This window comes from Canis lupus, chromosome 6 (genome assembly GCF_003254725.2).
Source record: "Canis lupus dingo isolate Sandy chromosome 6, ASM325472v2, whole genome shotgun sequence".
Lineage (NCBI taxonomy): Eukaryota > Metazoa > Chordata > Mammalia > Carnivora > Canidae > Canis > Canis lupus.
In genome coordinates this window covers 57,128,543-57,187,500 of record NC_064248.1, presented here as the reverse complement: position 1 = coordinate 57,187,500, position 58,958 = coordinate 57,128,543, and the positions used below count along the sequence as shown (strand labels likewise).

Sequence of the window (58,958 nt, the reverse complement as noted above, 5' to 3'; positions counted from 1 at the left end):
TTTATTACTCTAATATTCTTTAATGTCTTTTCCAAAGGCAAGTTGCCACTTGTCATTTTTGCTTCTGAAAAATCAAAGCATAATTTAACCAACCAACCAACCAACCAACCAACCAACCAACCAACCAAACTGCTCTAGGGAACCTCCGAAACCCCCGTGTAGAACATCCAGAAGATCCCCTTCAGTGCTCTGGGATGTGCAATCCAGAAGAGGAAAGGAAGGTAATCAATGGGGAAGAGAAACCAGTGGATATAAACTTCCTTCCTCTTTTAACCTCAGTGGAAAGTTCTATAATGTATATCTACAATACAAGCTCTCAAAGAGGATCGTTGCAGGATCATGTACCAATCATCCATAGGGGTAGCCAACCCCTTAACACATCCTTGCCTTGCCTTCTCCTCTCTCCTGCTTTGTATGCCTGCTCCCTGGAATTACACTGTTTAATAAATGTTATTGGCCTTAGGAGAACCCAGACAAAGAGAGTATCTTACATGTCTTGGCTTTAGCAATTGTTATTTTCCCATAAGTTAATATCCAGAATATGTGAAGAGTTATTATTTTGGGACTAAGCTACTTAGTGTAAAGAGTCTGGGATTCCGGGTCCTAACAGAATACCAATGCTTTTCAGGTGTGGTAAGAAGAATGTTTAGTCCCTCTATTGATTTCTAGCACTTCTATTCATTTCTAAGACTTCCTAATCTCATATTGAAAAAAGAGCAAATGGGGATGCCTTGATGGCTCAGCAGTTGAGCTTCTGCCTTTGGCTCAGGCCGTGATCCTGGAGTACTGGGATCGAGTCCCACATTAGGCTCCTGCATGGAGTGGGCTTCTCCTCCCTCTGCCTATGTCTCTGCCTCTTTCTGTGTCTCTCATGAATGAATAAAATCTTAAAAAAAAAAAAAGAGCAAATGTAAAATGATAACTACAAAATGGCATGGAAGAGAGAAATGGGTGTATCCCACGAACACATTAGTTTTTATAACTGCCTACTCAAGTTTTAAAAAAAAAAAGGCATGAAAATTAGAATGCTGGTTTTTAGACCAATTTTGCAATAAAGTGCTCACTTTGTTCAAGCAAAATGTAAAGTTTAAGGAAACTTATCCTTCATTTTTCATATTCATAGTGATTATCCATGGGTAAACTGCAGTGGAAATGCGGTGGAAAGAAGGCATTGGCCAGGGGTCTTGCTATAAGGAACTATCTTGTAAAGTTAACTCATTTTGACAAGTTCCAGATGTGCCGCATCTTACCAGAATTATTGAGATACTAGAGCCTAGCATAGATCATGGAGATGTGATTTTTGTTATATAGAAAATGAGTCTTTATATAACCAGTTATCTACTTCTAGGATCTAAAAATAGAATAGGATTTTTATTTTAATCTTTAAACTGCTGTTTATTTGGGATATTATGCTTTATACATCACAAGTAAGAGGTCATCAATCATTTTAATTCCTGAGCCTCTCTTTTTCCTTCTTTTTTATTATTTGGTTACCACCCTCAGCCACTTTCTCAACATATTGCTCACTATCTTCAGCTATGGCTAATAGGCAAGGGGTCCTCTTTTGCTCCCTACAGCATATTCTTAGATCACTCTTACCCTTTTTGAAGAACTTCCAGGTTTCCAAAGAGGTTCCATAAAAATTACTTTTAAAGTTTATGATGTAACTTATTTTAAAGACTTTATTTGGGGGGAGGAGGAGCAAGAGAGCACACAGGAGAGAACACAAAAGAGGGAGCAGAGAGAGATGGGAGAAGCAGACTCCCCACTGAGCAGGGAGCTCTATCCCAGGGCCCTGGATTTATGATCTAAGTTGAAGTCAAACACTTAACCGACTGAGCCACCCAGGCGCTTACTTTAATATTCTCCAAATTTTAAGACACATATGCTACTCCATTTTTTTTTTCATGTGGCTAGCAGGAGAGAAGGTATTAGGACATATGCGTAACAATGTAAATAGGACTTAAAACTGTTAAGAAACAATCATTACTATTGAAGAATGTTGAATGTTGCCTTTTGTGTTTTTCTCACATGAAGAGGATAAATTGAGGCTCTCCTGTCGAGAAAAAGAAACTACCATTAGAAAGTACTAGGCATAAATCTAAACTGTTGTCATTAATAACACTAAAGTATTTGTGTCCTTTTTTTCTCCCACATTAAGTAGCTGACTTAATGTATCGTAAAAATTTGTCCTGTACTCCTTAGGGACATTTGTTTAATTTGTGTATTCATGCTACAATACAAGCTGCTTTGATAATCCAGGAGTTGACAAACTTTTTCCATAAGAAGTCAGATAGTAAATACTTTAGACTTCATGAGCCACACAATTTTGTAGCAACTACTCAACCTTGCCAATGTAAGGTAAAAATAGCCACAGACAATACATAAACAAGTAAGTGTGGCTGTGTATCAATAAAACTTTATTTATGAACACTGAAATTTGTTTTTTATACAAGTTATACAAATTTCAGGTGTCACAAACTACTATTTAAAATTTTTTTCAAAAGAATTTTTTTTCAATAATTTAAAAATGTAAAAATAACATTCTTAGTTTGCTATGTGTATGAAGACAAGCAGCAAACTAGATTTGGCCCACAGAGTATAATTCACAGACCACTGATGCTCCGAAAGCAAACTTATTAAAGTTCATCATTATGTTTAAAGCTTAAGAGTAAATTGTGCCTGTGGTTTCAATTTAAATTACATTTTGGGGACATTTGGGGGAGGGGTAGGGATTTACAAATTAACTGTAAAATTTCTTGGAGGGATAAAATCTGGTATTTAAAACCTAAAGCAAAGAAAAAAGTTATTCTACACCTGAAAAATCACTAGCAGTGAACTCCAATTAACATTATTGTATTAAACTATATTTTGATAAACTATCTTAAAATTAATGGACATTTACCTCTGAGTTTTTAAAATAAAAGTTTACTAATTATAGTCTTTTTTGTTGTTAAAGATTTATTTATTTGTTTGTTTATTTATTATAGACAGAAAGAGAGAGAGGCAGAGACACAGGCAGAGGGAGAAAGCAGGCTCCATGCCAGGAGCCCGACGTGGGACTCAATCCCGGGACTCCAGGATTGTGCCCTGGGCCAAAGGCAGGAGCTAAACCGCTGAGTCACCCAAGGATCCCCACTAATTATAGTCTTAATCCAGAATTTTAAAACATACAGAAATATTAAAAATTCCATACAATATTGATATAGCATTTTAAGAATTTACTCTCCAGTGTATTTCTTTTTCCTCAAAAGGGCAGCAAGAAAAAGGCCCTGAACCTGGGAATTTCTAGGGATTTTTAAAAATCATCTTCTTTAAAGATAACAAGCAATTTGGAAGTCAAATCTTTATGACTTCACTGGAGTGAATATTCTTCCCATTAAAGGCTAAACTGAAATTGTCAACTTACTTCAGAGTGGTACCAGATGCTACAGAGTTTCAGTGCCTGGAGATGAAACTTGACACATCACAGAATTTGCTCCTTGACCTCCCAGTCCTACTAGTATTTTACTTTACCATGGAGCCCAATGAATAAAAAACGAAAAAACAGCAAAAATAACAACAACAACAACAAAAGACAAAGCAAAACAAAACTCAGCTTTCGTAAGTTTGCATTTAAATTTTAAAAATATGAATTTGGTCCTATGACTCTCTGAATGACAAGATTTATCCCAGAATGTTTGAAATCTATATGTTTTAAGGTGAAAAATTCTGCAGTCACCTTCAAGTACAGCACGTTTATTTTATCCTATAAATATTTTTTTCTTCCTTGTTAGATTTCCAGATATTTTGTACAAAGGTCCTTGTTCTTATTTTTATTTATTTTTTAAGATTTTATTTTTTTAAGTAATCTCTACATCCAACATGGAGCTCAAGACTCACATGCTGAGGCAGTCAGGCACCCCCTCATAATTTTAATTTTGAAACTGGGTTATAACTACCCACAGGTACCACAAAGATGGACAGATGAACAGACAGACAAGACAACAAGATGATATTATACTAAACAGCTTGGCTTCCTTTAAAAAAAAAAACCCAACAACACCTACTCCTAAGAGAATTATATCTCTTTAAACTATGACACAAAGGGCACCTAGGGGGCTCAGTCAGATAAGCATCTGCCTTCAGTTTAGGTCATGATTCCAGAGTTCTAGGATGGAGCCCCATATCAGGCTCCTGGCTCAGCGGGAAGCATGCTTCTCTCTTTCCCCCTGCTTATGCTTGCTCTCTCTCTCACTAAATCTCTCTCTCTCTCTCTCAAATAAATAAAATCTTTAAAAAAATAAACTATGCCACAAAATAATAAGACAAAACTCAGTATGTTCTTTCCAATAATAGAGTATGGAATTAATTGTACTTTCAAATTGAATTTAAAATTAACTTAATCTGAGCCATTTATGTGCTAGTTATGTTGAACAAAATTCTCTATCTCTTTTTTTGGGGGGTGGGGGGAGGGAGGGACAGAAAGAGAATCTTAAGTGGGCTCCACACTCAATGTGGAGCCCAACTTGGGACTTGATCTCATAATCCTGAGATCATGACCTGAGTTGAAATCAAGTCAGATTTTTAACCAACTGAGCCAGCCACCCAGGCACCCTGAGCAAGACATTTTAAAAAATATAGTTGAGGTTGGGGTGCCTGGGTGGTTCAGTCCACTGAGCTTCTGACTCTTGAATGCAACTTGGGTCATAATCTCAGGGTCATGAGATCGAGTCCCACATTTCCCTCTGCCCTTCCCCCTGCTCATGAACATGTGCTCTCTCTCTCTCTCTCTCTCAAATAAATAAATAAAACCTTTAAAAATATATATGTATATACATGTACAACTATATATGTATATATAGTTGACGTCTACTGGAAAGACTGGATATCCACATGCAAGAATGAAGTTGAACTTTTCCTAAAACCATATACAAAAACTAATTCAAACAGACCAAAATCCTAAACATGAGAACTAAAACTATATCTCTTAGAAGAAAACAAAGACATATATTCACAACATTAGATCCGGCAATGATTTCTTGGATATGACAACAAAGGAAGAAAAAACAGACTAATTGGATTTTATGAAAATGAAAAAATTGTGTGTATCAAAAGACATTATCAACAGAGTAAAAAGGCAACCCACAGAATAGAAGAAAACATTTGTAAATCATACAGTTGATAAAGGATTAACAATCAGAATACATAGATAGTCCCTAAAATCCAGCAAAACAAAATCCAATTAAAAAAATGGGCAAAGGATATGAACAGACATTTCTTCAAAGAAGATATAAATGATCAACAAGCACTTGAAAAGATGCTCAACTTCACTAATCATTAGGGAATGCAAGTCAAAACCACAATGAGATACAACCTCACACCCATTGGGACGGATCTTCTTTCAAAACAAAACAAAACAAAACAAAACAAAACAAAACAGAAAATGACAAGTGTTGATGAGAATGTGGAGAATTAGAACCCTTGTGCACTGTTGATAGGAATGTAAAATGGGATAGCTACTGTGGAAAACTATACGGCAGTTCCTCAAGAAATTAAAAAATAGAATTACCCTATAATCCAGTAATTCCACTTCTGGGTATATACCTCCAAATAATTGAAAGTGAGGTCTCTAAGAGACATTTGTATACCCACATTCATAGCAACATTATTCACAATAGCTAAAGTGTAGAAGCAAGCTATCTATGTCTACCAATGGATGCGTGAGTAACCAAAATGTGGTATATGCATACAATCAAATATTATTCAGCCTGAGAAAGAAAATTGTGACACATGCCACAACATGGATAAACCTTGAGGATATTACACTAAGTGGCAGAAAAGGCATACTTTGATTGCTATTGACTCTCATCTTCCCATAAGGTAGAATCAAGAGACTCAATCCATCACCTGGACAAAGCAGGACACACATAGGAAGCACCTTCTGTGTCTAGGGCTCAGGCTGTCTGTCCCCTTCCCAACCCCTACTCCCTAGAAGACTCACTGCTCACTAATCTACCTCCTCCAAAAATGGCTACATAAAAAGAAGGGAAGTGTTTTTCATTGGCTAATTTGTTCCTACATTCACTCAGAATAGCTGACCTAGTTAATATTGCTTCAACTGTTTTCTCTTGCAAAGGAGACTACATTAGCAACACTAAAAACAACATTCTTGTGGTCAGGTCAGCAATGATGAGAACAACGTTGCTACTCCTGCTTTCTTGTACACCGTTTAGTTCATAAGGAAACTAGAGGCTTGCTCTCCTTTCAACATCCCTCAAGGAGATATAAACACAAACAAACAAAATAGAAATGACTTGTATACAACATAAAACCTCATGAAGGAGGAAACACAAAAAGAATGAAGGTTTTCCAAAAAGAGACCATTTCAGGTCATCTATTTCAAGTTCTTGCTCCTCCTGACTCTAAACATTTATTTAATAGGTCACCCAATTATAGCCTCTTTCTTCTATAGTTTATTTTCTATACTCTCTCCAAAGTGATCTTAATAAAAGTGAAGTTTATATTTTTCTTCCCCCCATTTAACACATTTATTAGCTTGCTATTACCCATTTTGAGAATAGTGAGCAAGAAGGTTCATGTTGAGGTCTGTGTCTACTCTCTAGCTCATCTCTCTTCAATCTTTTTCTATTTGTGCTGAAATATTACTAAGCAACTTATAATTCTTTGAACACATTTGTCTGTTTCAGTTCTTTTTCAATGGCTAAGAGAATGCCCTTCCTTCCCCTATTCACCTGGTGGTTAACTTAATTAATTTTTCAAAACTCAGCTTGAACTTCAATTTCCCTAGAAAAACATCTCTGATTCAGAGTTAATAACCTGTTTTTCTGTGCACTTACTCCGTTTTACTTATTCAATTATTTGACAAGATTCAGTAACATTTGACAAATATTTACTGACCTATTTAATACATGTCAGGTACTGCACTAGGGAATCTCATCATCATCTTTGTCTTCCTGGCTAATACATACAGCTCACCAGGTACTGGTGAGGTATTGGTGAGTACTGCCAGGTACTGTTCTAAACAATATACATTTATTAATTAATTTACCTGAGCAACAACTTTGTGAAATAGATACCCTTACTATCATCATGGTATAAATGAAGAAACTGAATCTCAGAGAGGGTAAGTAAGTTGCCCTGACAATCTAGCTTCAGAGTGCATGGTCAAGACAGGCCTGGTCCCTATTATAAGAGATAACAAGTCTAATGAGGAAGATGAACACTATCAAGTAATTGTGACAAAAGTGATAAAAGAAAGAGTACAGGGTGCTATGGAAGCATACACCTAAAGACCTAATTTGTTCAGTTGGTGAGGCTTCCTTGAGAAAGAGGTGCTTATAAGCCAGCTCATGAAGGATGAATATGAAAACAGACTACTTTAACCCCTACATAGACCTCAAGCCGCTTAATAGAGGAGTCCTCTTCTTAGTCATCTCCATATCACAGGACCTATTCTATTGCTAGGCACAAGAAGTATGAGAAGATATTTACTGAATTAATAAATTAATTAAAATGTTAAGTGTCTTCTAGGAGCTCTACCAAAAGCTCTATATGTTTTATGTAATCTGTGTAACATTCCCACAAGGCAGTTATTTTTCCCTCTTGCATTACTAATTGAGAAACTGAACTTTGGTTCATTCAATTTATATATTCCAAAAATTCTTGCTATTCCACTGCAGCTTCAGGATTGTCTATTCAGGATAGACAGCTCTTTAATTTTTAAATATTTTTGAAATATTTTTCCCCATGAAATGTTAGTGTTTTGTCCTGTGTATATTTTACAATGAATGTTTAGAATTTTGTTTTATAACATGGTTTATTTCATGTACCTATTTTTGTCTTAATTCATTCAGGCTTCTATAACAAAACTACCACAAATTGGGTGACTTAAACAACATTTATTTCTCACATTTCTGGAGGCTAGCAAGTCCAAGATCAAGGCCCAGACAGATGAGAACATTTTCCTTGTTCATAGACAGGAGCCGTTTTTGTTGTGCCGTCACCTGGTGGAAGGGATGGTGGAGCTCCGTGGGGTCTCTTTATAAGGACACTAATCACTCTCAGGATCACTTCCCAAAGGTACCACCTTTTCACACTGTCACAATGGGGATTAGGCCTCAAAACCAACATGTGAATGGAGGGCCCCTTGAAGCATTAAATCTATAGCGATTGCCCTAAGAGAAAATTCCTGTTCATATTCAAAAGCTATATATTTACTTTATATCATAGGTTATCTTTGAGGATTTCCTGAGAGAAATCCTCAAAAAAAAAGAATTTTTTTTTTTTAAAGTAGGAAGGGGATAAGACTTCCAATAACTTTTCTTGTTGGTAGGTGCCTCCACAGAGAGAAAGAAAAATGAATAGAATTCTTTGAAAGTTGTGCTGGGAATTTATTCTGAGTTAACAATATAATTGACAGGGACTCCTTGCTTTTTTCCTAGAGTGAGAGACTATACCCAAATCAAATTTCCAACTGCCTCAAGTCTCCACCTGCTGGGTACCTGGTTTTCCCAGATAAATTGTCTGTAATCCCTTAGCATCTAAACACGGATTGCCTGATGTCCAAATAGTTTGAATCCCACTAATAAGATCATCCCCATGTGTTTCTTATAAGAAAGGGGAACAACAGGAGGGCAGGATAACCTTTGCTGCAGCACAAACCGGTAATCTCACTAGTAACAAGAGGTTCATGGCTTCTCCTGCTAACCGTTAGCTAAAAACTTTTCCCAATAAAGGTTATTCCTTTTTCCAGAATATGTGACTCTGACACTATAGAATTCACTCTTAGCCACCTTGGAGGACAGCCCTAAATGATTTATCTGTCAAATAAAAATTTCTGCTTTACAAAGCACTCAGGAGTAAAAGGTTTTGAGAGGGAGCTGTGTTAAAGGGTAGAAGGTGAGAAGAGGTCTGCTGACAGGGAAAGGTTTTTAACACAACTGGATAAACATGGGAGTACTTGGAGCCATATGGCACCCCATGCTCCAGCCCAAGTAGACAATGGTTTAATTGTCCTTCTAACTTGCTCACTCTTCCAATGAAAAATGCACAGGCTTTGGGACATGAAGAGTAGAATTATAAGTCCTGACTCACCTGCTATTGTGTGAATTTATCAAGCAAGTTTGGCTTCTAACACAGTTGTTCAAAACCCTGCTGCATTTATTTACCTAAATCCAATTTAATTTGCCTCTGAGACATCATTCTGCTGAGATGTAGGAAATTCATTCTCTGTATCCCCTCAAACCCTGGCAGGAATTATGCAAAGATTCCGGGGAGATGTTGTATGTAGCACCACAGCACTGGGGAGACCACCTGTTGGTGATGGGATGCCCACTGTCCCATTGTCCAGTCTACCTGCTCTCACCTTGCTCCTGTCCACAGCACATGGGCATCTCACCAGGCCTGGGAAGCAGTCTTCCCATAAGCACTGCTTAGTCATTTCTCCACTGAAGTCTTCCACCTTCTCCTCCAGGGGATAGGGCCTACCAATGTGGCTGTCCCTCTGAAGAACCCTTAACCCCCTCCTGATAGCAGTTGCCTAAAATCATTGAAGAGCTTTCTCATGACTTTGAAATTAAAAACTACCTCCAGATTCCCATTTCAGTGGGTTTTGCCTCTGTCTCTTCTAAGTCTCCCAACTCTCTGTTTCCCCTTCTTGATAATCCTTAACTGTCTCCTGTATAAGTGGAGGAAAGAGAACAACCTACCGTTACAGGATTTCTGTTCCTTTAGTGCCCGTGGTTCTGGGTCACACCATTTCCAAGACTGAAGAGGTAGACCAGACGAAGAGTGGTAGGCAGCAGAGTTTATTGATAGTATTAAGTGATGGTACAAAACTTGTCAAGAGGGAGAGGATCTGAGAGGGTTGCCACTGGAGTTTCTAAGTCTAAGGATTTTTATAGGCTTGTTGGTAGGCTGTTTTAATTTGATTTTTAATAAAGATTTTATTTATTTATTTGAGAGAGAGAGAGAGAGACAGAGCTAGGGACAGAGAGCACAAACAGGAGAAGGAGAAGCAAGAGCCCTACTGAGCAGGGAGCCTGATGCAGAGCATGATACCAGGACTCTGGGATTATGACCTGAACTGAAGGCAGATGCTTAACCGACTGAGCCACCCAGGCACCCCTGTTTTGATCTGATTAACCCTCCATGTGCCTGTCACCCAGTCAGGTTTTTGTCATCTACCTATCACAGGGGAAAAGGGGGAGGGTCCTTCCAGGGTGGTATAAAATCCCTTTAAGGGTGGTTTTCTCTTGGGGCAGGGGGGCCCCTAATCCCTGCCTCTCTTTCTTCTGACTATCCTTCATTACTACCGAATAAACAAACTCCCTCAGAATATGAGTTTATTTACATAGGATCAAAAGCTTAATACATATACACCGGAAACTAATAACACCATATGTTAACTAACTGGAATTAAAATAAAAACTTAGGGACGCTTGGGTGGTTCAGTGGTTGAGCATCTGCCTTCGGCTCAGGGCGTGTTCCCAGGGTCCTGAGAGCGAGTCCCACATCAGGCTCCCTACAGGGAGCCTGCTTCTCCCTCTGCTTCTCTCTCCGTGTCTCTCATGAATAAATACATAAATCTTTAAAAAATAAATAAATAAAATAAAAACTTAAACTCAGTGCATGTTGATGATGATGACTGCAAAAAGCATTAGTAAAACACTCTGCAGTTAGCATGGAATTAAGTGCTATGAAGAATAAAAGACATCCTTAGAAGACAAGGTCCTTTTCCAAAAGATTGCAGTCAGTTGGAACATGAAATGCACCTAAGAGCATGTACTTCAGAGAACATGAACAGAAATCTAACAAAGAATGGAATTATTCAGTAGTTAAGTAGAAAACAAAACAGCCCGTGTGAAGTTTACTTGTAGATGGTCCATAAGGAGTTAACCATGAATTAGGAAAGGGACAGATCCTGAGCTGGGATAACTAGAGAAATGGAATCTTCACTAACTTTGGAGGATACATAGATACAAACAGAAGACACACACACACTCCTGTAGAGGCGGAAAAAACATGCAGTGAAGGAAAAATAGTGAAGGCACTGGTCTGACTCTACATAGTTACATAGGGTTACACAGTTAACAATATCCTTGGGGAATCCCTGGGTGGCGCAGCAGGTTAGCGCCTGCCTTTGGCCCAGGGTGCGATCCTGGAGACCCGGGATCGAGTCCCACATCGGGCTTTCGGTGCATGGAGCCTGCTTCTCCCTCTGCCTGTGTCTCTGCCTCTCTCTCTCTCTCTCTGTGACTATCATAAATAAAAATTAAAAAAAAAAAAAACAATATCCTTAAGTAGCAACTATTAATTCAACCCACAAGTCAACAATTGTTAAGTGTTTATTTAATAATTAAATGTCAGTTATATGCCCATTTGTATTATTAATCTGAATTTTATAATTAAATTCAACAATCATTAAAACAATCCATCTTCTATTTGCTCCTGGAGATAAATATGCAACTAGCCATTTGAAACTTAAACTCTTAAACAAACAAACAAACAAACCTAAACTCGAGGGGCTCATGGATAACTCAGTCGTTTAAACATCTGATTCTTGATTTTGGCTCAGGTTATGATCTCAGGGCTGTGAAATCAAGCCCTGCATCAGACTGTGCTGGGTGTAGACCCTGCCTAAGATTCCTTCTTCCTCTGCCTCTGCCCCTCCTACCCCACTCTCTGCCTTGCTTCCTCTCTAAAAAAAATTTTTAAAATAATAAAACCTAAACTCTAATTGTTTATTAATTCCACAGCCATTTATTATTCCTCTACCTTGTGGGCAGCACTGGGAATAGGACATAGGGAAAGAGGAAAAAAATACCGACTATAAATTAACTGAGCTAACAAAGGCTTACTAGGCTAGCACTTTACATGTCTTATCTCACTTTATCTATGTCAATCCCTCGAGCAAAACCAAACAAGCATTTTGTGCATTTTACATTTTTGAAATAGAGACAGTACCAGAGACATTGAGTAACTCATGCAAACTACACGGCTAGTATACAGCTTATAAACAATTTGAGACAAAGGATATAGTCATTCAAATAAGTAGTTACTGTGCACTCAGTAAAGGATACAAAGGAGAGGTTAAAGTGTAAAGGATACAAAGGAGAGGTTAAAGACTACAGAAGTAATTATATGATTAATGAGAGGAAATAACTTTGGCAAGGATTATGATAACAAGCTTTACAGATTAATGTGACCAAATCTAAACTAGTGTTTTTCACCCTATTGCACATTAGAAATGTGGGGAGCTTTAAAAGAATCTGATGTTTGGATCCTATGCCCAGAAATTCTGATGCAATTGATCTGAGGTAGAGTCTGGGCTTTAGAATTTTAACAGCACAGATTCTAATGTGCAGGTAAGGTTGAGAATCTGTGTTCTAGAACAGTGCTTTGAGGCTTTAGAGATCATACAAATAACCTGGCGAGGCTCTTTTACTGAAGATTCTGATTCAGTACGTCTGTGGTAGAGCCCAGATTCTTCATTTCTTTCCTATGCCTATGTGCTGAAATGGCAGCATGCATAAAATACTAAAGGAACCCAGAGGAAGGGGTGTTACTAATTGCTTGGGGACAATGTAGATTAGGCAAAATAACTGATATCTCCCTGGCCTGAGCATGGGTTTTGGACTCAGGACAATACAATCTTTTCACACCAAAACAGATCTTTTTTTTCCTCCAGCAAAGTTAACTACCCTCTTGAATGCAACAGGATTCTCTGAAATCCCAGTTTTCACGACTCCATGCATCATCAGCTAGTTCTGTCCTTTTAACACAACCTCATAATTCAATTATACCAATTCTTAGATTACAGAGAGAGTTCCAATCCATAGTTCCCAGCACTTTTAATCTATATATCAATCTGTCAATCTATATATCAGTATCTATCACCTTCCTATAACCTTTTCTTCTTGCCTTCCAAAGATTCCATGACACTTCATTAGCAATCACTTCCTTGTAAACACCCTCACTTGCCCCTCTGTGGTATTCATCCTCAAAAAAATCCAACCATTCTTTTCCATATCTGCTTTCTCTCAATTGAATGTTCATTGAGAAAATCATACCACCATGCCAATCTGGACTCACTTTAAATTGAAAATAGGCACTTAGTCCTGCTGACAATATCACAATCTTTCCACAGTTCTCCTTTTCACTTCAAAATATATCTCTGGTCTTCTCACTCCTCCCTCTTCTTACCCCCTTTTTGCCTTACTCTTAGCTGAAGACCTCATCTCATTTTCTTAAGAAAATGTATGTCATCTAATAGGAACTACTTTATTCTCCCACCCATATACAAACATCTGCATCTGAATTCATCTTCTGCTTTTTCCTTCTTGTTAAAAAGGATGGAAATCTAGGTTCTTTTCAAAGGCCCACTTATGCTTTGGATCCATTCCTTCATTCTCCCCTATAATTCCATTCCTGTAGGTATTTTCTTTTTCTCTAACATCAACAATTTCTGTACTACATCACCCCTACCATAATAAGCACTTATCTGCCAACACAACAACATTAACAAAAACCTTCCCTTGGTCTGCTTAACCCACTCACCATCCTATTTCTCTGATCTTCATCCCCCACCCTTGCCCCACCAGAATAACTCCAAGAAACGAACCAAAGAAACAAAACCTGAAGCCATGTCCACACTTGTTCATCTTTTGTTCTTCAGTCTTTCTACCTCACTACTACACCTTGAAACTATTCTTGCCAGAAACTAATGATTGCCATGTTGCCAAATCCATTGATCATTTCTGTGTCCTCACCACTTCCATGCAGCATTTGCTATAGTTGACCACTTCCTTTCACTTATAAAACTTCCTTCTCTTGACTTCTATGACATCAACTTCTTACCTCACAGGCTGTTCCTTCTCAGTCTTTTGCTGGCTCTTCATCCTCTGTCCAATTTTGAAATGTTGGAGCTTCTCATAGCTCAGTTCTCAGTCTACAGTCTGCTTAGGTAATCTCATGGTTTCATGTATAAACTCATAACTGCCAATTTTATGTCTCCAGCCTAGAATCAGACCAATATATCCATCTGTTTACTTGGCATTATCATTTGTATAATAGGTCTCTCAGACTTGATTATTGTCAATGCCACTGACCAAAGACCACTGGGAATAAAACTATTGTTGAGCAAGGTGGGTTTATTGTTTCAGTAGGTGAGAATATACACCATGGAGAACCTTGGGCGTTTCAGTAAGAGGGCGTTAGAAATCTGGACTTGTTATATGACTAGGGAAGGATTCAAGGGAAAAGGGCTTTGATTTGGATTGGAACCTACAGGGAGGCAGGAGTAATTTTATAACTATATTTTAATAAGTATTATCTAGAAGGACTGAGTATTATCTATTGGGCTGAGGCTAAGACTATAATTGGCGGGGGGGGGGGGGGGGGGGGGGAAGCAGCAGTCACTCATATTAGCCAGGATAAGAAAATGTTTGCTCATTTTGTGGCTCATACAATGTGTATGTTTTGCCTATGTTCAGGTATGATTACAGATACAATGATAAAAATAACTTTTATTTTTGTCTTGATTTATCATGGTCATAGAGTGGCTTTGTTTGATGTTGATGTTCTGTGAATTGACACCTCCCCTTATCACTTCCCCCAACATACCAAGTTCATTGCTACCTCTGCACCTTCTCTATCCTTTGCCTGGTAGTCTCTTTCCCTATTGGTCCCATCATGGTACCTCCTTTCTAGTCACTAACACATCCTTCTACTTTATTTCCTTCAGAACACTCAGCAATATCTGGAAGAAATTTGTTCATTTGTTCATTTCTCTGCTGTCGCCTCCTTACTGGACTTTTGCTTCCCAAGGGGATGGTGTTTTTCTGTGGTGTTCACGGGTGCAAGGCAACCCCATCCTCTAGAAATCCGCCTTACAGCCCAGGGGGGCTCGAAAAACCTACACTGACTGAACGAATGTTTGAACGTCGGTGGGCTCATTTCTGCAACAGAGTCATACACTACCAGCAATTGCATTTTTTGTTTTAATGAACTAGGGCATTCCACAAAAAGAAGCGAGAAGCATGGGGTCAGGAAAGTGACCACCTTTAATTCATAGTATGTGCCCAGCATCTAGTGTGACCACGGTAGGTCAGGATCTGCTCTTTTCTAGAACCTGAGGGTCTGCTGTCTCTGAATTACCTTTCCTGAAAATAGTGCTGGACCCTTAACCGTACTGTTCACCTTTTTCTTTCTTTCTTTTCTTTCTTTCTTTCTTTCTTTCTTTCTTTCTTTCTTTCTTTCTTTCTTTCTTTCTTTCTTTTCTTTCTTTTCTTTCTTTTCTTTCTTTCTTTCTTTTTTATTTTTTTTGCAAAGAATTTTTTTTTTTAAAGCAAAGAATTTTTTATTTATTTATTTTTTAAAGCAAAGAGTTATTCCCGGGCTTTATTTCCGTAACCGCTCGGCCAGCCAACCACCGCCTAGGGGAGGAAACCCAACCCTCTTGCGCAAGCGCCCGGCCGGCGATTCCGCGACTCGGAGCGCTTTGCAGTGCGCATGAGCAACTCGAAGCGGCGAGGCGGGAAGTGCTGCGCAGGCGCGTTTGGCCGACTCGCTAGGTGGGGAGCTCTTGGAGGCGGCGACCCGGGCATCTGGGGAGCCACAGAAGTCGTATTCCCTGAAACTGTGAGTTTCCGACGGCTTGTCCCATGGCGCGGGATTGTGAGGGATTAGAAACGAATTCTGGATCGTGACTTCGGTGTGGTAGCCGCGCAGTAAGCCCACCCCGCTCCTTCGGATCCCACAGACCCGCGGCGGGAAAGGCGTGCGCCTGCGCGCTACGCACCCCGTCCGCTCTCGGGTCTGAGGGGGGAGGTCGTTCCGGGCTGAGCTCGCGGCCCGCCCTCCCCGGAGGAGCCCATTCATTCCCTCTTCTCTTTCTTTGCTCGGCGCTCGCGGCCAGAGTCGGATCAGTTCTCCATCGGCTTGCATGGGCCCTCCCCCGGGCCTCTTGGCGCTCCCTTTGAGGAGTCCCCCTTCAGCCCTCTCCCCGGGGTCAAGCCTCTCGCCCCACCAGGCCTCGCTCGCCCTCCGGCCGGCTGGCCCCGGGCTCTGCCGCCTCAGTTCCCCCCAGCACCTGCCCCCTGCCGCCAGCCGCCGCCGAGGAGGCTCCCCTGACTAGGACAGTACCCCCCCGCCCCCCCCCCGTCCCCCTGCCTGTGTTTCTGGAAGGTGAAAATGAAGCAAATGGAATCCTTAGAAATAGCCCACGGGTTTCCCACCTTTGGGGATTTACACATATGGGGCGCTTTTAAATGTTTGCCCCTTGGGGGACAGTGGCGTCTTTTAGTGCTTGGTTCAATAGTGAGTGATTTAAACTTCTCGTGTTCTCCAGTATTCTAATTTTCGCAGCTGCTTTGCTCCCCCTGTGGACATGACCCCTTGGCTGGCATTTTGCATCCCACTTGTTTTGTGATGGAGGCGTCTTTGGGGATTCACATGGATCAACCAATGGCTTTTTCTCCCCGGCGTCGTGACCAGGTTCAGGTGGATGGCTCGTTAAAAAAACATGAGCAGAATTTTAAACTACCAGGTAGGTGTTTAATTCCAAGGACGTGCAGGCTACAGTTCTGTCATCTTGATTATTTTTCCTTAAAAAGGAACTTCCTGAATGGTAGAGGGAGTTGTATGTTTATATGGGAATATTTTTTACAAATCAGTAAAGCAGGGGGATCCCTGGGTGGCTCGGCGGTTCAGCGCCTGCCTGTGGCCCAGAGCGTGATCCTGGAGACCTGGGATCGGGTCCGCGTCGGGCTCCCTGCATGGAGCCTGCTTCTCCCTCTGCCTGTGTCTCTGCCTCTCTCTCTCTCTCTCTCTCTCTCTCTCTCTCTCTCTGTGTGTGTGTGTGTTTCTCATGAATAAATAAAATCTTAAAAAAAAAAAAAAAAAACAACAAATCAATAAAGCATCCTGAGATCTAGATTTAGGATTGGAGTGCATTTTAGGATTACAGTCCATCCATGTCCTTTTACAGATGATGTTGCTAAGGTCTAAATATTGGTGGTTATCCAAGAACACAGTTGTTGATGCCCAAACTAAAATTTCTTTTCTCCTAGACCTGTGTTCTTATCTCTACACACTGTATTGCATTAAACTTGGATTTAGAAGTCAACGTTGGAGGGGTTTTTACTTAAAATATTGAAAAGCAGAATTCACTGACAAAAATAAATGGTTGTAGCAATAGTAAAGCACTGTATCTCCGTGTAACATCCTGAAGTGTTGTTTGACCCTAACCAAGACCCTGAAGTGAGAAGGAGAGGTGCAAATGAGACCTGATCTTATACACTAAAATACACACTTTCATTCCTCCTCTAGGAGTGTCTGGGACATAACAGGCATTTAATAAATATTCCTTAAATAGTGGAGTTCCAATTGACCTTTTTTTTTCCCCTTAAAAGGTAGCTAAATCTTCTTTTCCATCTTTGTTTTAAACATATTTAGTGCTTGCCCAAAAGATATTACTTTTGACCTTCTATCCATGACATATATTTATCCAAAATAGATTTTAACAACACCCTGGAAAAATGACATTACATGCTTTTGCTTCTTGACTAAAACTAAACTCTTCTTTGGTATCAAAATGAGTACCCTTTCTGATGTTCCTATTTTTGGTAATGAAAGCCGCTATTATTCCTCTTACCTATGCTTAAAACTTTAGAGATGTCTTAGATTTGTTTTTTGTTGTTGTTTTGGTTTTTAAAGATTTTATTCATTCATTCATTCATTCATTCATTCATTCATTAATGAAAGACACACACAGAGAGAGAAAGAGAGAGAGAAAGAGAGAGGCAGAGACATAGGCAGTGGGAGAAGCAGGCTCCATGCAGGGAGCCCAACATGCTGGGACTCCATCCCAGAACCCCAGGATCACGCCCTGGGCTGAAGGTGGCGCTAAACCGCTGAGCCACCCGGGCTGCCCTTTCACTTAGAATTGTAATTTTCCCCATATTCAGTTACCCAGCTTTATCTTTTTTTTTTTTTTTTTTAATATGTTTGGCATTGCTTCTTTCCATTCCCACTTCTACTACAGTCATTCATTCCCTTACACTTTGCTCCTGAATTGCAATGAAGTTTCATATCTAAACTACCTGCTTTCACTTCTTTTCCATCCTACAGTTCATCTGATACACTGCTACTAGAACAATCTTAAAATGCTAAAGTTTTGTGGCTTTTATGTAACAGTATTGAACCTTATAGGCAGTATCTTTGATAATTCATAAAACATCCTGAAATTTTAGTCATAACTTTTTTTAATGACTCTTGGTAAAAGCTAAGGTTATATCAAAAAATAGCTTTAGTCAGGAGTAAAGCTGATGAAATCCAGGCCCATAACTGTTTCATGATCTAATATGATTTACTTTCCCTTGATGAAATAACTTTTGAATGGTGGGAACTTTTTATACATCTTTATATTCCCAGAACCTAATAGTGTGTTGCACATAGTAGGTGCTTGAGAATACTTGAATGAGTGGTTTAATGCAAGGATTTTTTTTTTTTTTTAAGATTTTATTTATTCATTCATGAGAGACAGAGAGAGAGAGAGGCAGAGACACAGGCAGAGGAAGAAGCAAGCTCCACGCTGGGAGCCCGATGCTGGACTCGATCCGGGTCTCCAGGATCAGGCCCTGGGCTGAAGGCAGGTGCTAAACCGCTGAGCCACCCAGGCTGCCCTAATGCAAGGATTTAAGTAAAATATTTAGTGTAATGGATGAATAATGATCTTTTGTTTTGGGAGATTTGTCAACATTGTATAGCTTTTTTTGATAAAAATTATACTTAAAATTTAGAAAGTATAGAAAACCAAAATAAGGAAATAGTATCTCACTATACAAATATTGCCACTGTTACATTTTGTTACAGTCCTTTAGTCTTCCTTTCATACAGCGGTACATAAAAAAAAAAAAAATTAGGATTGTAACCAATTTATTCCTAATCCTTATTAGCAGTATATAACCTGAACACTTCCTATATATTTAAATAATCTACAGATTGATTTAAGTTAACTGCCTAATGTTTCATTGCATAGTATGCTATGATTTAATTACCTTTTTTATTGAACAAAAGTTCAATTTTCCATTTTTTCCTATTAAGAAAAATGCTCCAACGAACAAAGTACTGGGCATGGTATTAAATGTTTATGTTCCTCTGTATTATTGAACTATACCATAAGGCATGCATTTGGTGTGTTATATGGATGCTCTTAGCTCATACTACTGAAGTAGGTTATAGGTGCCATATGATATGCCTGGGACAGATCCAGTTTATGCTTATTGTCACACTGTCATTATTATTAGTGCCCCATTTTCACTCTCAAAGAGTGCCTCAATTTGGACTAAATTATATGATCTTCCTAGTTTAAGGAATGTAAGTCAGGCAGTACATGAAGCTCCAGAATAAGCATCACATATGTTCCTAGAATGTCAGTTTTACTCCTTGGTAATTGAAAACATTTCATTTATATGATGAATATTAAATGTTTATTATGTGCAATTACTTCTCTAGGTACTGGGATAAATCAGTGCATACAACAGAAAAGAACCATTGCCCTCTGTCTAAGGGAAAGATAGACAATAAAAGAAATAGTATGTTCAAAAGTAGTTAGTACTGTGAAGAAAATATAGAAGGGAAGTGGAGATAGGAAGTGTTAGAGGAGGACATTGTGATTTTTAATAAGTGTAATTGGTCACAGAAGACTTCACATTTGACCTAAGACTTTAAGATGCTAGAGAGCTATGTAGGGGAAAGCATTCCAGGCAGAGGAAACAGCAAGGGAGAAGGCCCTCAGATGGGAGTGTGCCGAGCATTTAGGAATAGCAAGGCAGTCCTTGTGACTACAAGCTGGAGGGTGACGGGAGTGATGACAGAGAGGTGTGAGGAGAAGAGGTAGTTCCTTAGCTTTTATATGAAGCAAGTTATTAAGCTCCTATGGGTTGAGCAAAATAGCGATACAATGATGTACCTCTCACAGGATTACTCTGGCTGTGTTACAAATAGATGACACAGGCCAGCAATGATGAAAACAGGGAGTATAAGGAGGCTCTTGCTGTATTAAAGCCATTTGGGTATATTATGTAGCAGGAAAAAAATTTTTACTTAAAATTTCAAAGCAGAAGCCTAGACCTTTATGTTTAAAATATAGGCATTTAGGGCAGCCCCAGTGGCTCAGCGGTTTAGTGCCTGCCTTCAGCCCAGGGTGTGATCCTGGAGACCCAGGATCGAGTCCCATGTCAGGCTCCGTGCATGGAGCCTGCTTCTCTCTGCCTGTGTCTCTGCCTTTCTCTTTCTCTCTCTCTCTCTCTCTCTGTGTCTGTCATGAATAAATAAATAAAATCTTTAAAAAAAAAATAGGCATTTACATAATTTTTTGGCTTATAGACTTTTCAGGGTCTTGCCCTAATCCTCAGAGTATATATTCATTCATCTGTCTTCATTAGTATTTTCCATCGTTTAACATTAATGCTCTCTTCTGCTGTTTACTCTCATCTCCATTTCAGAATTGAGGATTTTGCCTTCAGTTTGGTTGTCAGAAAGTTTTACTGTTGTTTAAAAATGTCAAAGTTGTTTTGTAGTGACTGGAAATTAATACAAACATATTTTGGGTTTTATAAAGATAGGTAAGTACATAGTAGGTTAGTAGTGAGTGATTTGGAAGCACATTGAGCTACATAGTCATTCACATGACTTGTGCATTACAGTAGTTCTTTATTACATAAAATCTCTCTCTGTTGATTTCTAGTAGTTAACTAGCATCTCTACCACTGACTGCCAGCTCATGCTACTACAGAAGGAAGTTCCAAAATACGGAACTCAGTAGACTTGGAAGTAAAGTTCATTTAATATGACCCTTTTGTTTGCAGGTTAAGAAACTGGACATTAGGGATCCCTGGGTGGCGCAGCGGTTTGGCGCCTGCCTTTGGCCCAGGGCGCGATCCTGGAGACCCGGGATCGAATCCCACGTCGGGCTCCCGGTGCATGGAGCCTGCTTCTCCCTCTGCCTGTGTCTCTGCCTCTCTCTCTCTCTGTGACTATCATAAATAAATAAAAATTTAAAAAAAAATTTATAAAAAAAAAAAAAGAAACTGGACATTAATGTGGTTTAGTGATAACCATTGAATCTAGGCTTTCTTCTATATCAACATTCCAATAGTACTTTTTGTGATAATGAAAATGTCTCTTTGTTGTCACCTGTGGCTAGTGTGAATGAGGAACTTTTTAATTTTTTAAAATTTTAACTGAAATTTAAATAGTCACATGAAAATAGTAGACACACAACTCTTTATCATACTACTACAAAGCTTTTGGTATTGATCATATATACACATACAATATAACATGCACACAAACTTTATTAATTTGATATGTTTAGTAATAAAAAGACTACAAACAGGCTTCTTAACATATTTCATCATATACAAATACCATTGATTGTTAGATATACCATTTTATGTACTATGCAAAAATGCTAAAAAAAGAAATGCCGCCAGTTATACTATAACACAATGCTTACTTATCACTTAGAATTTTTTATTTTATACTTTTTGAAAGAGTTCTTTTAGATCTAATTGAATAATTCTTAAATTATTAATTAAATTACATTAAAAGGAATTAAAATAAAAAAGGAATACGAATATTTCACATCTTTCTCTCCTGAGTCATTTTTGTACTCCAGACTCTTTTTTTTTTTTTTTTTTTTTAAGATTTTATTTATTCATTCATTCATGAGAGACACGGAGAGAGAGAGGGAGGCAGAGACACAGGCAGAGGGAGAAGCAGGCTCCATTCAGGGAGCCTGACGTGGGACTCGATCTCGGGTCTCCAGGATCACGCCCTGAGCCGAAGGCAGGTGCTAAACCGCTGAGCCACCCAGGGATCCCCTGTACTCAGGCTCTTTGATATCCTATTCCCCCCCCCCCACAATATTGTTCTCTATACATTAGTGATGCAGAATTTCTTTGAAGTTTATCTTTTTAGAGCCTTTTTTTTTTTTTTAAGATTTACTTGTTTATTTATTCATGAGAGAGAGAGAGAGAGAGAGAGAGAGGCAGAGACACAGGCAGAGGGAGAGGCAAAGGGAAAAGCAGAGGGAGAAGCAGGCTCCATGCGGAATCCCGTCGTGGGACTTGATCCCGGGTCTCCAGGATCACGCCCTGGGCTGAAGGTGGCGCTAAACCTCTGAGCCACCTGGGCTTCCCTTTTAGAGTCATTCTTAATGGGAGCTCGGTTACAGGGAGCTAACCTATGTTTGATTTCTCCTTCACTACCTTTACCATGTCTCCCTAAAACCATTTGCTCGTAAGGGTTAAATGTGAATGCTCCTTTATGATTTCTTGGATTTCTTTAAGGTACTAATACCTGTTCTGTAAGTTTTGATGCTGGCCAACAATAATTGTAGGTTGCATCCCAATTTCAGATTTTTTAAAATGTGTTTCAGAATCAAGGAAGTGTAATATAAAATTGAACATATCATTTTACCCTGTGACACTGGAATTTGAAACTGGTTGGAATTGACACTCATTAGGAAAGATTGCAATTGACTGTGGCAACTGTGACTGCTAGAAAGCTGGCTTTTCCCCCAGGCCTTGGTTTTGGTTTTTAGAGTGAAGTAGTGTGGTAGCTGGTAAGTGGTTGCTACTGTCTTTGGCTTCACTCTTTTGTAACTTCTAAACTTTGGGGTTTTTTTTCCCTACAGCTCTCAGTGCCCATAATGATAGTAATAATTTATTCATTGAACAAACATGGCAGGCACTGTTCTAACTAGGAGCTGAATGTACGGTGGTAAATTATATAAACAGAGAACTGTACTGGTGGAGCTTATATTCTGGTGGGAGGAGGCAGAGAGCAAACAAACAGGACGATTTTATAGTGGATAAGCACTCCAAAGACAATGAGCAGGGTAATGTGAGTAATGAGAGGAATGGTATTTTAATTAGGGTGTCAGAGAAGACTGACCATTGAGCCAGCCACATGAAACTATTTGGGAAAAGGATTTCAAGTAGAGGGAATAATAAAAGCAAAAGTGCTGAAGAAATAACAATAACTACAGCACTAAGAATTACCACTGTCTTTTATTTAATATTTACTATGTGCCAGGCATTGTGTTAAGAGCTTCTCTTGGGTATATTATTTCATTTAATCCTCACAGTATGTCAGTGGCATGGGTATAGTTATTGCCCCTTCGCTGTAGATGAAGAGACTAAGGCTCAAAGCAGTAAGTTGTGTGCTGCCTGTTAAATATTGGAGCCAGGATTTTAATTTAAGCCTCCCATCTCCCAGACTGATAACAAATTACTGTTATATTCTTGCCTCTGGTATTGAATGAAACTCATGAAGCTTCTCCAGTTCCCCTGTGAAGTAGATGGTAAAGTTAGTTCTTCCCATGCTTAGATGGATTGATATAAGATGGATTGAAAGAATACTGGACTAGATCTTCTTGGCCTGTTATTTAGTTCCAGTTCTTTTTTTTTTTTTTTTTTTTAATTCATTTGAGATCCAGCACACACACAAGAGCACAAGCAGCGGGGAAGGTCAGAGGGAGAGGTAGAAGCAAGACTCCCTGCTGAGCAGGGAGCCTAGTGATGTAGGTGGGGCTTGATCCCAGGACCCCAGGATCATCACCTAAGCTGAAGGCAGACACTTAACCAACTGAGCCACCCAGGCACCTCTAGTTTCCAGGTCTTAATGTTGTATTTCCTCCCTTCAAATTCATCCTCTACTTATTTTTCTGCTTAAAAGTTTTCCATAGCTTTCACTTGCATTCTCTGTCTTTCCCTTCTTCAGCCACATTGAATTTCATTACTTCCTCACCTGCCTCTCCCCAGAAAATAATCCATGTCTTTTTCCTTTTGTATGTCTTTGCAGACGTAGTTCTTCCTAAAATTCCTCATCACTTTTTCTACTTGGTGCTTCAAAACACAGCTTAACTGTTCCCTGAAGCTTCCTGGTACCTTCAGATGTGTTTGTTCCCCTCCCCCTCCTGCTATCTAGTAATATGTGCATTGCCTGTATTACTACAATTACTGTTTTGTATTCAGAGTGAGGTTAATCTTTTTTTCAATTAGACTAAGCTCTAAGAGAACAGGGGCTGCACCAAATTTTTTTTAACTTACCCATCACTGAGCATTTTTAAAATACAGTGTTTATTAAATGGACAAATGATTTCACTTCCCTGAATAGGGTTTTATTATCTGAAAATTAGGATAATTTCTGTTCTGCCATTATCTCAGTGCTATTGTGAAGATCTGAAAAGATAATACAGGTGAAAGCGATTTGATAGCGTCTTAAACCATTATATATACTATTCAGATTATTATAACTTAAAAAGTAGCTGATGATTGGTTTAGATGTTGTAATAAAATCCGATGGCTTTTAAATATGTAGCTTTCTTTTTATATCCAGTAGTTTATCACACCTGATTTTACTGCCTCTCCTTATTCTTAAACATGTATATTTTTGTGGAGAGCTTATATTTATTTAAAAGTAGAAATTTATCATATTTGCTCTCAAGGATAGAGGATACTATTGATAATTGGGACAATTCTTTAAAAATATTTCTAACATTCCTGAGAGTTTGGTAGACTTTTCTCTCTGAAGGTATACTATGACTATTCAATATATAAAACTTTCCCAAGCTTTTAAGATTTTGTGTCTTTGGGAGAGAGAAATATTTTCAAAAAGATTGCATTGTGTCCTTGTCATGCCATCTAGTGATCGCAGGACAAATTGTTTAGTTATTTTTTAAATTTAGCTTTTTTTTTTTTAAATTTTTTTTTTATTTTATTTATTTATGATAGTCACAGAGAGAGAGAGAGAGAGGCAGAGACACAGGCAGAGGGAGAAGCAGGCTCCATGCACCAGGAGCCCCACGTGGGATTCGATCCCGGGTCTCCAGGATCGCGCCCTGGGCCAAAGGCAGGCGCCAAACCACTGCGCCACCCAGGGATCCCTAAATTTAGCTTCTTTATTGTGTTGTATTCTATACAACGGCAGTGTATCTGTTAGTATTTAATTCCAGAGTAATAAAAATTCGATGTGTGTGATTCTAGGACTTAACAGTTTTACCTGTTTGTTCAAGAAGGTGTGTGTGTTATAGCAATCTAACAGGGTTTTAAATATTTTTACCATGATTTTAAGATTATAGCTATGTTTTAATTTGTAATTTATTCTTGTTTTAGAATTTATTTCATTGAGTTTATTTTAATAAAGTATAAAATACACTCATTAATTATAACTATAAATTCTTCCTTGATAGGTGTTAAAAAAGATATCGAGAAGCTTTATGAAGCTGTACCACAGCTTGGTAATCTGTTTAAGATTAAGGACAAAATTGGAGAAGGTAACTTAGAGATCTACTTTATTTATAAGTTTCTTTTCCTTTGTATAATCTTGATTTTCATTACTATTTCCTATTGAAAAGTATATCCTTTTAAAAATATTAAGAACATGGTCCTATTACTAATTATGATATCAGGTTTTCTTTTTCCCTGGAAAGAATGAAAGAATAAGTATTTACAGTAAAATGAACAGTCCTGTTTTAATCCTTATGCTGTTATACTATTAAAAGTATTGGTATACTAATATATCATTAATGATAATTATTAAAAATGAAAATTTCTAAATGCATATGGGAGAGTTTGATCAAGGGAAGACTTTTCCTTTCTCCATTATAGTCAGATAGAACTGTATGTTGAAACATTTATGAAACTTAAGGTGGCAAAATGATGAAAATAAAGTGGTACAATATTTATAAGAGAGTATTGGGGCACCTAGGTGGGTCAGTTGGTTAAACGTTTGCCTCTTGGTTTTGGCTTAGGTCATGATCTCAGGGTCATGGGATTGAGCTCTACACTGGGCCCCTGGGTCTGTGGGGAGTCTGCTTGAGATTATCTTCCCCCTACCCTCTACCCTCGCCAATAAGTAAGTTAAAAAAAAAAAGATGGTCAGTATTAAAATAAATGTCATTAAGAGACTCGCAGTCTTGTTGGCTGAATGAAGGGTGAAGCCATCAAATAAAAGTTTTTGATGGCTATGTTGGGAAATGCCTAATTAAAAACCCAAAAACCTTCCAATTACTTCATTGCTTTTCACAATGAAAAGTATCAGATAAGAAAAGCCTAGGTCATTGGGAGCAGAAGAATTAGAAGATGAGATGATTTGGGATGCAAGAAGTAGTTCCTTACATCTTATCCTTACCTTTTTTGAACACTAACTTAGTGTTCAAAAATTCTGTTCTGGAATCCATTTGTCCTAACAAATTGATAGTTATTCCTGGAGTGGGGGAAGACAGGAGGATGGTCTAAGTTTAGAAAATACAGTACTTACATATAGCTCCCATTTGGTTATTCATGATGTACTTTTTGTTGTTGTTTTTTAAAGATTTTATTTATTTATTCATGAGAAACAGAGAGGCAGAGACACAGGCAAAGGGAGAAGCAGGCTTCATGCAGGGAGCCCAACGTGGGACTCGATCCCAGGTCTCCAGGGTCATGCCCTGGGCCAAAGGTGGCATTAAACCGCTGAGCTACCCAGGCTGCCCTCATGATGTACTTAAACACATTAAAGCTCTGGAAATTTTTGTAGGAAATTTTTGTAGGAAAGAAATTTATCGGGGAGCCCTGGTGGCGCAGCGGTTTAGCGCCGCCTGTAGCCCAGGGCATGATCCTGGAGACCCGGGATTGAGTCCCACGTCAGGCTCTCTCTATGGTGCCTGTGTCTCTGCCTCTCTCTCTCTCTCTCTCTCTCTCTCTGTCTCTATGAATAAATAAAATAAAATAATTAAAAAAAAATTTATCAATTTGTTTTAACTCCGTATTTCTCAAATTTAACTGGCCACCAACTCCTTTGTTTTGTTTAATGCTAAATTTAAAAGCATAGGTGTTTTTGTCTTTTCCCCCAAATCCTATAAATATTTCTGCTTCTAATAGACCTATATCCAAATGTTAAAGTCATTTCAAATGACAGTATTATAGAAAAATACTAGAATGGATTATGACCACGGAAATTTTTTTTTAAGATTTTGTTTATTTAGTCATGAGAGACACAGAGAGAGAGAGGGGCGGGGTATAAGGAGAAGCAGGCTCCATGCAGGCAGCCTGACATGGACTCGATCCTGGGTCTCCAGGATCACACCCTGGGCTGAAGGCAGCACTAAACCACTGAGCCACCTGGGCTGCCCATGACCATGGAAATATGTTGTGCTATCCCAGGCAAACAGATTTACTCTAGAGCTTTGGTAAATTAACATACCCTATAAAGAACTGAGAACAGTAAGAATTTATTAAAAATTGAAAGATATATTTATAAATGTTGTTACTCTTTATGTTTAATATAATTAAATATATTAATGATAGATTAGGATAACTTTATGGGTTCCAAACAGTTTTTAGGATCTGTTTTAGCATCATTTCATTAGCATTTAAAGAAACCAAATACTGAAAAATCTAATAAATTGTTTTACAGGCACTTTTAGCTCTGTTTATTTGGCCACAGCACAGTTACGAGTAGGACCTGAAGAGAAAATTGCTCTAAAACACTTAATTCCAACAAGTCATCCTATAAGAATTGCAGCTGAACTTCAGTGTCTAACAGTGGCTGGGTAGGTAATATAAAGATATTTTAATTGAACCGGCTATATATGAGAATATCCATGAATTAGACATTTTTCAGTCAGGTGTTTGCAATTTGGTAGCACTTTTCCTGTAACGTTGGAATGGTTAATTAAATTTATAATTTTAGGGTGGATTACCCTTGGGGCTAAGCTCGACTTCCTGTTCTCTTACCACTTTTTCTAATTTTCCTGCCAGATCATAAACCATGGTCTAGATATTTTTTTTAAATGTAGTGAATTCATATTTCACATCTCCCCAGCCATTGACAGCCTCATCTCTTACTTTATTTTGAACAACAGAAATATCTGGCATGTCTTCCACATTGATCTCACTCTTCTAGGTCATTCTCCCTCTACTGTCATCCCTCTTCCAGCTGCTCCGTTGTCTTTGCTGCCTTTCCCAGCCAGACTTCCCAAAAATGATCTACATACACTGTTTTCACTTCCACACCCTACCTTCACTACTCACAGTATCTGCTGTTCTCTATGCTAAACTGAAACTACTTTAGATAGCGTTAACCAGGACTTCCGTTTTGCCAGGTTTGTCTTTTCTCTTCACATGAACCCTAGGCAGTGTTTTGATTTGAACCATTGTCTTTCGTCTTTTGACTTCTGTACTGCCACATACTCCTTGTTTTCTCTCTGCTTTTTTGGCCTTTCATTTTTAATATCCTTTTGCCAGTTCTTCCTCATCTACCTGATATCTAAATGTTGGAGTTTCTTGGTGCCTGATCTTGGGCTTTTTTGCTCTGAACTCTTCTCTGTATTTCCTTGTGGCTTTAAATGTATGGTAATGATTCCTGTAAGTATATATCTTGCCTCAGACCTCTTACCTCTAGATTTGTATACACCCACCTGCTGATTTGACATCTATTTGAGTACCTAATAAATATTTCAAGCCTAATATTCTGTAAACTAATTTTAATACTCCTTTGCCCAAAAAACCCCTATTGCAACAGCCTGTTTTTGTCTGCTCATCTCAGCATCTATTATCAAATCTTGGCCATTTTGGATCCAAAATATTGTCTAAAAACCTATCCATGTTTTTCTGTCTTCTCAACCACACCTCAGACCAATCCTAGATTACTAAAATAGCCTTCTTTTCTTTCCCCCTAAATCCCATGGTCACAAAACAGCCAGAGTGATCTTTAAAATCTAAAAATTTGTATGTATATAATATAAATAGTATACTATTAGTTCCATCACTTAAAATCCTTTAATGGTTTCCCAGTGTCCTTTGGGGAAAAAAAATCCAACCTTATCCTATGCCATTCTTCCCACCTCCCTTTCTCTGTGTTAGTATCTTCAAATTTGTCTCACGCTTTCTCATCTCAGTTTCACTACCCATACTGTTCCCCAGTAAGACCTCTCCCAATCTTTGCATGCTGACCCCTATTCTTTCTGATCTGACCAGGAGTGGCACCACTTCAAAGATGTCTTCTGAGGGGCACCCAGGTGGCTCAATCAGTTAAGCATCTGACTCTTGATTTCAGCATGGATCTTGATCTCGGGGTCCTGAGTTCCTCTGAGAGTGGAGCCCACTTAAAAACAAAAAACAAAGATGTCTTCTGAATTAAATTAGATTCACTTGTTAGTGTCACAGCACCTTTTGATCTCTTTCAAAGCCCTTATAACCTGTCATGTTACCTTATATGTTATTGTTCATTAGATAGTAAACTCCATGAGGGCAGATACCACATTAATTTTAATTCACCTTCCCATTCCTAGTATCTAACATGGTGTCTACCAAATAATTGTATTTATTATTTATTAAATACTAAATATTTATTGGATGAATGAACAAGCCTATTTCTTTGTTTCACCCTTCTGTATATTAGAGAAGACAGGAGGATGAGTTGGCCTCTCTAAGACATAATTACATACATTCTAGTTAGTCACCTGAATAAAATTGTTTCTTTTTCCATAAATATTTTTCTCTACCACTTTTCCTTTCCATGTACTTCAAAAAAGTACATGCTAAAAAAAGTCTTTATCTGGTCTTGCTTCCTTTCTAGCTCCCACACTGGTTTTTCTTCTTTTCTTTGCCAGATATTTCAGGCAAATTGTATGTTCTGCTTCTATTGTATCCTGTTTTCCCTCCGTAAGTCCTATTTGGCCTCTTCCTTTCCACTTAAATTGCTCTCTGAAAAATTACCAGTTAATTCCTCTTTGCCAAATTAAAAGCCTTCCCTCAGTCCTTATTCTCATGATCTCCGTACTATTTATTTACTACTTTGTTTAAAATTCCTCACCTGGGTGGCATCTCTCTCTGGGCTTTCTGCTCCTTCTTCCATATTTTGCCCTCCAACTCGAGACTTTTCCAAGACTCAAATTTTCTCTTTTTCTCAAATCTTTCAGAGCCTTTAGGTATCACTTTTCTGCAAGTATTGGCACTGACCTCTCACTTCTCACATAAGATGTATTCTTTATCTAGAAATTTTTATTAGAATGATGTCTTGGTTTTCAATGCTTTTTTTCCACATATTTTGTTGGTATCCATGTTTTACTACTTGGACTCAAAACCATGGAAGTCAACTTTACCCTATTTTCCCTATCTTTTATGATTCAGTATAGCAGAACGGTTAAGAGCATAGATCTAATTCAAGTCCTGCCTCCATGACTTACTAGTTTAGTATCCTTGGAAATGTTCCTAAGCCTCTCTGTGTCTCAATTTCCATTTTATACACAGGGGGAGGAAATAATAATAGCATTGTCCCAATAGGGCTGTTGTGAGGATTAAGTGAATTAGTTAATAAATGTAAAATGCTTGCTTAGATCAAAGCTTGACATATAGTGAATGCTCAATAAATGTTAGCTATAATTTTTTAATCAACTTACTTATTACTAATACTATTTTATTGGCTACTAAAGCTTATTAATTCATTCTTGTTATTTATGTTGTCCTCATTCTGCCACTTCCCCAATTAAAACTCTTAATTCTCTGATGTTTGAATTATAGTAACCTCATAACTGGTGCTTTTTAAAAAAACTATCTTGTACAAGTCACTTATAAACATGTATACTATCCCACCAATTGGTGGTTTTAAGTAGTTTTCTAGCATTATTTATGCATTGCTAAAATTTCATTTTTAAAGAAACTGAGCATAAAGTTTCATTTGACCTTTTCTCTAAAGTTCATTATGCATTTTTCCACTAGGGGGCAAGACAATGTCATGGGAGTTAAATACTGCTTTAGGAAAAATGATCATGTGGTTATTGCTATGCCATATCTGGAGCATGAGTCTTTTTTGGTAGGTTTTAATACTTCCTTAATTCTTATTGGCTAAATATTTAATTGAAAACAATTTTATGACCTTATTCATAACTTTATTTTAGGACATTTTGAATTCTCTTTCCTTTCAAGAAGTACGGGAATATATGTTTAATCTGTTCAAAGCTTTGAAACGCATTCATCAGTTTGGTATTGTTCACCGTGATGTTAAACCCAGCAATTTTTTATTTAATAGGCGCCTGAAAAAGTAAGTATGAAAAGTTACCAGAAAATAATTATAACTTGAATGAATTTGTGCTATGGGGTTCATCTCGAAGATACAGAACATACTGCAACAGCCATGACAGATTTTTTTGTTGTTGTTCAAATTTTCATTGTGATTGGGGAATGGAAATACATTGAATAAAAGATAAAATTGTATTGGTAAAGCAGTGTACATCATTAGATATACCATAGTTCAGTGAAAATAGAACTTAGCTAAAAGAAACTTTTAGAAAGGGGGGGGGTACCTGGATAGCTCAGTCCATTAAATGTATGCCTTTGGCTCAGGTCATGATCCTGGAGTCCTGGGATCAAGCCCCATATCAGGATTTCTGCTCAGCAGGGAGCCTGTTTGTCCCTCTCCCTGGCGCTCTGCCTACCTGTGCGTGCGTGCATCCGTGCGCGTGCGCGCGCACACACACACTTTCTCTCTCCCCTCCTTGGTCAAATAAATAAAATCTTAAAACAAACAAACAAACAAACAACAAAAACAACTTAGAGAAGGTCTAGGCCTTTTCGACCTTCACATTTGTCTTATTTCTGGGTGTCATGGTAGCCAATTTCCTGTTTCAACACTAAAGTTGTGTTTTATGTATATTATATGTTGTGTGTGTGTGTGTTATGCTGATAGAGGCATTGTAAGCTGAATACCTAACTTAAATACTATTCAATATACAGTGGATCATACTATATGGTAGGAAGTACAGAACTATAACTTCTTGAAATTTATACTTCTGACTTTTCCCTTTAGTTTTCTTTAATAAATCTAGTTTATTTTTCTTTCAAGCGTATTTAATTAAAAATTATCTGTGATGCCATCTCTGCCATTGTAAGAGAACAAAGGATTGGGCTTCTATCCCGCAATCCTTGTCTGCCTTGTCAGCACAGGGCATTGGAGAAAGGAGAGAAAGATTTTTGTGTGTGTGTGGGATATATCATTCCTTACTTTTCAAGCCTAGTTAGCTATTAAATCATCACCTTCTTTATAAATTCATTTTTTAATCTTTTTTCAAGAATGTTATACATTCTTAATGATCCCCTAAAGAATTACACTTTTTGTATGAATATGACTTGAGCATATTACAATGTTACTAAGCTTTAGTGGTTACAAAGAAGTAAAGATGCTTACTTTTTGTTGTCTTAGGTACGCACTGGTAGACTTTGGTTTGGCCCAAGGAACCCATGATACGAAAATAGAGCTTCTCAAATTTGTCCAGTCTGAAGCTCAGCAGGAAAGCTGCTCACAAAATAAATCCCATGTAATCACAGGAAACAAGATTTCATTGAGTGGCCCAGCAGCACCTAAGGAGTTGGATCAGCAGCCCACCATGAAAACTTCTGTTAAAAGGCCCTACACAAATGCACAAACTCAGATTAAACAAGGAAAAGATGGAAAGGTTCTACCTCTTTTATTTCTTAAATACTAATATGGTCTTAGAAATGTACTGCTTTATCCAACAGAGGGAGATATAATACCAGGATGATGCTTGTAATTAAAAAAATTTTTTTATATTTGTTGCATATTAAATTGATTAGATTCCACTAAGATTTATAATGGATCATTTTACCATTTCAAAACTGAAATTACTTGGTAGATTTATAACGTCTCTGTCATTACATAATGTGACAAATATGGAAAATAACAAATTCTCCCTGCATGTTATAAAGTTCAAAACAGTCGTTCGTCCTTTTTAAAAGAAAACATTAGTTATAGGAGAAAAATTCTGAAGTGTCTATCTCCATTTTAGCTGCACAGCAAAATTGTAACATCCATGCAGGTGGTTTTTAAGTTTTTTAGTTATATATATTTGTGGATTCTGATAACATTGTATGGGTGTTAAGAGTTCTGTCTAGACTATTTTCTCCTTTCACAGAAGTGTTTTGGTGCCTGAGAATGACTTGGATGCAGCTGTTTTTGTTTCATGTCACTTAACTCTTTCAAAACTGGCAGAGTACAGCTGGCAGAAAGTGTTACAGATATAATCCTTATTTTCCTTGTTTTTGTTGGTATTGTAGGAGGGATCTGTAGGCCTTTCTGTCCAGCGCTCTGTTTTTGGAGAAAGAAATTTCAATATACACAGCTCCATTTCACATGAGAGCCCTGCAGTGAAAGTAAGTAATGTAGCTTAATAGTGCGATCATCAGTCAGTCGTACACTGAAGAGAATTTAGGGATTGGTAGTTGAGCATTTATTATCACTAAGTTTCTAAAAGTAGAGTTTTGCTGTGGCAGAAGGTATTAGTGCTTTGAGCATCTTATCAACACTTTTATTTTCTCCAGTTTTTTCCTGAACTTTTCTGGTGGAATTTTTCATCATTTTTGGTTAGCTAACTATTGTTGCTCTTTTCTAAAAGATCATTTAGAATATTAAAGTCTTTTTTCTCATTGGCTAGAATGCGAGCTCCTAATAATTAACACATTTCTGACACACAGTTGATAATGTAAAGATGTTTGTAAAGTTTACGAAATTGTAATCAATGTTAATTGGTTTTAAATTGACTTATATCCTATAACAGCTAGATAGCGTGAGCAACAAAACTGATTTTAGCCAATGTAATTGTGCAGTTTACAGTTCTGAAATGGAGTTAGACACTAGAACGTAACTATGTTATACTTTTGTAACATCAGGAGAAGTTTTAATACAGTGTAAGTCAAGTATTTACCAATTGAGGACTATTTAGCAAATTTTAATATGTTTATTCAACAGAGAAACCTAAAAAGATCTTAAATACTTCAATAGACACCTCTTCACTTAAAATCCAACAGCACATTCGGCAATTTTATGTTTGCCGTACTAGCATTTGAAGACATCATATTAAACATCATGAAAATAGGAAATACGACTTTTCTTTTACAGCTTATGAAGCAGTCAAAGACTATGGATGTACTATCTAGAAAGTTAGCGACAAAAAAGAAGGCTATTTCTACAAAAGTTATGAATAGTGGTGTGATGAGGAAAACTGCCAGTTCTTGCCCAGCTAGCCTGACCTGTGACTGTTATGCAACAGATAAAGTTTGCAGTATTTGCCTTTCAAGGTAATGTGTTTTGATGGTGCTATAAAATCACCAGCATGCTGCCAGACAGGATTAGAAATTGCATTGATTTTGGTGGGCAGTTAATTTAGTGTAAGGAAAGGAACAACACAGACACTGATGTGGAGAGGTACCTTGAAGAGAAAATGATATCTGTTGTATTGTTCATTTGACATTCATATGCTCTTTGAAAAACACATTTGCTCTTACATGCATAGAATTTTGGTGGAGGCAGGGATAGTTATTTTGGAACCTTAGAATTGTACATTTTTGATTGCTGATTTAATCTTCTGTTTTCTTTCCTTATCCCCACCTATGTAGAATAACCAGAACCAAATAGTGTCTCTCACTCCCACTTCCTACTCTGAGCCCCATAAATTCCTCCCTCTCTTTGAAAAGTTGCATGAGCTTTCATGAGCCTGTAACTCAAGTATGTAAGAGACTAAGTAGATCAGAAATTTTCTGATATCACTCCAAATAGAAATGAAGTTTTATAGCTCTGAATTCCATTGTATTAAATTCTGTTGTATTATGCTTTTCTGTTATGGTTATCATCTACTACCTATTTTTATACCTGGAAGTTACCTTAAATTTTTTCTGGAATAAGGCCTGGTAATTTGCAAGGTGTAGAGGGGAGGGACCAGTGGAAACAAAATCTAAGATTTTCATTACACTGGATTATCATTTGCTTTATAAATAACTATATAGATATCAAGGCAGAATTTACTGTGAAATAAATCAATAAATGTTACTTTTTGGTCTTAAATAATTAAACTCTAACGTAACTAGAAAATCTTATTTCGTCATTATAAGGCGGCAACAGGTTGCCCCTAGGGCGGGTACACCAGGATTCAGAGCACCAGAAGTTTTGACAAAGTGCCCCAATCAAACTACAGGTATGTTGCACTAGAAATACAGAACCCAATTAGAACTGGTTATCCTAGGTATATTTTATTTTATGAACTTTGTTTTACTATTAAGGTTTTTGTGCTTTTAATAAATTATATAAGTCGTTCTAGCAATAGAGCAGGCTCATTTTTGAGATCATGTTATTAATGAGAATCTCTACTCCTACTGTAGCCTTTTTTTTTTTTTTTTTTGGTAAGAATTTTTTTCCTATAGATTACATCTTATCTATTTACAAGAAGATTTTTTCCAGGAATTTTGTTTGTGGAAGAAAAACAGTTTTTAGTAGTCTTTGCTAACTTAAGACTTGTAGCATTTTATCTGTTTGCCCAACACCCCAAAAGTCTTCTATGAGGCACATGATTGTGTGTTTGATTAAAATTATTCTTTGTTATTGTGAAAATAATACAGTAGCATTAAGGAGTTTTGAAAAAGGAAAAGTTTTATAATCTACAAAAGTTATCATGGAGCCAAAACCCAGGAAAAATTTCATTGAGTAAATGAATCCTGTCATTCACTTGGATTATGGACTTTAAAGAAATACATTAATCCACTGTGTATACTCCATACTTGCTAGTGATACAAAAAAATGAATGAAAGTATCTACTTACTCTCAAATAATAATAACCTGTTGAGGATGGTTATAAATCTTTATACAGGGTATTTTAGGGACACCTAACTATTCCTATCTGACGGAAATATGGAAGGAAGTTCACGGAAGAGGGAACCTCTGAGAAGAGAATGTAAACTGGAGTGGATGGTTGGCATTGATACATGAGCAGAGAATCTCAAGAAACAGAATGGTCTAGTCATATAGGAAACAGTAAGTTTAGTGTTGCTAGAATGTAAGATGGAAGTGAAGGAATGGTGAGAAACCTGATAATAGATTAGATCCCACATGTTAAATAGCTTAGACTGTATCCTCTAAGTGTTGGAAAGTATTCAAGGGAGAGACATGGTAATAATTATGTTCTAATTGGATCATTCTGGTAGGTGTACAGAGAGGATAGGTTTTGGAGAATGGTGGCCTGCAGTGGTCCAGATGAGAGATGATGAAAGCCTGAATGAGGGCATCATTAACAAGAAAAAAGAAAGGTGAAGGATTGGAAAGGCAGAACCTGGTAGATAATTGGATATGGGATTTGGGTTTTGAGTGGTGAAAGAAAAGACATCCAGGATGTTTATCAGAGTTCTAGCTTAGGGGACTTGAATGGGTATCAGTGACTAAGGTGGAGAATAAGTAACTGGTTTACAAGGAAAGATAAGGTGGATTAGGGTGTAAATTGGTCTGAGATACTTGTGGGACACCCAGATAGAGATGTTCAATAGAATAAAAGTCAAGCTCAGGGAAGTTGGGGCTGGAGATACAGTTGAATGTCATCAGTACAGAAAAGATGGTTAAAGCCATGAGGTAGATGTAGTCAGTCAGGGAGAGTGTACAGGGGAAGAGGAGATTGGAACTTTGGGGAACCTTAGCCTTAAGGCTTGGAAAGGCAGGTGATATAATGGCCAAGGCAATAGAGAGCAAATAACTTGGTGATACTAGGAGGTCAACAATTAGAAGAGCTGTCCCTAAGAGAAATTTTCTTAACATGAGCCTGGGCTGGTCTTAATGTTAACTGCCAGAATTCTAGAGATTAAAGTTTCTATAGCAGAAGTCAGGGTTAGCACCTGGCTGAAGAAAAGCTTCTAATGTTCAATATTTTTCACTAAAATGAACCACTTTCACTATGGTATGTAATTCTTGAGGAGCATCCAGATTTTTCCCACATAGCTATTTTTGGATTTCTTTTGATCTTCTAAAATATTTCTATTTATGGTTTTCTAATGATAAAATATCCTTTAAAGTTACTAACATGTTGCTTAAGGAAGAAGACATTGTATTCTGTATTAAAGATGTTGGACCAGTGTTTCTCAGTCCTGGTATCACACTATATCTTCTGAGGAACTTAAGAAGTACGATGCCTGAGCTCTATTCCAGAACAATGAAATCAGAATCTCAGACAGTAGGCCTGGGCATCAGAATTTTTGTAAGGCTTAAGATAATTTGCACAGCAAAGGTTGAGAACTATGGATATAACATTGACTACTGGTGATAAAATTACAGGTTTGGGATTTTTTTTTTAAAGTTTGTTTTCTGTTACAGCAATTGACATGTGGTCTGCAGGTGTCATATTCCTTTCTTTGCTTAGTGGGCGATATCCATTTTATAAAGCAAGTGATGATTTAACTGCCTTGGCTCAAATTATGACAATTCGTGGATCCAGGGAAACTATCCAAGCTGCTAAAACTTTTGGTAAGCAGTTTTATATTCTAGAACAAAACAAATGCCTTTATTATCTCTATAAATCAAATTATGATGAAGTTCTCTTTACAAATAAACATATTCTGTGTTCATAAAATTCTCTGGTGTTTGATACAAAATTTCTCTGATGCTCTAAAATTAATTGCATTGTGTAAGAAAATAATTTATCATCACTTCTATATAATCATTTAATTTTACCAAGCACAAAGTGCTATTTAAATATTTAAAGTTCGGGGATCCCTTGGTGGCGCAGCGGTTTAGCGCCTGCCTTTGGCCCAGGCCACGATCCTGGAGACCCGGGATCGAATCCCACGTCGGGCTCCCGGTGCATGGAGCCTGCTTCTCCCTCTGCCTATGTCTCTGCCTCTCTCTCTCTCTGACTATCATAAATAAATAAAAATTTAAAAAATAAATAAATATTTAAAGTTCAATTTTATAATCTTAAAAGAATAAGGGACTCCCTATAGTTATAATTTAACTTCATTACATAAATATTTTTAATAGTATGTTTTAATTTGTTTATTGTATATTTATTAAGCATCAGGTGTTCTTGGGCCTGCCTTAAATGATCTTACTCTATACTGACAAGTAAACTGTTAATTATGATGCAGCATAATAAGGACTATAGTAGGGAAGATAATAAAATATGTGTTAGTTAGGTTCCTTAGGGTAGGAAGGAAGAAAAATGAGAACACCTTTGCTGATGGAGTTATTCTTGTAAGCATTTGTTGGAAATCCTAGTTTCCAAAGTAGGTGCTTTTTCGTACCTACTATAAGAAAATTTTATCTGAGGTAATAGGGTGAAATAGTACATACATACAAAAATAAATGACCATAAGTAGAAGGCAAGATTGAGACTTTGGAAATTGTATTCTTACACATGTTTATTCTCAACTGACAAGAAAACTTTTTATCTACTACTGAATAACATGAGAATTTTATGAACATAAAATTTATCAGAGAACTGGGCAGCCTCAGTGGCTCAGCAGTTTAGCGCGGCCTTCAGTCCAGGGCGTGATCCTGGAGACCCGGGATCGAGTCCCATGTCAGACTCCCTGCATAGAGCCTGCTTCTCCCTCTGTCTCTCTCATGAATGAATGAATGAATGAATAAATAAATCTTTAAAAAAACTTATCAGAGAACGAACACCAAAACATTTTGTTGAAGAGCTTAAATCTCCCCTTTCTGTAGTCAAAGTTTTAAATGAGGATCAACAATGGAAGCACAACATGTGACATGAAAACATCCCAGTGTGAATGTCACAATAGTAGGCAAGAGCTTTTAAAGACTTATCATTGTAATGCTTGTTCTCATCTTAGAAAAATAATAATGGCAGGTAGTACTTGTCTTAGTTTTATTAGTAGGACTTCTGCAGCTGTTTCAGTCCAATCTTACTATAACTTTGGGCTTAATACAGAAGGACTCAAAACTTCAGTAGTTACAGTTCTTTAAGACCCAAAGAAATGACTTGCTTCAGATTAACAGTGGGAGTGCTTTTACTTCTATTGTGTATAACCTGCTTCCCTATCCTTAATTCCTAGAGCTGACCCCGCTGTAGATTGTCATCAAGTACTTGTTGAGTTCTGTCACATTCAGAAGAAAAACCTTGAGCTAAATCAAATGCCTGACATGTAGTCTGTAACAAAATATATTTTTTAAAGATTTGAGAGAGAGAGAGTAGGGGAAGAGATAGAGGGAAAGAATTTCAAGCAGACTCCCTACTGAGCAGGGAGCCCCAAATGGGGATCGATCCCAGGACCCTGAGATTATGACCTGAGCTGAGGGCAGATGTTTAACTGACTGAGCCACTCAGATGCTCCCACATTTCTGTCTAAAGGAAATAAGGCCAAGATAATATAGTATTGCCTGTTTGTATGCTTATTTTTGCCCATGTCTGAAAATAATTCTGTCAGGAAATTGTTTCAGAGACATTTATATTTTTAAAAACTGAGCTCTGGTTTATTAAGTCATTCATAAACATTTGTTGGGAGTTGATGTGGCCCAAGTACTAATATTGAGTCTGTTCTCACAGAGCTTAAATTCTAGTGGGGGAGACAAATCTGTCAGACGAGTGGTATTAAGATAAAAGGGGAAAGGAAGAGAAGAGGACTCACCTTATTTCAGAGGTTGGTCAAGGACACCATCTGTAAGGATGTGATATCTGAACAATGACATGAGAGGCTGAGTATTGCTTTTTTTGTCCAGTCCAGCAGACATTAACTAAGAGCCTACTGTGTACTAGACACTGTCCAGGCTTTGGTGGTTCAAATGTAAATGAAATAGTCCCTATCTTCAAAGAGCTCATAATGTAGGTGAAACAGACCTCCAGTTACAATACAGGCTAATGAAAGTAAAAAAATTTCATAGGTACAATAGAAGTTTAGAATGTTCAACTCTGTGAGAGTGTCAGGCTTCACAGATATAACTCTTAAGATGATATAAGTTAGAGTATCCCAGGTGCAGGGGATCCTAGGCAAAATAGGAGCCACATAGCCAGAGGCATGTACAAGTATGGAAGGGGGAGAAGGAATGGGAGCTGCAGCTGATTACAGATTACAGAAAGACACTGTAAAGCTGAAGAAATTAGGCAGTTAGGTGAATCCCTTACATAGCTTAGTAAGTCACTGCTTTCTGCTTAGTACGTCCTACTTTTGATTTGGTCTTCAACTGTGTAGTACAAAACACAACTTAAATATTAGCATGTGGTGCTCTATCTCTATATAGTGTAAATAGATCCACAAAGTGTATGGTTGGACTTGCATGATTCTCATGAGAGACTTCTGATATTTTCAAATAATATTAAATACATGTGTTTTTTTCTTTTTCAGGCAAATCAATATTGTGTAGCAAAGAAGTCCCAGCACAAGACTTGAGAAAACTCTGTGAGAAGCTCAGAGGTATCGATTCTAACACTCCCCAATTAACAAGTGATACACAAGGGCCTGCTTCTCATGACCCAAGTTTTTCAGAGAAGACTGACCATAAAGCTTCTCACCTTATACAGACACCTCAAGCACTGCCCTCAGGGAATTCACTGTGTAAAGGGGACAGTAACGGCTGTGGGCGTGGTTTGAATATGGATACTGCCGATTTAGAAGGCTGGAATGAGGTACCTGATGAAGCTTATGACCTTCTTGATAAACTTCTAGATCTAAATCCAGCTTCAAGAATAACAGCAGAAGAGGCTTTGTTGCATCCTTTTTTTAAAGATATGAGCTTGTGATGATTGTTCTTCATATAATGTTTGCTGTTGTGTATTATGAGACAGGTGAAAAAGAGTTCCTTATAAGAGCTATAACTTCTTGATTAGAGACCAGGGCAGGATAAATAATTTATTTTAAAATTTTAGTATTTGCTCTTTGGCAGATTCTAAAATATGGATTAAGATTAAAGACACCTGGGATAGTTCTTTAGGCTTACTACATACATGATCTTTGAGTAAGATTTACCCAAGTACCAAAAAAAAAAAAAAAAAAAAGATCTACCCAAGTAGAATCAGATCTTTCACTTCCCTAATTACTTGTCACTGCCATATGCAGAAAAAGCAACTGTTTTACCCTAGTATATAGGAATCTGAGGTGTAAGTCTTAAAATTAACAGATGTGATCAGGACTAAATGAGTCAAAAGAGTTATTTTATTGGTTCCTTTAAGTTATGGCTATGTGTACTTCTAGAAAACTCAACCCGGTGCTGATGCTCTAATCATTCTGTAGGTAAAGGAGATCATTTCCTCTTCTGGAGGCATATATTATACCTTTTATGAACACTAAAAGCAATTAATGAGAAAATGTTGGAGGTAATATCACTTAAAATTGAATTTAACTTATCCTCAAAGTATTTTGTTAAAGCATTTTTGTGTGAATTGCCATGTTTTTCTTAATGGTTTCTCTCTTGATTTTTCCACTTTCTCCATCCCCACATAACACATTCTCCTTGGAAATAATATGGTGCTTTCCACAGAGTTTCTGGGTACTTTGTTAAATATTGCATGTGTTTACAGTTGGGAACTCACTGCATACACTGGTCGATTAAAGGGAAGCTGCAGAACCAAGGTGAAGGCTGATAGTCCAAAATGCTTTTCTTTTTCTCACCATCTTAGGTGTAATTAGGTAGCTGCTAAAAGGGAAAGTAAATACAGCCTTGAGAATATTATTGGTTATTTTTTCCTCTGTGTTGAGTCATCAGGATCTCTGTATCCTGTTATAAATAAGTTGGTCCTGCTCAAGGAAGATTGACTACTAGAGTGTTGGGTGCGTTGGAAAGAGAGATAAGTGCGCAAAGTAGAAGAGGACCAGAGATAGAGATTTATGTATTACTATATTCCAAAATGATACATATCAATGACAGTATATCAAATGCTCTCTGTGAGAAATAAGTCACGGGATATGGATCTGCTGAAAACTTTCCCATTTAGTAGGGATAGAGTATAGTGTAGAAACAGCTTAGGGATCTAGAACATACATTTTGTTATTTTGTGCATTCAAGTAAGTATGTCACCTACCCTATTTGGTAAGTATAGTATATACAGAAACCATTGCCACAAATATGCTCTGTATTCTCATAATATAATCTTAAAAAAAACCTTGAATGTTCTTAAATTTGTATGTTTAATAAAGTTATTTTATATTTTTTATGTCCAGCTACTCATTTGAAAAATACCCTTTTAAGAAAAAGTATTGATCACTGGAAATATTTTCCTTCTGAGTTTGAGGAGTGCTCTCTCCAGCAAATAGTAGGCAGTAGATTAAAAAAAATTGACCTGGCTCAACTAATATATGAAAGATGGAGGTTGATTTCTTTTATAGAAAAGGCGCTCATTGACCCATTTATAGGAAAATTGCAACAAATAGTAAAGCAGTAACTCATCTCAGTAATCAGAAGTATTTACTTAACTAAAAAAATTTCTTGGTGTGATTTCACAATCAAGTTAACAAATTCTAAGAAAAGTAATAGGAAGAAAAATTTAACTACCAAAAGTAGAGGGCAGGAGACATTCTCTAAGAAAGTTTAGTGTTCGGGGTGGTTGTTTGAACTTTTTATTAATATCACTGTTAGAACAGAACTTGGCTGATACGCAAGGGGAGGAGGAAGGTAAAGGGAGCCCATGTTTTAAAAGATATTCAGGGTTGTAAATTAGTTCTCAGGGAATTTCGATCTCCCTAAAGAATGTTGAGTCAGTGTTGGGTGCTATATAGATAGAAATTAGCAAGAAGCTTCCATAGGCATATTCTTTAAGTCTTTCAGCCTTCTAAACACCATTTTTTAATGGCAGATATTGCCCTAAAATTTTTTAATTAGTTAAAAAAGTCATTTTTAGGGAAAGATTAAGAAGGTAACTAGTTAATGCCATTTCCTATTATTATGGAAGTTCCCAGAATATTCAGCTATTTTTCATTGTCAGCTTTTTAAAATTCTTATTGCTCAGACTCTTGAGATAAAACTGTTAAGGGTGTTTTCATTTAATAAGCCTTAGACATTTAGGACTATTAATATAACAAGCTACAAGTATTGGTTTTTGAAACAGGCTGCAGCTCTGTAGCATTTTTAATGAAACTTTTCCTTATATGGAAATGATTATGGTTGTCTTAATGACCTAAATAAAAATGTGGCTCAAGAATGATTATTCCAAAGAATTAAACTTAATTTGTCTCAAAATCTGAACGAAAGTCATCAAGTGATGTTAATCTCTTGTTTCTGGCATCAGCATTTTAGGGACAAAATGGTGTTACAGATGTCAGAATATCGATTGCGTAAAGTCTTGAAACCCACAAGACATGTAGGCTTAGGTCTTAGTAATTTCTGCTGTTTATGTAATTTCAGCCCTGCGCGTCACTGAAAAGTTATTTATCTTAAGAAACTGTGGCCAAATTTGGCGGGTAATGCTGTCTGCCAGTGTCTGCAGATGTATTGTTTCCGCCTACATTGTGCGTGCTGTCTGTGGTCTTTAAAGAACACTACCTAACACAAGGCAGAAATGTCAACTCCCCATTCAGATTTTTTCCTTTGTTCTTAGAACCGAGGTTGCCATTTCCTAATTTTGTCAAATTTTGTGTTTGAACTGTCTTCTTTCTTGAAAGGGGGATATTATCACCCATGTAGTAGATAAGTAATCAGAAGTACTTAATGCTGTGTCAAATTACAGTAAGGTTTTCAACAAAGTAACCACAAAGGTCAGTGCTAAGGCAAGTATTTACTAAATAATGACATTTTAGATATCTGAAATGAAAAGGCTGTGATCTTAGGAAAGCAGTTACAGGTTGGGTGAGAAGATTATAAAAATGAAGTCAGAAAAGTGATAGCAAAATAGTTTAAGCTTGATGTGACCTGCTAAAGTTTTTTCTTCAGTAGAAGAAAATCAATTAAAAGAATAAAGTTGCCTTTGACCACTGTTTTGAATCCTTTAAAAAATTAACAAAATAATGTCTGGAAAAGAATTCAAAAGGATAAGCAAAAATGTTATGGGGTGAGTGTGTACATAGCTTTTGCAAGGCAAGGAAGATGACTAGAAAAAGTTGTAAGTGGTTTAGAGTTCTGATTTAAACATGCATCATGCGCAAAATGCCCTTTCAAATTTAATACACCATCCCAGCCCTTAAGTGGATTCCACCTTAGACCCTACTGAAGCAATTCTTTGAGGAAAGTAACAGGGTTAGCACTAGTTTTAATACCATCATATAAAGGAAAATAGAGAATAACTTCTAGATTCATCTCTAAGTCTAGATTTAGAGAAGGCAAGTATCACTCCTTCTAGTAGGAAACCAAGATGAATCAAGGGGGATGGGCTTTAGAGATCCTGAAATCAGTAATAACATGTCAGCTGGGGAATGAGTTTCACAGATCAGAAAATGGAAACGCCACTTGATTATTTTTTAAGACCTATTTTAGAGAGACGCCTGGGTGGCTCAGTGGTTGAGTATCTGCCTTCAGCTTGGTGTGATCCCAAGTCCTGTGATCGAGTTTGACATCGGGCTCCCCACTGAGAGCCTGCTTCTCCCTCTGCCTCTGTCTCTGCTTCTCTGTGTCTCCCATGAGTAAGTAAATAAAATCTTAAAAAATTATTTTAGCATATGTGAGGGGGTGGCAGAAAGAGAGAAACCCAAGCAGACTCCATGCTGAGCCCAGAGCCCAATGTGGGGCTCCATGTCACTATCCTGAGAACATGATCTGAGCCAAAATAAGAGTCAGTCACTCAGCCGACTGGGCCATCCAGGTCCCCATCACCTGATAATTTCTTTTTAACCATAATTTGTATATGTATTCCTTACCTACATTCTACTGATGGTATGTTTTTATAGGTGTATATTTAAATATGTATTCATCCTTTGTATAAATACCTTCTCTAACTTCTCTGAAGATTAGAAATGGTTCCAACCCGTACAAGACTAAGTAAATCAGAAGCAGATATATGGCTGTGTAGCCTCGCTTTGTTATTTTAGCTCTGTCCATAAGCAAAAGGAGCAGGGTGGTGGGGAATCCAGCCACCTCCAAATTTTTCTAACTGCCTTAATGCTTTTTACGCAGAAGTTGCTTTATTTCTTGTGGCATGTTGCTGAATTATATTCAGCACTCAATATTCTGATTAAAAACAAAACCAGCCCCACTGTATCTATACATATGAGTAATCTTTAGACAAGTATTAGCAATGCATCTTTACACTTTTCCCCCAAGGTTTGTGAAATGAATGCCTGGTGTTGTGAGTGTCCTGTCATTTTAATTTATTTTGAAACCCCACAGATAGGGATCCCTGGGTGGCGCAGCGGTTTGGCGCCTGCCTTTGGCCCGGGGCGCGATCCTGGAGACCCGGGATCGAATCCCACGTCGGGCTCCCGGTGCATGGAGCCTGCTTCTCCCTCTGCCTATGTCTCTGCCTCTCTCTCTCTCTCTCTCTCTGTGACTATCATAAATAAATAAAAATTAAAAAAAAAAAAAAAAGAAACCCCACAGATAAATGGCCATGTGAAATGGGTACTCCTCATAAAATCAAAACTTGTCAATTTTATGTCTAAAAATAAACAGCATCTTGCATCTGTTTGTTGTGTGTGAGGAACCATCTTTCTTATTTGTTCCTATGTTGTGTGACAACTAAGCCTGGCATTTACTGAGCAAGTGCTCAATAAATATTTGCTAAGTGAATACATTTAAGTTATATTTAATTAATTTGCCTTTCTGGCAAGATACTAAGCCAAAAACCTCTCTTATAAGGTTGCCTCTTCTCCTTAGTTTGTTACAATTTATTTGGTAGGGAGTGACATAAAAATGAAATGCCTCCTTCCTTTTTACATAGCTCTTTTGAATAGAATGTGCCCACCCCCAAAAAATATGTAATTTAAATGAAAGCAATATTTTGACGTCAAGCTGTAGGTTCAAAAGAGCCCTAAAGAGTTCTTTGGCTTTGAGTTGCCGTAACCTGCGCTTCCTCTCCCTCTCTGCATATCCCAAATGTGTTGATAGGCAGTCAGAAGTCACATTCCTCCTTCTGCCAAACCTTTCCTCATCAGTCTAATTCAAATGACCATTTTCTTGATTTCCTGTACTCAGATTATAAATTTTTGAAAGGTACAGACTGTTTTATGTCCTCCGACATTTCTTAGAGAATCAAGTACGCTGTCAAAACTAAGGGGCTGACTGGGACACCAGGAGGAATCTCCAAACCCCACCAGGACAATCTTAGCCTGAGAACAGCCCCATTTATTCTTTTTAAAATATTTATTTGAGGAAGAGAAAGAGAGCATGAGCAACGGGAGGGGGAGAAACTTCCCTCTGAGTGCAGAGCCCGACATGGGACTAGATCCCAGGACTCCAGAGATCATGTCCTGAACTGAAATCAAGAGTCGGATGCTTAACCAACTGGGCCACCCAGGTGCCCCAACCCCTTTTATTCTTAAACATCTATAGGATTATGCTGTTTTCCCTCTCCAAATTTCCCAAAACTCCACCCCATCCTAGCCATGTCAGTTCTAATTTCCCTCCACTCCATTTTGCTGGTGTACCATTCCCATTGCTTTGACCGCAGTGGAGACAGAACAGCTGCGACATTCTGTCTATAATAACCTTTCACTTCCTTCTATAAGAGGCAAGTGAGCAAAAATTTCATAATTATTACAGTTGTGTTTTTACCTCCTACAATGTACCAGGAGCCATAACAATCAAATCAATTTGTTTTAAGGACTTGTCAGTATGCATAAAGTACTATGGGAAAGCATTATATACACACTCGATTATACTTTGCTAAAGCGATTCATTTTTATACACATAGAACCCTGTTCATCTCAGATTTTCCTGAGACTGCTTCAGGTCCAAAAATGCTAGTCCTTGATGTGTTCTGTGAATTTCAAAATTTCTGCATCCAAATTGCATTTTTAAGAATGTCTCTCAACTAAGTAGTGTGAAATTGTTAGAAATGTGTTCTAGTTCTTTAGCTTCAAAAATATGTCCGCTATAATGTGGCATTTAAGGCTCTCCTGCTTTGTGAACCATCTGATGCATATATTATTGAGTAAAATGGATAGTCTTCCAATGTTTTTTAAACACCATATGAGGCCTTAAATATTTTCATTGAGGTTAACAAGCATAGATGTAACAACTGGGGAACCAATGCCCCTTTACTCATCTGCTACCAATTAAAAATAAATCCTGTCTGGAGGCAGCATAACATAGGAGTCAGCCAAGGCTGGCTCTTCCCTGTACTTTGAGCCTTGCTTTGCTTAGCTATAAAATGGGGTTTATATACCTACCTCATCGTTTAGAGGAATGAATGAGAACATACTCCCTAAGTGTAATGTTGACACAGTACGTAATTGTTTCCCTTCCCTCCTTCCTTTCTTCCCCTTACATTTCCCCCTCTACAGGGGACTCTTGTCTAAGAATATTCTTACATATTTTTTCCATAACCATTTTTTGTTTGTTTTTTGCTATTAGGGCTTTTAAACCAGTGAGTGGAAGATTGCCATAATCTGGGATTCTGTGAACCTGACACTTGTAATACTTATTTTCTATGCATAATGATGTTCTATCCACCAGATGGCAGGAGTTCCTTTGGCATGTTCTATCAGCTGTCCAGACATGTTTGGACTAGTGTATTAGTAAGGCTATTAAAACAGAAAAGAACATACACAAAAATAATGGCCCTTATACAATAAAAACAATTTGCCAGGCAAAGGAGGGGCGGGGGGCAGTGGCTAATGATCACCGACCCTGCCCTCACATTTTCCAGGCACAAATTTCTTATATGTTGTACTCTTTCTCTCCTGGGCTTTTTCATATCCTCCTCCCTTTGCCTGGAATACTTCACTAAACCCTGGCCTTGATTACCTGAATAACTCCTGTTCATCCTTCAGGGCTCAGTTCAGACATCACCAGCTTTAGGAAGCTGCCTTTGACCTCTCATTTTGAGTTCAGTGCCTCATGCCCTTCCTTCCTGATCCTCCAGTCCTGCTCATCGTTTGTATCCTGTTCAAAAGTTTTCTCCTCAAACAAGCCTCCCAGTTTACTTATTTATCATCTCTTCCTCTAGAATCTAGAACAGTGCTTTGGACAAATGGACAGTCAAAACCTTATGGTAAGGATGGCTACTTCCACAACACCCTCTAGTTTCCGGTCATTTCTGTGTGTGGCATTTACAGCGTATATTATCAGTTTCTTATTTGTATCTCCTACTAGATTGTAAAATTCATGACAAGATTTGGTGCCTATTTTATGCACCACTGTATCTTATAGTGAAGGCTCAATAAATGTTTGTTAAAAAATGAGCATACATCACTTTAACATACACTCATGTATGCAGTATGACTACAGTGAAGCAAATTGGTTTTTGAGGAACTCAGTGAAGCAAAGGAGGAGACATGGTGGCAGGGCTACTATTTATACTAGTTTTTTGTGTTTTTTTGTTTTTTTTTGTTTTTTTTTGTTTTTTGTTTTTTTTGCTACAACAGCATCTGTGTGTTTATTATCAGCCCCCAAACAAAAGTATTCTAAGCTTTCTGACCCAGGGGTGGCAACTGAACACCTAGCTTTAAAAAAACCCCACATTCTAAAGATGAAGTGTGTGGATTAAGGGTGAGGAGATGTCTGATATGTTTTTCTGTCTATAAGTACAAGTGCTGGAGGATTTTCTGTTCCTAAGTTCCCAAGGGGAAGAAAATACAGCAGTGCCTGACCTGCTGTGTGCCTGTAGAAATACTGAGTGGCTCATTTTCTCAACTGGTCATTTCCCTCCTCTCTACTGCTGATGGTAACACTGATTCTGTTTTGCTTCCTCTCTTCCGTGTCTGCAGTGAAAACCAGGCTGAACAACTCCCCCAACTCCCAAACATGTACCCGTCTTCCACCTGCGGCTCCCCACTCACCTGCTTCTTCAGCCTGCCCCTCCTGCGCGTCCCCATGGCCCCTGCCTCCTCCTGTAGCCACGGACTAAAGACAAGCCAAAGCGCTGGTGGTCAGTGAAGAAGCCATGGCATTCCTCACCCTACATCAGATGCTAAACTGATTTTCCCTGACCCTGTAGAGCCATGAGGTACACCTGGTACTCTCAACAAAGCCAGATTGTTTCGATGATCCTGATGGGACCAAGATGTTTACATTCTTCTCACTCTCTCATCACCACAACGTGAGATAGAGCCAAATATGTTGCAACAGTGTGGCCTTGGGCCTGTGGCTCTTGAGTTATGAAATGTTGTGGCAAACTCTCTTTGTACAGAGATGTTATCAGCAAAGGACTCTGTCCTGAATCCTATCAGTAAGAATGCTCGAGGGCTTTTCTCCCTGTCTGTGCTCACAGAAGTGTCTCCCTGATGGAACAGGCATCTGAAACCTTCATAGGAGTATAGGCAGGAGTCCTCTGACAATTCCCTTTTTCCTTCCCAGATACCATGTTTATACAGTTCATCGAAATGGGGGCTTGGCAGTGGCATATGAACCCCCCGAACCTGATGCTTCCCTAAGTGCACATTTAAGGGTTGACAGATGTTTGAATTGGCGGCTGGGCTGCAGTAGGTGGAAATAAGAACATTGTGTTTCTTTCCATGTAGAGTCATGTATAGTTTCTCCAGCATGTGATAATGTTGCAATAGGAAGGAAAATCTGAACTTTAGTTTTTTTGGTTTTCCTCTGGATATAAATTTTAGGGACTCTCTCCATATTGGAAAATCTCATAGGACTTTCTCCCTCTTTGAGAGCCTTGCATTATCCTGATTTATGTGCCTATCTCATCCTTGAGCCATGTCTTATTGATTTTCACATTCCAAACTCATCCTTTTCCCCACCCAGTGTCGAACATAGTGCTTTACCCTGAGCAGGCATTTGGTGAAAACGTTAAAGTGGCTTTGGAGCTGTTTTCATCCAAGCCTTCTATTACCCAGTTTGATTTGGATAATTTAGTATTTAAATTCTAGAAAGATGGCTGTAGGAGACTCAAGTTAGGCTATATGCTCAAATTGAGGGATTCTCAATACATAGGATGGGTCCCCCAGTGATCATATCAGTGTTGTTACCCTGCCCCCTCCCAAACACACCCCACATTTGATCTAGGGCTTACACCTGATCACATAGGGTCCCTCAAATTTTTACTTCCAGATATTTAAAACTTAAAGGGATTGAGTTTAGTCCTATTAATGACTAGGATCTTAAGGGAAGAGTCAAACTTATATCCCCAGGACTGGCCTTGGGGATAGGCCACTTCACCTGTGACCTGGTCCTTCAGCTCCTTCCATTATGTAAGCTATGCAGCATCCTTCCAGGAAACCCCTTTTGCACACACATAGGCTAGGCTTAGTTTCTGTTGCACATACTCAAAGGACCTGAGCCAATGCAGTGATAGAAAGGGGCACAGAGAGGAGTACCTTGAGTGGCCCAGTTGGTTAAGCGTCTGTCTGCCCTTGGCACAAGTCCTGATCCCAGGGTCCTGGGATGGAGGTCCGCATCAAGCTCCCTGCTCAGTAGGGAGCCTGCTTCTCCCTCTCTCTCTGATGCCTCCCCCCCCCCCACTTGTACTCTCTCTCTCTCTCTCTCTGTCAAATAAATTTAAAAATCTTTAAAAGGGCAGGGAGGGCAAAGAAAAAGCCTGCTAGGCTTTGAAGCCTGCCACTGCCTTCTACCTCCTGTGTGTTATAATACAAGTCATATGCTACTATAAACCTCACATTCATCTTTATGTCACCAATGATCCAAACCAATGCTGGTGAGAGTACACTGAAGTATGGGTGGAATTGTAAGATGCAGAAATGGCAGAGGGCGTTCATTCTGAGAATGACAAATAGCATAGGGCTCCTATTTGGGAAGCAGAGAGCTCCTGTGGGGCATGAGATTCCTTGTTTTATTTTTTTTAATTTAACTTAATTTTTTAAAAAGATTTTATTTATTTGTTTGTTTATTTATTTATTTATTTATTTATTTATTTATTTATTTGACAGAGACAGAGAGAGGGAGAGAGGCACAAGCAGGCAGAGCAGCTGGCAGAGGGAAAAGGAGAAGCAGACTCCCCTCTGAGCAGGGAGTCAGACTCAAGACTCCATCCCAGGATCCTGGGATCAGGACCTGAGCTGACAGCAGACACTTAACCGAACAAGCCACGCAGGCACCCAGATTCCTTGTTTTAAAGTATAAGTTTTATTATTATTTAGGTATGGCAGGCCAACCAAAGATTAGAAGATTAGGAGAAGACTGCCCTGAAAGAGACAGTTATACTCACAACCCTGGGAGAAAGGGCATACCACGTTATAGAGAGCCACATGGGGAAGCACCAAGCAAGCAGGAGCAGAGTAAAACATGGGCAAGAGCCTTTACCGTGGTTTCCATGGGAAGGAATGGGCAAGACAGAGTAAGGTTTAGAGTTGGCTAGTTGGAACAATTTTAGTGGGCTCAAGGGGATAGGTGCTGGCCCAGGGGTATTTCAGGCAGGGGAATGGTATCCTTGAAGGTGAGCGAGAGAGAAGGCATTTGGGGGTGTGGGCTCTGGATTGGTTGATTTGCCTTTTTTTTTAAAGTAAGCTCTATACCCAATGTAGGGCTTGAACTCACAACCCCAAGATCAAGAGTTGCATGCTCTACTGATTGAGCCAGCCAGATACCCTGGTTTGCCCTTTAAAAAAAAATTTTTTTAAATTTATTTATCCATGAGAAATAGAGGCAGAGACACAGGCAGAGGGAGAAGCAGGCTCCCTGCGGGGAGCCCAGTGTGGGACTTGATCCTGGGACTCGATCCTGGGACTCCTGGATCACACGCTGAGCCGAAGGCAGATATTCAACTGCTGAGCCACCCAGGCGTTCCCTCCCCACCCCCCCGCCTTTTTTTTAAAAAGTAAACTCTATACCCAACATGGGCTTTGAACTCATGACCCTAAGATCAAAAGTCTCACACTTACCCAACTGAGCCAGCCAGATGCCCCTGGTTTGCCTTTAAAAGGTGCACTCTGGGGCTAGTTGCTTACTATCTCTAGGAATTGGCTAGCCCGAGGAAGGACAGTCCTTCCAGAGTCACCAAGGCCCAGATGTCAAAGAATCACAAAATAACCGCCCACCTCAAAAGCAAAAAGCCATGTTTGACACATTCCTGTAGGAGGACACTGGGGGTACGAAATGGGAGTTGGGACTAAATTATGAGGCACCACAGACATTAAGCCAAGGAGTTTGGGTTTCATCCTACAGATTCTCCTGCAGCACCCTGAAGGACTTTGGGTAGGAGCATGATATCAGAAATCCTATTCTGATGTCTTTGGAAAGGTTGAGGTAGAATTTAAGAATCAGATCAACAGGACCTGGTGACTAACAGAATGTAGGGAGGAAGGGAAGAAAGGAGTAAAAACTAACTCCAATATTTCAAGCTTTTATGATTGGAAGATAGCATTACTATTAATAGATATAGGGCAGTTCGGGTGGCTCAGTGGTTTAGTGTTGCCTTCAGTCCAAGGCGTGATCTTGGAGACCTGGGATCGAGTCCCACGTCCAGTTCCCTGCATGGAGCTGCTTCTCCCTCTGCCTGTGTCTCTGCCTCTCTCTCTGTGTGTCTCTCATGAATAAATAAATTCTTTAAAAAAAAAAAAGAAGAAGAAGAAGAATAGATATCGGTGTCTGAGAAGGCACCCCGATAAGAGATGTGGGAAAAAAGGGCCAGAAATGATGAGGAAGGTTTCACAGATGTGAAGAGGGGAATGGCACCAGAACATCTGTGTGACCATGGCCAATAGGCAGTTCCCATGTATTGCTGCCTTGTGTGATTATATGGCACTGTGGGTGTCTCAACTCCCAGGCTATGTCAGAAGAACCCTTGTCACTGTGTCTTCCTATCTTTGTCCCTCTCTAACATATAGCACAGAGCTCTCCCTTTGTCCCTGCCCCTTGGAAGGCTAACCTAGACTATTTGTCAGAAGGCACATCTACCAGACTTGTCCACATGAGCAAGGAACCAGTCTCTTTCACTGCCTAGCAAAGGTGTCACAGGGTTACACTCAGGACACAGAAAACATATTTAATACCTGTGAGCACTGGCTTCCTCATCTCCAAATGAAGGGTCTCTCTGGGTGTTCTCTAAGGTCTTGTCTCATGCTAACATTTAATGAATCATTTCTAACAAATGTATGGATTTTGAGACTTTATAATGCTAGAAAGTAGGTACCTAGTAGAACAGGGCAGTTGCCTGCTCTTGTTTTGTCAGTACCACCTTGAGGCACATACCTCTTCCACCTTGATTCCTACCAGACCTTGTTGGCCTGAGAAGCAGTCGATTCTAAGGGTGTAAGTGCCTTCCTATTCCCTTTGCCATCCTCCTAACCTTGGCCCCCATTTATGCCTGGGTAAGCCCACCTGTTGGGGTCAGTGGCTTCCAACTTCTACCACAGACACAATAGTCAGAATCTAATCAGGACCTCTCTAGAGTGTCCTACTTCTACTGTAAGAACATGGTGATGCTCATTCATTCAGTGGTGAAGTCCCCATGATGAAGAAGAAACCAAGGGAAAGGGGAAAGGAAGTCACATTTCCTAAGGCCCTTCCACATGTGGCCCTCTCATAGGTTCTTTTTTTTTTTTTTTTTTTAAAGATTTTTGTCTATTCATGAGAGACACAGAGAGAGAGGCAGAAACACAGGCAGAGGGAGAAGCAGGCTCCCTGCATCTCCCTGCCCCACAGGCAGATGCTCAACCATTAAGCCACCCAGGTGCCTCGTCTAATGGATTATTTGAATCCCCTTATTAACCACTCTCATAATGCCTTGTACGGTATATAATAACATCATCAGACTTGTAAACCTAAGTTCACTGTCTCTCTTCCTGTTAGAAGTGTGTGTTCCATGAAGACAGGGACTATATTATGCCTGTCTTGTTTACTTTTCTATTCTAGATCCTCACAGAATATAAAGAAAATGGTGGCTATGAGCAAATATTAAATGAATGAGTAAATAAATAACATTTCATCCTAATAGTTCTACAAAGTAATAGTATTTCCATTCTACAGAAGTTGAGGTTCAGATGCATTTAGTAGCTTGCCTGTGGCCACATGGCTAGAGTCGGAGTGGGATGGCTGATGGTAGGTGACCCAGGCTGGGCTTTTTCTATTCCCCAGGTGCATCCTCTGTGAAAACTGCCCCAAACAAGAGCCACTGCCATGCTCTAGGTCTGTTCTGTGAAATAGAAATGGACCACAGCTAACTTAAGCCAAACAGAATTTATTGGGATGATATCAAGGGCTCACAAAATAGGAGAAGAGTTAAGAAACCAGGGCAGAGGTGAGTATATGTAAAGGTTGAGTGAGGGCCTGGAGTCATATCCTCTCCAACAGACTTAGTTCCATTCTTATCAACAGCACCGCTCAACTCAGAATCCACAAGGGAGACTTTAATTGGCCAGAGGAGGGCAGCATACCTGTATTGACAGTCCCACCAACATTGTACATAATGGGGAGAGGAAATTCCCAAAAAAAGAATCCACAGGATCTTACCAGGAAAAAATAGGAGTATGTGCTAGGCATCCAAAAATACAGCAGGTGTCCTTTACAGACTGTGACATGGAGGACTGCCAGGGTCCTGAGCCAGAAATGAGTTGTCCCCTCAAGCTGCTACTTTTCCCTCTGCTCCTCCAGGAGGTATTAATGGAGGAGGGGCAAGCGAGCGGAGGAATCTATTACAAAGCCATCTTTGAGGGCCACATGGGCTCCTCAGAAGTTCCTCAAGGATTGAAGAAAGTGAGAGCTCACTTGTCTCCCAACCCAAAACCCCCTGTCAGACCTGGCCTAGCTGACTGTTTGTTGCTTCTGTTGTTATTCACACTTCCTGTGGGATCATTTCAAATCCCTATTTCCTGATGGTCCAACATCCTTCTGCAATCAACTGGCAGGGGGTAAAGCCTGCCAAAACCTCAGGTAGCAGCCCTGCCCAGCACCATTTTCAGCAACATCCTGTGTTCACAGCTTTTCGGTTCAGCTCCAAATGCCAATTTTGGTTTGTGAAAATTTCCATGGCCTCCTGCTAGGCTGGTGTTCACATATCCCAGCACATAGGCACAGTGACCTTGGCCAGACTATATTCCTCCCCCAATGGACCCCAGCCCCACTCTGTGCCCTGTGCTATCATTATGACCTTACACAGAACATCTTTAATGTTGGCAGTAAGCTCTGACTTCTGGAGCATCCTAGCAACCCTGTTTGGTAAATGGGCTTATCTTAGGAACCTAGAGAGCTTAAAAAACTCCCTTATAGTTATATGGTGTGATTATGGTAGAGCCAGTACTGGGAATCAAGGCTTTTGGTTCCTGGTCCCAGGCTTCATTAATAAGGCTGTTCAGTCGGGTCAGTGAGAGGCTTGTAATTCCGCTATAGTACACCCAGAGAGCCCATAATTTTACAATTAAAACAAAGCCCTGAATTTTCTGTAGAAGTAATTGGTTTAGAAATTTCGCTCGGTGAGTACCTACTATGTCGTCAGACTCTGGCCGAAGCACTTTACATACATTGCCTACGATGCTCACAACTACCTTAGAATTTACTACTAGCCTCACTTCATGGAGGCTCAGAGGTTAAGTAATTTGTCTCAAGTCCATACAGGTAGTAAGTGGTAGATGCCAGATTCAGGCCCAGCAGTCTGGCTCCAGAGCCCTGTGTTTTTCCACTGCACTTAAATCCATAACCACCTCCCATAGGTATTCTCTCTTCCTGTAACACACACACACACACACACACACACACACACACACCCCCTCCCCAAAGACCTAAGAGCCTCCCTGTCCTTTGTTTTAATGAAGAATAATTTACATACTATAAAATTCACCCATCATATGTGTACAGCTTGATTACTTAAGTGAATTTAAACCTTCATACAGTCACTATTATCATAATAATCCAGTTTTAGAATGTTTCCATCCCACTGAAATTGTCCCTCCTATTCTTATGCAGTTCATTGCCATTTCCCCCTCTACTCTGATCTGCTATCTCTATGCTTTCAACCATTTCTAAAAATTTCATATGAACAAAATCATACAAAAATTAGTCTTCCGAGTGACTTTTTCTACGATGCATGTTTTTGAAGTTCATCTGGGTTGTTGCATATATCAGTAGTTCATTCCTTTTTGTTTATCCCCTCATATGGATAAACCAGATTTTGTTTATTTACATACTAGCTGGTGGGTAATTTGATTATTTCCAGTTTGGGGTAGAGGGAAGGAAAAATCATTTGCCCTCTACTTTTCTGACTACTTGGCCCAGACCCCTGAATAAAAAAACAGATCAATAAGAAAAAACCAAACAGAAGTTTATTAACATGTATACCTCAAGTATACATGGGAGACACCCAGGGAATAATGGGTAATTCCCTGAGGTGGTCTCAGCCTCCAGCTGAAATACCATTTTCAGCTAAAGAAAGAAGAAAGTTGTCTGTGGGGAGGGAGTGTGGGGGTAGAGGCAGTTATGAGAGGTTACTAGAAAAAAGCATGGTTAGAACAGGGTAAGGTTTGTTCTTCAGTTTTAGGTCAGTGCCTTCTACACTAATAAGGTTCTCTTGTGATTTAGAATCATCTTTCCCTTCCTGGTACAGAAATCTCCTTACAAATGGAGATTTCTTTCATAAATGTAAATTTCCCTTACAAAAGGGTAAATTTGCCTTTTTCAGGACTTCTCCCATGTCTGATGTTTCTTAAAATAATCCTTATGCCAAAGAGGCATATTTTGGGGTGGCATATTCTGCTACCCCTCAGGGGCTGTTAAAATGTAGCTGTGAAAGTTTGCATGTAAGGGTTTGTGTGGATATATGTCATCATTTCTCTTGGGTAGATACTTAGGAGTGGAATGGTGGGGTCATATGCGAAACATATATTTAACATTTTAGAGATTGACAAGCTGTTATCCAAATTAGCTGTACTATTTTATGTTTCTAAAAGCCATGTATGAGAGTTTCAATTTATCCACATCCTTGCCAGTACTTGATATTGTTAATCTGATATAGTAGCCATTCTAGTGTAGATGGTAGCAGCTCATTGTACTTTTAATTTGCATTTCCTTGTGACTAATCTTGAATATCTTTTCATATGTTTCATGACCGTTTGTATATCTGCTTTGGTGAAGTGCCTGTTCAAATCTTTTGTGCACTTAAGAAAATCAATTTATCTTCTTTTTGTAAGAGTTATTTCCATATTGTGGATAAAAGTCCTTTATGTGATATATGTTTTACAAATATTTTCTCCTTTTTTTTTCCTCCTCTGTGGATATCCAATTGTTTCAGCATCATTTATTGAAAAGACTATTGAATTGCCTTGACATCTTTAGATAAAATCAACTGACTATAAATGTAAGGCTTTACTTCTGGAGTCCATTCTGTCCCATTAATCTATATGCCTGTCTTTAGGTCAATACCACACTGTCTTGATTACTATAACTTTATAATAAATCCTCCAACTTTGTTCTTCTTTTTCAAAATTATTTTGATTTCTCTAGATCCTCTACATTTTCATATAAATGTTAGGATCACCTTGTCAAAATCTACCCAAAAAACCTGCTAGGATTTTGATGTGTGATTATGTTGAAGCTGTACATCAACTTGGGGACAATTCCTATCTTAACAATATTGAATCTTTCAATTCATGAACATGGTATATCTCTACCTTTGTCTCATCTTTACTTTCAGTGTATTAAGGTTTACACTGTATGTTTTGAGGTTTTCAGTATATATATCTTAGACTTCTTTTATTAAAGGTATAGCCAAATATTTTTTGCTATTGTGAATGGAATTTTAACAAGTTCATTGTTTGGTCATTTGTTAATGGTGTATCCTACAATTCTATTAAACTTGCTTATTAGTTCCAGTAGACTTTTGTAGATTCTTTAGGCTTTTATATATACAAAAGCAGTCACCTGCAAATAAGAACCATTTTACTTCTTCCACTCCAATCTGTGTGTACAGTTTTCAATGTCTTTTTCTTACTCAGTTGTACTGACTAGGGATCTCCTGTTTAAAAGTCACTTGAAGTGGTGAACACAAACATTCTTGTCTTTTTCTGTCATGCCCTTTTGACAGATCTTGGATGGTCTCTTTTCAAAGGGATCCCTGATGCCTTTTCTAGAAAGGAGGAGGTACTGCAGATAACCAGTATCTCAGGACAGCAACTTTCTAGCAGTGGCCTGAGACTCTTGTCATCTCTCTTCTCCCCAACACCTGACCCCTGTCTTAAAGCCGTTTCCTGCTCCTACAACTAGTCCTATGCCTAAAGCCTTTCTGTTTTCTTAGGGTGTTCCCTCAGCATCTCCTCCTGCCTTATTGGCTCCATGCCTGAAAGACTTTTGAAACTCATTTCTCTCTTGAACTTTCCTCTCAGCACCAGTTTTAGTACCTCAGTGTAGCACCTGCTTTCCTGGCCCCCTTCCATAGGGTTCAGTGAAGGAAGATTAAAAATCAACTAAAGTGCTTGGAATTCTGTTGAAAGATCTCTTGAAATGCCAAAAGGAGCTGAAGATGAGTCTCAGGAGAAGACTGTGACAGCTGAGACCCTCCTAGGCAATGTGAGGTCCTGCAATGAGCTTTTTTCTAAACTCCATCTGCCTTTGCTTTCTTCTCTCCCATGCTCTTGAGAGCACCTGCTAAACCCAAACAGCCTAATCCCTCTAAAGCACCATAAACTCACCATGTTTATCTCATGGTCTTTGGTTATGCTGCTCTGTCCCTCCTGGAATGCCTTCCCACTTTCCTCTGCCTGTCCACAGCCTGCATCTCTCTCCATCAGCACCTGGCTCCAGTTCCACAAAACTTTTCCCGATCACACTGGCCCATGGGGAGCTCTCCACCTCGCCACAGTTGTACTCAACTGCCATTCAGTTCACAGCAGGTTTGTGCTGTGTAATTAGTATGATTTTCCCAGACCACTTGGCTGTGAGAAACTTCACATTTGCTTGTTCTAAATCATGATCTCTGGCTTGGATCTACCCACAAAAACTGATGAGAACTTCAATTTCATCTATCAACTTCTTCTTTGAGGTTCTGGTAGTGGCTATGGGGGCAAGTCTTAAGTATACTTCACTGCTAAGTTATTTACTATCTATGCCTCAAGGCCCATCAGTTAGTTAAGCAGTAGAGCAAAATCCAGTTGTCATGCTGAGCCCAGTAATGCCTTGTTGACCAACTGATACATGGAGTG

At 38.7% G+C, this 58,958-nt stretch overlaps 1 protein-coding gene across 2 annotated transcripts; it reads left to right on the top strand.

Annotated features, from left to right (window-relative positions):
• Window positions 1-15,506: 15,506 nt before the first annotated feature.
• Window positions 15,507-41,989, top strand: CDC7 (cell division cycle 7). 2 transcript variants are annotated; one of them, XM_025417684.3, is made up of 12 exons: window positions 15,507-15,642; window positions 16,352-16,549; window positions 25,265-25,348; window positions 27,472-27,607; window positions 30,777-30,870; window positions 30,956-31,098; window positions 32,257-32,509; window positions 33,129-33,224; window positions 33,970-34,148; window positions 34,959-35,041; window positions 37,198-37,347; window positions 40,185-41,989. In XM_025417684.3, exons 2-12 carry the CDS (start codon window positions 16,432-16,434, stop codon window positions 40,577-40,579), a joined length of 1,731 nt encoding a protein of 576 aa, XP_025273469.1. In that variant the 5' UTR covers window positions 15,507-15,642; window positions 16,352-16,431; the 3' UTR covers window positions 40,580-41,989. The 2 variants fall into 2 exon arrangements, with proteins under 2 accessions (XP_025273469.1, XP_048967648.1); XM_049111691.1 differs by lacking the exon at window positions 33,129-33,224.
• Window positions 41,990-58,958: the final 16,969 nt, after the last annotated feature.

Coding starts and splice junctions, on each gene's coding strand:
- CDC7 (XM_025417684.3), top strand. CDS start 16,432: ATGGAGGCGTCTTTGGGGATTCACATGGATCAACCAATGGCTTTTTCT. Junction 32,510..33,128: donor AACAAGGAAAAGATGGAAAG/GTTCTACCTCTT, acceptor TTGGTATTGTAG/GAGGGATCTGTAGGCCTTTC. Junction 37,348..40,184: donor CCAAGCTGCTAAAACTTTTG/GTAAGCAGTTTT, acceptor TTTCTTTTTCAG/GCAAATCAATATTGTGTAGC.